Below are 69,304 nucleotides of genomic sequence, written 5' to 3'. Positions count from 1 at the left end.
TCTCTCCTTCTATAGCTCACTTTTTCTAGAACTTCCTGTAAATGGAAGCTTCCAGGACGCAGCCCTTGGAGTCTGGCCACGTTCAACCGGCATAGCGGTTTGGCCGGCCGGCCGGCCGTCACACCACTGCGTGTGCTAGTAGCTCACGCCTTTTCACTGCTGAGTAGTGTCCCACCGAACGGAGAGACCCCCGTGCATTCTCCCCTCCACCTGCCGATGGACAGCTGGGCTGGTTCCAGTTTTTGGCTCTTACGAATAAAGCTGCCATGCATGTTTGCCTATAGGTCTCTGTACGAACATATGTTTTCCTTTCTCTTGGGTAAATACCAAGGGATGAACCCGTCGGGTCACCCAGTAAGTGGGTATTAAACTTTGTATAAGAAACTACCAAACTGCGTTCCAAAGTGACGGGTCTCTGATGTTCCCCTCCCCCAGGATGGGAAGGTCTCATTTGCAAGCCAGAATGAGGGGTATCCAACACTTCTTTTTCTCCTTCCCTTAACAAAAATCATCATCCCGATGCACGGAAAGGAATCTGTGTCACACCCCATGTAGGTGGGAAACAGAATATGAGGGAAACTAAGGCCTCTGAAACTACGGGGTTATCACCAACACCACCATCATGCCCTGTGGCCTCCCCGGCACCAGCCCTGACTTCCCCCAGGGGCAGCACCCAGGGGCGGACCTGAATTCGGTGCTCACCATTCCTGGACTTTTCAAAGAATTTTCTTCCTAGAAATGCATTCATCAACACGGTGATACTTGGTTTTTTGTTTTTGTGGGGTTTTTTGTTTTTGTTTTTTAGTTTTCTTAAAAAAGACCAAACAATGCATACTTGGCTCAGAATCTTGGTTTTTGTTTCGGTTTGGTTAACCCGGAGTTCAGGACTCCCTTGCAAAGGAATCGCTCAAGTCACAGCGTGTAGCAGGAGTCCACCCGTTGTTTAAACAAGGTAATACCCCACCCGTGAACGCAGAGTGATTTATTTACCGGTCCTTCTACTGATGGACGCTTGGCCCCTCCTCCCAGTGTTTTGCTAGAAGTCGCTGTAACTATTCTTGTGTATGTCTCCGTATCCACATGTGCAAGGTGTCCCCTCCGTGGACATAGAGGCATGGGGCGGTGGGGTCGCAGGCAAGGAGAATATCCAGAATGAGTTCTCTTCCTCCTCCTTCGTAACCAGCATCTTTCCCATCCCCCGAGCCCGGCTGAACGTCGGCCTCGGCGGCGCTGGGCACTTCAACGGGGTCTCATTCAACTGTCAGAATCACATGGGGAAGAAGGCTGCCTTACTTATCCCCAGTTTACAGATCGGGTTTGTAGGGCTCAGAGAGGTTAAGTCACTTGCCCAAGGCCACACAGCGAGTACCTAGCAGGGCCCCGATCTGGGTCTGTCCAGATCCCTCAGCGTGGCTCAAAATCCTTGATCTCAAGGCCCCTCTGCCGCCTCAGACATGCAGAATTCTGGGCACGGCTCTGGGACCGCGGAGGCTGCCGACACGTAGGCCGGCTGACGCGCATCCAGGCCCTCCCAGGGATCGGGGCGAAGGTTCACGTGTGCACGGCTGTGACAGGCTCGTCCCCCGCTGCTCCCCGTGTGCCCGATGCCGGAAGCCCCCTGCGCAGGGGAAGGGCCTCAGCCCCTGCTCTGCTCACCTTCCCTTTTTCTTAAGTAGGTGCGAGAGATGCCATTTCCCGACACCGAATCAGGCTCCATCCGTCCGTCCCTGCAAAGAGCCGGCAGCTCAGTCCAGCTACAGAGGAGTCAGGGGAAGGGAGCGAGCAGGGAAGTTCTCGTGCTTCCTGGGGTTAAACATCCCACTTTGAGGTGAAGCAAATTCCTCGGTGGAGCCTATGGCCTCCAGCTGGGCCGTCTGAAGCACTGCCGAATCAGCTCCTTTAACACTGAATCATGTTAGCAAGACGGCGGCGGATGGGCTCATCCTACACTTGCTGAAGGCTGGTCCCTGGAGCTGAGCCGGACATGCCGGTGGCAGGTCTGGAGGCCGCGGGGGGTCGGGGATGGGCTGGTGGAGACCCTCTGTCCTTGGAGCATCTGAGGCAGGCATGTTGTCCTTGCCATCAAGGGTAAGAAGGAATTCTCCCTGGGCCTCTATTCGGGGCCCATGGTGTACAGAGAGGCAAGGGTCCAACCAGGAGAGGCCATCGAAGACCCGAGAATCCTCAGGACCACTGCCCCGCCTGCAGGTGGGAAGAGGAACCCCTCCCCCACAGCGAGCCGGGGCTCCACCATTCGTCTGTGTTCCTGACGATTCTGGCCAACCCAGCGCTGTCCCGCTGAAGGAGCCTGGGACTCACCCTCGCCCCTTGGCCTCTGACTCCAGCCCCTCTACCCATGCTGCCAACGCAGGGCGCGGCCATGGAGCTCCTTCCCTAGCGACTCTTCAGTCCCAGAAAGGGGAAGCAAGGAAGGGAAGGAGGAGCCCCAGCCTCCAATGGACAGCCTGACCCTGACATCGCCAGCTCCTCATTATTCTGGCAAGACCCTGAGAGACCCTGCTTAAAACATAAGCGTAATATCCGAGAAGGACAATACAGGACTTCACTGGCATCCCGTAACACTCTAGCAAGAGCAAACGAGTCCGGGGAGACCTGTCACTCAGCTGGAGAAGCTGTGCCAGGAGGCTGGTGGCGTTGCCAGGGGACCCTCTTTGGTGGACCCCTGTCAACCCACTAAAGACTGCCGTTTCCCTAGGTCCTCCGTCTTGGAAAGTCTGCTCCGGGGAGTGGTCAGGACTGGCCCGGAGTTGTGCCTTCAAGCCGTCCCTGTCCCCGTGCTCGCCGTGGAACACCTGTGCTCCTCTCCCCGCCCACGTTTCCCCTCTTCCATTCGGGTCTTCTAGATTTCCTCGTCCCTCGCTGTCCTCCGTGTGTGCCTATGAGTCTCAGATGTCCTGCCCGGCTCCCCTTATCGGTGTCCATAAAGGTCCTTGATTCCCTCCCAGGCCCCCCAAGCACTGAGTCGATGTCCATGACTTGAGATCTGTGTGCCCCTTGCCCTGGCCGAGTGCTGGGGTCACGCACAGACGTGTTGCATCCACCAGAGCCACGCCTTGCAGTTCCTCCGCCGCTGGCCCCTGCCGCACACAGCCCACACGTCCTGATGGTCGGGTGACAGCTGAGAGAACACATCCTGTGTGGGGGGCACCGTGCCAAGCCTTCAGCGCATCAGCTCGTGCAGTTCCCATGACAACCCTCTGCAGGGGGGCGTGATGATCACCCTGTTTTACAGACGAGGAACCTGAGTGGCCACCATCGCTCTGGCTTGGCGCCGGCGTCGGCTTCCTCCTTCAGGAATGGATCCCTTTGCCTTGGGCCCGCCCCCACCGGTGCCCCGGAGACCTGAGCAGCCTGATCTGAGCTCTACCAGGTCCCTCCAGCCTTGCTGCCTTGGGCTGGGACATCTGGGGGTTCCTGGATAGCTCTGTCTTTGCATTGGCCTCTGGGTGGTCCTCTTACCCTTCTACTATGGGGCGATGGTGTTGACTGTTGGTTTCTCTGGTTAAAGACCCTGCTTTTCCTTCCATGTGTTCTACGTCTGCTCAGCAGAAAAGAGGATGAAAGTCTGGGTAGCGCCCAAGCTGCCTGCTGCTGCTCCGGCCCTGTCTTTACGGGTCCGTGACTTCAGATAAGCTGCTTGCCCTTGACCAAGTGGGAGCATTTACACTAGGGGAATTGGCAAGTGCCATAGCTCAGAGATTTTCTTCTGCGGGAAAGGTGGGCCAACACTTAGCAGCACTCGCTGGAGAGGCCCCTGGAGATCCTTTCCAGGCTGCTGTAGGAGGGCCCGCCAGCTTGCTTCATCCTCTTGGCCCTTCTCCTCCAGGCTGCCGTCCCCTTGACGACGGGCTTGCCCTGTCCACACGGTCTGGTCTGCTTTCACTCGGCCTTGGGCCCTCAGTTCACAGCCAACACCAGAACTTACTTTAAAAAATAAATACTTGTAAACCGAACGAGACAAGGTCCCCACCCAGAGCCATAGACAAGCATGATTTCTTTCCCCCGTGAATGGGAGACAGAGCCTGGTCAGCATCACCCCTTACAAAATGTGGCCGTGGCCAGCTTTCATCTCTTTCTCTCCCTGAGCCAACCTTCCTGGAAACTGGAGGTTCCAGGGGTTCCTGGAAATGTGAGTCTGTGGGCTGGGGATCACAATACTCTCCCGTGTCCTTCAGAACCCCTGGAGTGTGTCAATTACTCTGCACGTCGGGCTCAGCTGTACGAGCGACGTGGCCAACTCCTCATTGACACAGTTGCATTAAAGATTCAGGATATAAATTTGAACAAGGATTAGCCACTCCCAGAACAAACAGCCCTCACCGGCACTCCTCCCAGCACAGAAACCCCACTGAGTTCTCCATGTGCAAACAACCATGCCAGTCTCTGTCTCTCCCTCTCTCCACTCCCTCTGCCTGGCAGCCCTCCTTCCACCAACAGAGTCCAGGGTTGGTGGCCGTTGGCCTGCGGGGAAGCCAGGCTGAGTGTTGGAGGAGCAACGGGGACCTCGGTCCACCTGCTGGAGTAGGTGGGGGCTAAGTGAGACCCGCGTCAGCTTCCCTTCTGCTCCTCAAAGTGGAGAGAGCCACACCTTGGCCCCCTGCGGCCCTTGCCTCAACGTCAGCAGAGATGGAAAGCTGAGAACAGGTCATGGATAAGCCTCAGTCTCCCCCTGGGGTTTCCCATTTTTAGACAGACAAATCGCAGAGATTGGGGAATTAGCATCCTGATCCTGGTCTGGGGTCTCCCGGAACACTGAGATGCACGAGAAAGACGGGAGGAAGAGCTGTCTTGGCGGCTGTGTCCTGTACGTGTCTATCAGAGTCCTCCCAAACCAGGACAGAACTGTGCTTCCTGGGGAAGCAGAGTCCTCTGTGAACAGAAATGCTGCGGGTCCACTCACCTTCGGGGGCCAGATGGGTACCAGGTGAGGGTCTGGGGTCACCTGGGGGCATCCGGTTTCTTTGGAGGAGCCAGACCCGCCAACTAGATTTTTTTGGTGGAAGCCTACGATTTTATTTTATTTTATTTTTTAAAGATTTTATTTATTTATTTGACAGATAGATCATAGGCAGGCAGAGAGATAGAGGGGGAAGCAGAGAGCCCGATGCGGGGCCCGATCCCAGGACCCTGGGATCATAACCTGAGCCGAAGGCAGAGGCTTTAACCCACTGAGCCACCCAGGCGCCCCTGGAAGCGTACGATTTTAGATGTTGGCACCCAGATTTTCTCATAAGAAAGCATGGTATGGACCAGACAAAGCCTTTTGTGGGCTGGCTTCTCCTTCCTCAGCTGAGCAGTTTGCAGTCCCTGCTCCGAACGTGCAGTGGCTGCGGGTGGGGTGGGGGGGTGCGGCTTTGGAGGGAGGCAGGCTCCAGTGTTTCTGCTTTCAATTTCACAAGCCGGGCTTCTTCCAGGGCTGCCGCCTTCCAGCGTAATTTGATTTTGCTTTTCTCTTGCTGCCTTTGATCCTCCGAGGTCGCCAGGCATAGCTACCATTTTATTTGCAGGCTCTGATGACAGGAGAAGATTTTGAAAGCTGTAGCCTGAAGAGGCGCGCTTCCTCTGGGCGGTTGTCAAGTCATTTTTCATGGTCTCCCGGGGAAGTGGAGGCCACTGCACAGGACAGAGAGGCTTGGAGGGAGAGGCCCTCAAACGTTCTCTGGGCCACCTTGGGTTGGGATGACCTACTCTGCTTTGCTGACACTGGGCTGCCAAAGCTAGGAACGAACTCTCTCTGCTGGGTGCTGTCCCCAGCTCCTCCATCCGCCCACCTGTCCACCATCACTCCATCCATCACTCCATCCGTCCGTCCATCCATCACTCCATCCGTCCATCCATCAACCATCCATCATTCCATCCATCCATTTATCACTCCATCTATCCATCCAGCCACCCATCCATCCCACAGTTCCTGGGCATTGGTCCTGTGTCAGGGCTGTGCTTGGTTATGGGGTGATAATGATGGCGGACAGTGGTCTCTGTCCCCCACAGAGACTGCATTCTTGCCCCCACAGTTGTGATGCAGCAGGAGCAAAGTCTTCTTTGCTGGATTTTGAGGTTTATACAGTTTGGGACCAGCCAGAAGGAGGCGAAGGTATTTCTGGAGGAGGGAATGGCACGAGAGAGAGGCAGCGGCCCCTCCCAAGCCCAGCGCCGACTCAGTGGAAAAGCAGACAGGCATCCTTCCCGTTTCTCTGGGCACAGCACTGAGAGGACCCGGTGTGTCTCCCCTTTGGTGCAGAATTTGTCCCTGCAGGTGGTGAGCTGACTTGGTATCGGAAGGGGGTAGATGTCAGCGATGGGTGGGCGTTGGGAGGATGAGCTCCCTCAGAGCAGGCTCGAAAAAAGCTTCACATCACAACTACTGCTGGTAGAAGGACCCCTTTGAACTTGAACCAAAGTTTTCCACTCCTTCCAGCCAAATGCCCAAGGCCATTACTCATGCTCACGACATTCTGGGTACATATACACTACAGATGAGCAAACTGACGCTGAGAAAGGTTTAACAACTCGTTAAAAGCCACCCAGGTCTCCGTCCACAGCTCTCTTCTGAAAGCAGTGACGTCTGCTTGCGCACCGGGACCGAAGCAGCGGCACGCCCCATCCCTTCTCATAGTCTGCCTAGACATCAGTGTACAAACCCCAGCGGAAACCCACAATCTTCCTCATAACCAGACACCACAGAGCTTTTATCTGTTTTCCATTTTTGCTGACGGAGACCCTTTGCACAGAATTGTTGTGCCAAGCTGGTGTTAATGATGTGTCTGTCCACTCCACTTACTCCGATCATCTGTATTGTTGGGCAAACGTGGTTTCCTTGTTGTTGCTGTTTAACTCCTCAAAAGGTCTCTCCATCATCAACAAATCCAAGCTCTGCTCATTATTTGCGCTGCCTGAGCCCCTGATCACCAGCGTTTCCTGAGCCCCCCACGCACCCGCCACCTACCCCCCACTGGCAGATCCAACGGCCAAGTCCGGGAGGCAGCGGCTGTTTCCATGTGAACTAGAGAGAGGATAGGGAGGGAACACAGGCTGATTGTTGACTGGTTGCCCAACCTTCTGTGCTCTCCTCAGACCCATGGAAGATGGTACCCTGTCTTACCTAGGCTCCCCAAGAGAGAAAACAATGAGCCAGAGTTGAAAACCTGTAGGCTTTTTGAAAAGGTAGAAAATAGATCTTTTGGTTGGCTGTTCCCTGGGTGTGAGCTGTGGGAATGTGGAGAAGGTGGCTTCTAGAGCTCTCTATGTGCGGGAATTCCCGGGGCCGCTATTTTAACCCCACATCTCCCATTATCTAAATTTGTTTTTGAATCCTTCTCTGCGGCTCCACTTGCTCCTCTGTATAATGGGAAGAACCGATTAGATCAGAGGTTGTACAAACGTTTTCTGTAAAGAGGCTGGTAATAAATATTTCCGGCTTTGGCAGCCAGAAAATCTCTGTGGCAAATTGTCTCCTCTGTTGTGGCGTCAGGAAAACAGCCATAGCCAATGTGAGTGTGAACAAGTGTGGTGTGTTCCAGTAAAACTTTAGTTACAAAAGCATATGGAGGGCAAGCCATCTGTGGCTGTTTACTTGAAGTCCAACCCTTTTATCAAATCAAATCTTGCTTGGAGGGGCACCTGGGGACCTCAGTTGTTAAGCACCCGCCCTTTGGCTCAGGTCATGATCCCAGATCCTGGGATCGAGCCCTGCATCGGGCTCCCTGCTTGGCGGAGAGCCTGCTTCTCCCTTTCCCACTCATCCTGCTTGTGTTTTCTCTCTCGTCTCTCTCTGTTAAATAAATAAATGACTCTTTTAGGAAAATCTCACTTGGAACTCTACTACATACAATAGATAGACTCCCAGCTTCTCTCTGATTGTGCTGGGGAGACTGCACCCTCCCTCCCCAGGACCCCTCCAGCACGCCCAGCTCTCACCCCATCTGACACCCACCCTAAGCTTCTGGAACACAATTTGAGAACCCAGGACCTTGAAGACCTCGTAAAACCCCCAACAGCGTATGATTCATTCATCCGTTTGTCCATCTGCCTGCATCCTGTCAGATACCCACGCGGTCCCGGGACAGCAGGTGCCAACAGGCTGGTGGGTTTTTGATACATTTTGATTTTCTTAAACCACATGTGCATTAGTCAACAAGTTCTGTTTTAAATAAGTGCATGGATGTCCTAGTCTGTTTGGGCTGGTGTAATGAGTTACCACAGGCAGGTGGCTATAAACTGTAGAGATTTATTTCTCACAATTCTAGAGGCTGGGAATCCAAGATTAAGGCGCTCTTGGGTCTAGTGTCTGGTGACGGCTCCCTTCCCGTTCACAGACAGCCATCTTCTGTCTTCTGGCTGTGTCTTCGCAGGGAGGAAGGCGCAAGGGAGCCCTTTGGGGTCTCATTTATCAGAGCACGAACCCCATTTATGAAGGCTCCACCCTCATGACCTCTCACCTCCCAAAGGTCCTGTCTCCTGACCCCGCCCACTGGGAGGCTTAGATTCCCACGTCCTCAATCAGGACGGGACAGTCAGCCCCCAGTGACCGATAACTCATTACAATGGCAGGAACAGCATAGGACCTCGAGTGTGCTGTCGGCAGCTTGTACCCGGGACTGGGTGCCTAACTTGCAGACCCAGCGCAAAGGCGTCTTGCTCCAAAATGGTGCGTATCTGTGCATAAAGATGACCCCCGGAGTGCTCGAGGGGGCGTTGGGAGGAGATCGCAACTTTCTTCTTCATGCTTTTCTGTGAGCGCAGAACTTTCTCTCACGGCGTGTGTCACCCTCATCGCAGCAGAAGGGGACAATGGGTGTTTTACATGGGACGGAGCCCTCAGTGGGACCCTCTGCAGCCGGGTAGGGGGGTGTTGCTGCAGGGGGGGCGGGCAGAGTGAAGGGCCACTTTACCTCCAGGTGTGTCCATGGAGACACGCCTCCAGTCCAGGTGGGTCCCCTGACCTCCCCGGGGGCGGGTGTCTCTGAGCCCCTTTCCTGGCTCTGGAAGCATGGACCCCTCGCCCACCCACCTGCTGCACAGTTTTAGAGGGAAACTGGAGCTTGATGAAGACCCATTGCTCTCATCCGAAGGTCTGCGTCCCCAGGAGAAATTTACCACGAACCCCCCAAGAAATGTCCCTGGACAGGTAACACTGTATAAACGTAGATCCAACATACACGAATGGGTCATTGAGGGGCATTAGGGAAGCCTCAGGTAGAGCCTTAACCTTTTAAGGAAAATGTCATGCTTTTCCACAGAGCCCCCCAGGGTGTGATAGGGAGAACCAGAATATTTGGGGTGATTTTCTGGCCTCCCTCCCCAGGCTCTGGTCAGTCTGAATATCTGCTGTAGCTTCTACCTTTGTCCCTGTCCCCTGCCTGTCCCTCGGGGCTGAAGGCTCCCCCACCCTGCTCGCCGGCTGCAGAGTGAGCACACCCCCGCCCATGCTGGCCGTGGCCCCCCTGCTCTCCTGGTGACCCACCTCTCCGCCGAGCCAGCAAGTCTCGGGCTGCTGTTCATAGGACGCTGTCCCTTCCCTGTCCACCGTCCTTGGACGTCCGGGAGCGTGTCTCTTCCTGTATCACCGTTTCCTTGAGTCATGAGGTTCCTGGCTTCATCGGTTGAGGCTCTCCACTACGGTTATGGCGTGTAGGGGGCTGGCGGAGGGAGGGGGCAGGGACGGGGCCACACAGAAAGACAGAACGTGATCGGTGAGGGGACAAGTGCCATCTCACCCAAATCCCCTCCTTGTTTCTTAGTGGAAATAAAATCCACGGAACACAGAGTGAACCACGTTCAAGTGCACCATTCAGCGGCATTCCGTGCATTCATGCCGTGGTATGACCCCAACCTTTACCTTGTTCCTGAATATTTCCATCACCCCAAAGGGAGACCCCATCCCCACAAGCGGTCACTCTCCACTCCCCCTCCCCCAGACCCTACAGTCACTCATCAGCTTTCTGTCCCTGCGGATTTGCCTGTTCTGGACGCTTCACATAAATGGGATCATACGGTATGTGGACTTTTGGGTCCGGCTTCTCTCGCTGACCACCGTACAACCCCTTTGTCTTACGAGGGAAAGGTTGTGACCCAGCAAGGTGAAGTGAGCTGCCTGAGCTCACACAGCTTCTTGTGCGGAAGGAACAGACTCTCCCACGAACAAGAGGAAACGGAGCCAGGACCACCCACCGCAAGGTGGAGTGAAGTCCAGGAGAAAATGCCTCGTCCAGAACGCGAAGGCAAGCTCCATCCTGACGAAGCATTTCTGGGGTGTCTGCTGAAGCCGCAGCGACCCCCCGCCTGGGGGAGAATTCCTCCTTTCTCCGTGTGAACCTCAGGCGAGACTCCGAGGCCCGTTTCCCGCATGTCAGCCGTGCGGTTCCAGGCCGGCCGTCGGTCTCCGCACACCTCACCTCCTCAGTGCTCGGGGGCTGCGCCCGCACAGCCTGCATCGGGGGCCATTGCAAGGGTTAAATGGGGCAGTGTCTGGCAAGCGTGTGACAATTGGACAAACGTCACCATTAGCATCACCTCCGTCCCACTGGGGCGTGCGGCCACGGCAGCAAAGCGGCGCACCTGCTCTGAGGTCGGTCGGCGAGGGTGAGGGGCTCTGGACGGAGCAGTCGAGGCGTCTTCCCGTGGGTGGGGTGGGGTGGGGGAAGATGGGTAACAGCGGCAACCTCCGGTGTTGGCCTTTGTCGCCATGTCTGAGAAGGGGCAGAGGAAGGCCACATTGGGCTCCTTTGTGCCCCTGTCCCCTCGTCTACCCTGTAAACCATTCCCACACGTCCTGTTTCCCACCACCCCTGCTCCTGACAAAAGAGACGGCGACACCCGCCTTCCTCTGGAGAGACAGGTCCCTGACACTCACGGAAGGCAGGCACGTGACGGTGACTGCTCAGAAACGTTCCAGGGGCTGGGCTGCTTCACCTCGGCTGGCCCAGAGAGAGGGGAGCCTCGCTGTTCATCTGGAGGCTCCGGAGCAGCCCGATAAGATTTATTTTCCATCACCCATCTCGAGCAAGCTCCTTCTAGTCGGAGGCAAAGCCGGAGTGTGCCGCAGGCATGTGACTGGTATTCCGCTTCTCTTTACCCTGGGAAGTCTGGGGAGCCTGCAGGAGCAGGTGCGCTGGGGAGGGTCGAGGCAGGAGAACTCGAATTTCCTCTGGTCATGTGGGAATGGAGGGAAAAGTAGCTCATCGGAGCCCAAACAAGGATAGACCCGTCCTCTCCATCCTCTGCTCCGTAAAGCAAGCCTCGATGCTCAGGACAAGGGGCAAGGCCCAGGATTCATTAGGGCCTCCTGAAAGCCACGGACTCATGGGGAGCTCCCTTCCCCTCCCCCTCCTTGGAGTTATTTACATAATAACCTGACCCGCAGGTTACCTCTCATTAACAAACACATGTGAAACACGGAAGCAGCTGGCGACATCTCATAAATACAGAATGTTAACCCCGGTGTAGACGGCGTCCTCTCCCGCACCCGAGAGAGAGCCCCCCCCCCGCTTAGCACAGCCATCAGAGCCATCAGGCGCTGGTGGGAAGGGCCCGGCAGAGGAGGGCGGCCGCTTCTAGACTGTGCGCTGACCCGAGAGATCGTGCCTCTTCTTCTGAGTGCTGAGTTCAACCTTCAATTAATTCGTTTTCCCCGGTTCTGGGCTTTCCCCTCCTCACTCCCTCTGGGCACCGGGAGGTCTGAGAGCCAGGGATGGGGCATCTCAGGCCCATCTGCTAAGAGCTCGCAGGCAGGATCACCCTCCGACCTCGGCCCGGGTGTCCGAGAGAGAACCAGGACTGTGCACACTCAGGTCTGGAACTCACACACTGCGGCTCTTCAAGGAACCCGTGGCAGAGAGCCACGCTGGCCCCACTCTGTCTTCTTACTTCTGGAGGTGCCCCTTTGTTCCCCCCGGGGTCCTCACGGAGCGGTGCAGGTGTTCTGGGACTTGGGCTGTTTCTGAGCCATCGAGGTCCCTGAGCCGTGTGGGGTGGGCACGAAGTCTCCCACTGCCCATCTGCCATTGAAGGGGGTGTCCCAGGAAGCAGGGAGGCCACCTCGGTGATGAGGCCTGGGGCGCAGCCTGGGACCGGGGAGATTTCGGAGGACAGAGCTAAGGAAGGGCTGGCACCAAAGAGGGGGAATCCTGGGCCTCCCTTTCCCGTTCCAACCTCGTAACTCCGCTCTTGCAAAGGGCAAATCCAGCCTCAGACCTCGGGACAGCCCGCCGTGCGTTCATACAAGGTGACACCGAGGTCCTGTTGGAAAGGCACTCGGGGGCTGGAAGGGGGCTCCAGGGTGGGCTGGACCCGAGGGCTGGTCCTGAGCCCTGGACACCCGGACCCCTGCTTGCCAGCCCCTGCTCACTTCCTGGCTGGTGTTTTGAGTCGGACGACCACACTGTGAGCGGCCACGCCGCCCGTGCTCCGGCTGCCATCAAGGCCAGGAGACCGATCGCCTCGTTTGCAGTAAAGAGGACGACCAGGCGGACAGCGCGGCTCCCGCGGCAAACCCGGCAGCTTTCCCCACGGGCCAGCTCTGCGGACGCTGGCCAGAAAGGCTAACAGGAACTAAGCCCTCCCATCAGCCACACGTATTTGAACCTACTGCGGGGTAACAAATGACCTCAAAACTTGGGCTTCAAATAACAAGCATGGGTGATCTCAGAGTTTCTGAAGGTCAGAAATCTGAAAGCTGGAGGCAGTTGTGGCCCCAGGCCTTTCCGGAGGTTGTGGTCAAGCTGTTTGCCAAAGATGCATAATCTCAAGATCTAACTGGGGCAGAAGAAGCTTCTGAAAGCTTCTAGAAGCTCACTCACACGTTTGCTGGTGGGAGGTCTCAGTTTCTCACCCTGTTGACTGCTCCATAAGGCCACTGGACGTCCTCGCCACATGGCAGCCAACTTCCTCCAGAGCGAGGGATCCAAGGAGGAAGCCCCGATGCCCTTTAGGACCTGGGTTTGCACGTGACACACCGTCCGCTCTGCCACATTCCAGCCGTTAGAACTGGGTCCCTAAGAGCAGGCACATGAAGAGGAGAGATGTTGCTCCTCTTTTTTTTTTTTTTTTTTAATTTTTTTAAAAGATTGATTTTAGAGAGTACGTGCGGGGTCAGGCAGAGGGGAGGCAGAGAGAATCTCAAGCAGACCCCGTGCTGCGTGCAGAGCCCAACTCAGGCTCCACTGTGAGATCCCCTGACTCATGGAATCACTCCCTGAGCTGAAACAGAGGAGACACTCAACCCACTGAACCACCAGGCACCCCGGGAAGCTGCTTCTCTTGAGGGGGAGGGTACCAGAGACTCCGTGGACGTATTTTTAACCACCACACCAGGCACAGTGTCGGGCGCTTAACGTGAGTTATCTCATTTAACCCCGCAACCCCGATTATCACTGCCATTCTGCAGACCAGGACATCGAAGCCAGAGGGGTCCCGAGATGCCCTCGTGTTCACACGACTGATGAGCTACACAGCCAGAATTTGGAGTCGGATGGTGTAGATCAGGGCTGCCCAACAGAACGTCCTACAATGATGGAATGATTCTATGTCTAGGCAACCCGTATGGTAGCCACTAGCCATGTGTGACTGCTGAATGCTTGGAATGTAGGTAGGACCAGCGCCTTCCAGCCAAGTCCAGCTGGAACGCACATGTAGTCGAGCAGACTGGGTTTATTCCTTGGTGCAGGGAAAGAGCACACACCCTAAGGGATCATAGGGTGTCTTGGCAGGCAGGAGGTAGGAAGAATCTAGGAGACCCTAGGTCTTTGGTTGGGTGACTGGGGGGAAGGTCCAAGGAATCATGTCATCCTCATAATGACTTGCCAAAATCATTCTTCCCATTTCACAGATGAGTACACTGAGGCTCAGGGTAGTTACATGATTTGTCTTGAGCCTCGTGGCTGCTGAGCTAGACACAGCCCTGCATCTGATCTGAAAACCTGTTCCTCCCCCGCACACCCAGATCCCGTTCAAGGCGGGAGAAGAGAAGAAAGTTGCCCTCGGATGGTGTAAGGCCACTCTGTTCGGGGAATCGCAGCCCAGCGCTGCTAGGAGGCCGGTGCAGGTGCGGCTGGCCCTGGCGCTGGGCCAGCCTGCCCGGAGGAAAGGGGGGATGGGGGTAGCAGGGAAAAGGTCTGCAGCATCCTTCCACTCTGCAGGCTGGTTTGGGGCTCTGGACACAGCAATCCCAAATCTGAATCCTAATGATGTTCCTGCACCGCAGGCTGAAATTAACAGCACCTGCCACCACCTATGCCCACACGACAGCTCTCCACGCCATCAAGGGGACGTGTTATTTGACATTAATCCCCTTGAAGCCTTTTTAGTTATTCACTTGGTATTTCCAAACCAATTACAGGCTCAGGGTTTGCAAAAAAGGGTTGACACTTTGGTTTTCCGGCGGGGACCCCGTCTGCACCAATCTGAGGACGTTGTAATTTAGCAAAGAGAGAAAGCAGATCATTCTTCAGCTCCGGGGAGGCTGGAGGCAATTGCAAATAACCCTTGAGCAGAGTCAGATTCTCTGGTTAAAAGAAGCGGCGTGTTCCCCGCCGTAATTAGACTTTAGAACCCCTTTAATTTGAAAGGGGGGGGGAACAGACAGAGGAGGTTAGAGACGTCATCACTTTGCTGGGCTGTGCCCGTGTAGGAGCAGGGCCAGAACCTCCATTTAATTGGAACGGACGGGGAAGGTCTCTGGTCGGAGCTGGCACCCAGCTGCCAGCCGTGTCCAGGAAGTGGTAGTGCTTCTGCTCGAGACAGTTCACTGGTCAGTGTGACCCGAGTGGGCCGAGAGCCAGCTGCCCTCTCCCTCTTGGGTCCTGCTTTCCCGGTCGGCTGATGGCCCGGTGCAGTCTCTGGGCATGTCCCGATCTCCTCTGCTGGGAACCCCCCAGGCTGTCCAGGGTGGAGAAGACCAAACTGGAGGTCAAGTCCCCGATCGTCTGCCAGGTCGCCAGGTAGGACCTCCAGCAGCTGTCAGAGGTACCCCGTCACACCCCCATACACTATCCCACACCCTAGGCTCAGATACCCCGTCTTCATGGGGCAGGGACAATGGACCAAAGCCTGCCATTGAGGGAAGAGACAGGTGTCTCTCTGCGGCCTCACCCCTCTCTAGCTCACCCCCCTGGGGGCCTCTGCAGATAGGGTCCCACAGTTTGAGTGAACAGAGAAGCCTGCTCCCGGGGCAGCAGTGTTTTGTTCTAGCCCTGTTACCTAGAAAAGCAGACGTACCCTCTGGCTCTTCCTGGTTCCAGCTCACCTCCCGCGTCTCTGCTTCTGTGTGGCACTGCCTGGCAGGGGGAGCTCGGTCCTGGGGAGGGGGAAGGTGGTGTGGATAAAACCCGGAACAGTCTGCTCTCCAGCAAAATAAAAGCCTGGAAGGGGGTGTTGGTTTCCCTGGTGGAAATGCTCCCACCACCACCATGTTCAAGCTGCCGATGTGATGTCACACAACAGGGACAGGGTACCGCCGTGTTGAGCAGGGGAAGCACAGCTCCAAGCCCTGCTCCAGAAGACCCCCACGCCTCTCTGGGCGCCCCCTGCCTCAGGCACACCCCGGTGCCTTGGCGGGGTGAAGAGGACTAAGGCAGGGGGCACTGGGGCGGGCAGGTGAGCCTGGACCGGGACCCCCCCACCTTGGACAAAGGAAGGGCGAGATTCCTAGAAGTGTCCCCAAAATGGATGGGGGGGGGGTGGGACCTGTCCTACCTGAGGATCAGCAGAGCCTAATAAGAAGGCAGATTTTAAAGCAGGAGAGGAATTGAAGCTAATCCTTACCCAGGCAATTAGCCAGAAAGCCACTCTTACGGGGGATCTGGTTTCTTTGCTTATTCCGGAATCCTCTGGCTTTAGGGAACCTCAACGCACAGGAGGCAAAGGAAAATGAAAATAAATCCTGTCTCTTTCAATAAAGCAGAGAGGCCTTGCCTCTTCCGGCAGGAGTGGCACTCTGCGGTTTCCCAGACGGCAGAGGCCCGATGGGGCCCGCGGAGGTGAGGGAGGTGGGGGGGCTCGGGGCGGGCAGGCGCCGAGAGGGAGGGGAGCCAGGCCGCGTTCCGCAGACATCCCAGCGGGAACAAGGACCCTTGATCAACACCCTTGCCGCGCGGAGTGATCCGACCTGGAAAATGCCATCATGTATTTTTAATCTGCCTTCCCCTCGCTGAATAATGAAAGGCGAAAATCACAAGGTTTGACTGGCATTGAGAAGGAGGCTCTGAAGGGGGCTCAACTGGGAGAAAATGAGCTCTGGGGCTCATCACAGTCCGACTCCCGCGCTGACTCTCCCTGACTTCCTGCAGAGGCTCTTTCTGCCTGCCCTTCCCAGCCTGGCCCCCAGAGTCCTGCGCTTCCCCTCAGAGAGGCCAGAGCTCCTGGCCCAGTGGTGGGGGGGGACTTGGGGGGGTGGAGGGAGCTGGACAGCCGTCTGGGGTTGGACCCCGGGCCTGGGCCAAGCTCTGTGCTGCAAAACTCCCACTAGGGTCCGACTCAAACGCTCACCAGGAAATGGCTGAACACGGGGTTGGGAGAAGATGGACAGAATCAGCTCTTGGAAGATCTATTCTTGGGGGGCGGGGGGCTGGCATGGGCAGCAGCTCCCCCGAGCCGGGATGTCAAGGGCAGAAGCAGGGGGTGAAGGGCCGGCGGGGAGCTGAGGACAAGGACCAGGTTTTTGGAGGGGCCGTGGGCTGTGTCCGACCAGGTTGCTCTGCGTGAGTCGTTTGACCTCTGGGAGCTGCCGGGGCCCCGTGTTGCTGCTGGAGGCGAGAGCTGTTACCCACACGTTTCACGGGGCCGTTGGGAGGTGAGCATGAGGTCACGTGTCTGCGGTGACTTCGCAAACTGCCTGCCACTCTCCACATGTGTTACTACAGTGACAGCGAAAAGGTGAGACTACGCGGCGTCCCCGGCCAGACAGGAGTGGAAGGGAACGATTTCTGTATGCCCTCGTGGTGACGAATAACCAGAGCGTCTGTGCGAAGCGTACAGGTGAGCCCCGACGGTGCCAGGCCCCCACGATTCCAAGTACGAACACTCCGGGCTCCGGGCCCGGGCGGGCAAAGAGCAGGCACCCGGGCTCTGAGTCTGGGCTGAGTGTACCGGCATCGATCTGCCTGGGAGACGCCGTGTGTTGGGGGAGGCAGTCCCGTCAGCGTGTACAGTGTGTCCCAGATGAAGGGCACCTCGAGCGAGCCCCCTGGGGAGGTCCCAGACTCCCTGAAGTCCCACACGAGAGGCTGTCGAGTGACCCTTTCCTGGTGAGTGGTGTCACCAGATTCTCCCGCTGGTCTGTGGTGCCCGCAGTGTTGGGACAGGACGGGACGGTGACAGGAATTTGCCGGAGGGGGTCTGCTTGGGTCACATGGGTGGGGACGGGCTCGGCCCTCGTGTCGGGGAGCAGTGTGGACAGAGCGGGGGGACAGGAGGCCAGGGCCGGCGCAGGAGCCCTTGGAGCCCGGCCTGGAGGGAGCGGGGCTGGAAGGGGGGACGCGGGGAGACGGTGGGGCTGGAGAGGGAGGTGAGATCAGGGATGAGACTCGGACGGGAACCGGCCTCACACTCCCAGGCCAAGGGAGGGGCCCGTCAGACTCGGTTTCTCCAACCAGTCCTTGTTCTGGGCTCAGGCCTGGTTCCTCCCCGAGAGCCTGGGACTGTTTCAGGGAATCAAAGCCCCAGAGCTGAGAACTTTCGGCTCGGCCCCCATGGGAGGCGAACTCAAGCGTCTACCGAGCGTCTACCGAGGCCGGTTAGCCTCTGCCCGCTCCGAGGCTGGGCCCCCAGAACGTCAGGGGCGTTTCCAGACCCCACGCATTTTGTGATTCTGGGAATCTGCTTTCTTCAAACCACCCCCCACCCCCACCCCCAGCTTCCCCGAGGTCTGAAGGTCATGGGTCGTTCAGAAAGGACCCTCACCGTTGCTGCCTGGGCTGGCCCAGTGCCCTTGCAGGCACCAGTGGACTCAGTGTTTGGGAGCCTAGCGTCGGTGGGCCTTGCGTCCAATCTGTGACGCGTGCAGGCGGGGGAGGGTAGAAACCTCTGAGCACGGATCACATTCTCGGACGCTCTTAACGGCACGGGTGGGGGACTGCAGGCCAGAGAACTTTCCCCCAACTACCGCCATCGCCCGAAAACGCATGGCCGGCTTTGGTGCCTTCTCCCGGGATACACCACACTGAGACCCCTTTCTTGTTTCGGGAACTCCCGCGGGCTCTGAACCACAGCCTTCGGGGACCTTTCGGTCACACCCATGGCGACTACAGTGTAAAGATCTGCTCCTAGCCCCTACGCGAACGGACCAATGACAACCAGGCACAGTTCCCAAGATCACCAAAAAAGGGGAAATTCCACCCACCCTGATAGTCCCTCACTCGGCCCTGAAACTGCAGCGCCCTCACCGCCACCGCCTGGCGGGGTCTCTCCGCTGCTGTCCCGCTCTGCACGCAGTGGTCTACCTCTTTTTGTTCTGCCTCCGGGGGGGAGCGCGCTGGCCCCACACCCATGGTCGGCACCACATTTTCCCTGATGGGAAGTAAAGGGGGTTTTCGGGAGATGCCCCAGATCCTCAGAGCACAAAGATGGCATCGTTCTGTCAGGATCTGCATCGTTTTGGGGGAAGCCAAGTCATGGCCGGCGGAAGCAGCCGCGGTCCCCCTCCGCTGCTCCATCGGGGATGAAGAAAGGCTCCGGAGTGAGCAGGGCCCCAGAGCCAGATCCTGGGCCCCCGTCTCCAGGCCGGGCTGGACCCTCTGTGCAGCATGAGCCAGAGGAGGGAGAGAAGGCGGTGGGATGTGGAGGTCGGCACAAAGAAGAGGGGACAGGGAAAGAGAGGGTGGGGAGCGGGAGCTTGGGCGCGTCTAGGGACGCCGCACCTCACAGGGGCACGCGGCTCTCCTGGTACCCGAGGACCACCAGGTCACGGACTTAAAAGGATCGGCGGGCGGCGAAATACCCCTGACACACTCGCAGAGCCCGCTCGGTCTAGGACGGTCTGCACGGCATTGGGAGATCAGGCTGGACGCGGAACGGGGCCCCCGAAGGTCCCCACTCACACCATGGCTGCTCGGGTCCAGGTATCTCCGGTCCGTGAGAACAGACGCTCTCCAGAAGGGAGTGAGCCGCGGAACATTGGATTTTCCAGGCCCTTTGGCGGCAGTCTGGGTGAGCTCTCGCTGGGAGCCCGGCCACGCCACGGTCTGAACCTCAGCTTGCGTCGAGGAGGCGCGCATGCTGCTAGTCCCTTTGGATTTTCCACGAAAACGAATCTTTTTGGCCGCAGAATTCTTCATTAAGCAGGAAACCCAGAGAACCGTAGACTATTTCATTTTGGAGATTTAAAGCACCCTTTTAAGTCCTATTTGGCACACCCCATCATAGAGTTTTAGAGCCGGAGCCCACCGTAGAAGGGACCTTGTCTGGTCTTCATGTCACAGACAGGGACACAGAGGACCAGGAGGTGGCTCGGCCTGCCCCAGACCGCATAGTCATTTGGAAGCCAGGACCTGTCCTTGTGTTCAGGCTTTGGCAGAAGCCAAAGAACATGTTCATGTTCCAACAGTCAGACATCAGAGCTATGATCTGCTGAGTTTTGGTGTTGGGCATGACACTCAGCTGACCTCTTACATTTAATAGTTCATTTAATCTTTTTTTTCTTAATTTATTTTTTAAGATTTTATTTATTTATTTGTCAGAGAGAGAGAAAGAGAGAGCACAAGCAGAGGGAGAACAAAGCAGGCGTCCCACTGAGCAGGGATCCCAGGACCCTGGGATCATGACCCGAGCTGAAGGCAGATGCTTAACCTACTGAGCCACCCAGTGCCCCTAGTTCATTTAATCTTTACAAAGACCTTAGACGGGTCTTCTGTCCCCACCCCAACGGTGCGAACTTCAGGTCACTGCTGACACCGGCCACCCTGAGTCAGCGTCAGACCCCCCAAATCAAGACTGAGTCCTTCACAAGACTGCCCCCCACATCAGACACCAGCCAGGGGTCCCCATGCCGCCCTCACTTCTGACCAGCTGGTCACAATCCCAGGGGTTCTTCTGACCTTCTAACGTTTGACAGTTTGAAATGACCCGTGGGATCAGGACGGTGCTATACTTTTGACTGTAGTTTTACTAGAAAGGGCAGACTCGTCTCTGTCCCTCCTGGGCCTCTGGCTGGCCCCGGAGTTCCAACCTTTAATCCTGTGGTTAGTCTTTGTTAGACAGCCCTCCGGAGGCCCCCAAGCACCTGCCCCGCATGACAGAGAGGATTTCCTATCACTCTCAAAATTCCAAATGCTTTTGAAGATCAGTCCCGGAACTGGGAGCTGAAGACAAACACGGGGAACCCTCTTTCTCATACCGCAGCGGGTTATCCGAGTCCTGTTCCCGAAGCTGGCGGAGGCCCGAGGGTGACCTGCTCCAAGCCCAGCCGCTGGTCAGTGGCTGTCTCAGAACCTGCGCTCAGACCGATCCAAACTAATCTCTCTGCGCTTCCCCATAACCGGGTCTGGGGCACCACGTGAAGGCCTCCCAGAAGGACGACACTGAGCCCACTGTCGCGGAGGGTCGGTGCACACCGAATGCCCAGAGGCAAATTACCTGCCGTCAGAGAGGAGGCGTGTGCTCAAGTCAGGAGAAGAGTGTCTGGCTCCAGGGGCATCAGGCCCAGGGCCCGGGCTCCAGAGCCAGGACACGGAGCCTCTCCCCCGAAGCCCTCACAGAGGTCCGCCAGTGGACCAGCCCTTCCCAGCCCCAGCCCGGTGCAGCCAGTCCACGCCAGCACCGGCTTGGGCAAGTTCAAAGGCCTAGGAGGCCTCGTATGAGCTAAAAGAGTGGATTCTCAGCCAAAGTAGAGAATGCCCGACTGCCCATGTCTCCATCAAATCAATTAATTGAGGCCAAAAGGGTTTTATTTCTATCCTTATTAGATACTGATTTTTTAAAGTAATCCTACCGCAAACACGGACTCGAACTCATGACTGAGATCACGAGTCGTGTGCTCCACTGACTGGGACAGCCGGGTGCCCCTGACCTTTTTTTTTGAAGCTTTATAGCAGGCGGGTCATGACGTGAAGCTTTGGAGAAGATCTGGATTTCGAGGCTACGGGTTCTCACCGGGCAGGTCTGTGTGTGCCTGGGCCGGGGGTCAGAGGGGTTGGTTCGGCCCCTTCTCCGGGGTCTGTTTAGCTCTGGAAAGAGAGAGAGAAGGAGCACAGCCTGGCGTGACAGAGTTGTGTGTGCCCGGGCCCGTTCTTTCGGGGAGGCTGAGAGCGGCACCGCCTGATAGAAACAGACTGGGAGCCACTGAGGTCATCTCCAGGTTTCTAGGAGACGCCCTTCAATACATAGTCAGTACCAAATTATTAACGAGGTGTTTTCAATCTTCGATTCGTACCAAGTCTGCTAAACTCAGCGCCTATTTTGTACAGAGAGAACATCTCCTTTCGGACTAGCTGGACGCCAAGTACTTGAGAGTCACATGCGGCCGGAGGCGGTCATAGTGGAGGGCTCAGGCCTACATCGTGCTCTCGAAAGGCACCTGCTCGGATCCCTAAAAAGCTGCAGTCACGGGGCGCCTGGGTGACTCAGTCGTCTGACTCTTGGCTTCAGCTCAGATCATGATCTCAGGGTCGTGGGGTCGAGCCTCGCGTCAGGCTCCACACTCAGCAGAGTCTACTTGAGGTTCTGCCTCTCCCTCTCCCTCCACCTTTCTCTGCCTCGAATAAATAAATAAATCTTTAAACAAAAACAGGTAGGATCGCTGCTCAGGTGTCCGCCATGTTGGACAGGTGCTGATTTGCGTGTGTAAATGAAGGCTATGCACTTCAGTCCCCTTTAAACACCCAGGTCTGTTACTGTCTGTATTCTGATGCTTTGACACCCAGAGCTCTGCTGACTCTGGAGAGTCCCCGCCACCAACCACGCTCCAGCCAGGGTGGGCCCAGCTTGTAAACAACTCACCTGAATGTGTTTTCCAAATACAAACCAACCAATCCTGAGCCTGCCCCCCGCCCTCTTGCTTGCTTCGAACTCCCAACCACCTTCCCGAGTCACCCCGGGACCTGGTAGGAGACAACTAGGAACAGCGTCTGTACCCCAGCGTCCCCCCAAAATGACTCACACTCGCCAATCCTGAATCTGCTTCCCCGGTCCTGCACACCAGGTCCTTGCCACGGAGACCACAGTAAAACCTCTTGCTCCCATGCTTCTCCTTTGCTGCCTCTGGTGCTTCCCCAGGTAGCCCCAAAAGGCATGGCGCACCCCCTCTTCTTGTGCCCTGTAAGTCACACACTGTGTTTTCAATGGCAATTTCCTCTAGATCTGATGGCCTCACTGTGCGACTTTGCCGTTAATATGCTGTATGATAGCGCGCTCTGGCTTGGGCTGTGTGGAAGGAGGTGGTGTCAGGGACCCCCGCAGGGACCCGCATCTCTGCGTGTGCCAGAAGCTGATATGTGTCCCTCATCAGCACAGCCTCTCCCGGGGCCACCTGTGCAGAGCTTCCTCAGGGCCAATTTGGGTAACGTTGGAGAGAAATTGTTCCCTGGGTCTGGGGCATCCCTGGCCCCCGGCATCTGGGAAGGCCCGACGACACTGCCGGCCTCCGGGAGGGACAGCCTGTGCTCGGGGCAGGTGCCCCCTTGGGTCAGAGGCCGCTGAAATCATCACAGGCGAAATGGATGCCCAGGGAGAGGCGCCATGACAGCTGAGTTCCAAGGGGTTTCCCAGAAGTTGTCTGACCTCGTGGAAAAATCAATGCACCTCTTGTTTTTGTCTCCTGAAATATTTCATCCGTGATGATTCTTCCCCAGGTGACAACATATTTTATGACAGAGCGCAGCAGGCTGCTGGGCCCCTGGTGGCTTCAGACGCAGCCTGACATCCTTTCTTGTCTTCACAGATGAGCCTCACCTGGGCTCCCTGCCGGGTTAGGGAGCCTGGAGGGAGCCCAGGTGCGGGCGGGCGGCACCATTTCCGGAGAAGAACCTTCCCGGCCACCCCCCGACCCTCCCCCACTCCAGCTGCAGCAAGGGGAGGGCCCGGAGCCTGGAATGTCACAGTCACCGTCTGGGCATCGGAGCCCATCATGCCTTACAGACCAGGAAAGGGGCCTGGACAGAGGAGGTCCCTGAAAGGGTGGGGAGGCCACGCTGCCAGGGAAGGAGGGGCAGGAGCCACACACGAGCCTGCTCCGTCCTGATTCACGGCACTATGTCTTCTGCTCCCCCACCAGCTTTTTAAAAAATTGGTCCTCCCTCCTCCTCCCCTCATCCCCCCTTCTCCCTCCCTTTCCACCAATACTGGAGAGACTTCCCCGGGCCAGGCGGGCCAGGCGGGCCAGGCGGGCCAGGCGCTTCCTGAGTGTTTATCCACTCAGTCTGTAGGCTGCCGCCGCCTCGGGGGGTCAGGTAAGGGGACAGCAGGGAAGCCGTTCAGGGAGGCTCACTCTCCCACAGTCCTGTGTCCACCCTGGCCCTGTCTCCCGGGTAGCACCTGCCTGTCAGAGCAGGGCCCCTGGGGCCCAGTCAGGGTCACTTGCGGGAATGGTCATCGGCAGGGTTGGGACAGGCTAAGGCCAGGTGGCTTGGCCACGTCACCCCTGGGAGAAAACAGGAACAGATGGTCTTAAAGACCTGCGGCTGGGGATGGGCGGAGGCCCTGGGCGGGCTCCTCACCTCCGGGACACCTTGGGTCCTCTGGAGGATCCCATGGCCCCTCCCGGGGTGCCTTCTGCCCCCGGACTGTGTCCCGGCTGTGGGGTGAGGAGCGAGTCTGGAGCCCGTTGCTCTACTTCCTTGCCTTCGCCGTGTGACCAGCGGCCGCGGTGGCCCCTCTTGGGGTCTGGGCTTCTGTCTACAAGTCTCCCACCGGACTTGGGCGAGCCGAGGCAGGATGCCTGCCGCCCAGCGGCTCCCTGGTTAGGAGGACTAGGGCGCTGTTCTCAGAACATGGCCCGTGGACACAAGCCTCAGGGTCACAACTTGGGGGGTGGTTGCACCTGCAGATTCCCCGGGCCCCCCCCCAGATCTCGGGGTGGGACTAGCTGGACTTGCGGCCCGGAAATCAGCTCATCCTCCTGCCCCCTCCGGTGAGCCCCACAGGTGCTATAGACCAGACGCCTTGCTGGCAGGCTTGGGACAGAGGGGCGGCAGGCGGGAGGCAGGAGGAGGCCTCCTAGGACCCTCTGGAGGCCCCTGTTAATTGGAGTGGAGCCTCCGCCCCTCCATCTCGCGCCCTGCCCTCCCCTCCCCCGGGCTGCAGGCCAGGCCTTCCTCTCCTGCCCAGTCTGCGCGACTCAACTCACCACGAAGCTAACGTGCAGATCCCGTAGCCCAGGGACTGTCACTGCGCCAGCCAGCAGCTCCCCAGGGCCCAGGTTCTGGGGTGGGTGCAGGGGGGCCGCTCCACTGAGGGGCGGGCCCGGGCTTCTGCTGCGTCTTCCCCTCCACTCCGCGGGGGCCTGGCGCGGGCGCATGTCGGGATGCCGGCTCCTGGTCTTGGCAAAGGGAAACAAAGTTGGTGCTGCTGAGTTAATTAAGGAGGGAGGGAGGCAGGTGAGTGGGGGCTGGCAAGCCGAGGGGTCTCGAAGGCCAAATGTCCCACGCCTTGCCTACGTGCCAGGTCCTGGGAAGGGGGTGGGAGACGGGGGGAAGGGTCGCCTCGTAGAGCAAAGGCAGCTGTGCTGTTTGACCGGCGACTCATGCCTCTCCCAGCCTGCACCCCCTCAGCTCAGCAGACGGGGACGTCTGTCCTCAACACAGCTTACCAGGCACTTGGGGGAGGAAGAGACCCAGACCCGACTGGCCAGAAGCCCAGGGAGCCTGGGAGCAGCCTCGGGTCCTGTCCTGTCCAGGATGGAAAGCTCTGGCCACATGCGGCTGTTTAAACTTAAATTAGTGGAAATGAGATAAAATGAGAAATTCTGTCCCTTGTCTGCTCTGGCCACATTCCAAGGGCTTTTGACCGAGGCAGGCTGGAGGCCGCCCTCCTAGGCAGACCAGATGGGACCTTTCCTCTCTCACAGAATGCGCTGATAGGAGGGCGCCTGGGGTGGCTCAGTGGATTGGGTCTCTGCCTTCGGCTCAGGTCATGATCCCAGGGTCCTGGGATCGAGCCCCGCATTGGGTTCTCTGCTCAGCGGGGAGCCTGCTTCCTCCTCTCTCTCTGCCTGTCTCTCTGCCTACTTGTGATCTCTGTCTATCAGATAAATAAATAAAATCTTAAAAAAATAAAAAAGAATGTGCTGGCGGGTCTTCAGCAGCAGGCCCAGCACTATCTACAGCACAGGACAGAACCCAACCGAAACCGCCGCGCGGCTGCGACCGTCCTGCCGACCGTCGTGTTGACGCAGTCATACACATATGTCATTCTCAGGGAGCCCCAGGACAAGAATTAAACACACAGCCCCCCATGCCACTCAACGGAGGCAGAGATACCAAGCCCTGCTCTGTCTCTACCCTGCTCTGTCCAGAGTCGCCGGGCCGCTGACGGGAGTCAGACACCCGCCTCTGCAAGGGGCCTGAACTGCAGATGTGCACGTGGGCAAAGTCACAATCGCTCCGTGGGGCAAACGCTGGGCTGTAGAGGCCCACAAGAAAGCGTGGAACCAAACTTGGGCTTCAGAGCCAGGCTTCTGGAAAGATCTGAACTCATCTACCTTTCCTTTGAACGGTGGGTTTCGATGATGTGTTTTCAGACTGCTCCGCTCAGTCGCCTTTCTGATACGGTTACTAAGAAGATCGTCTTGAACTCTGGGTTGGCCCGTGTTGGGGCCTCTGCTGCCCAAAGACCAGCTCTGACCTTCCCACTTGAAATGCCCCTGGCCCCACGGAGCCTCTGTAGCGCCTTGTCACGCGAGCCTGCAGACCTAGGGGCTGTCTTCCCATGGACCACAGTTCCCGGTGGGTCATTTGGGAACCCAGGGTCAAGTCTCTGTTCCCTGGCCCCCCAGGGATGGCGGTGGGAGGAGAGGCATTTACTGAGCCTGCAAAGCCTCTGAACATGGTCTCCTCAGGTCCGGGAGGCCCCCCTTCCTCTACTCTAGCCTGGAAACCCTCTCCAGGCTGTGCGTGGAGGCACCTGCTGGTCCCACGTCGTTTTCTTCTCTCCCTCTAAGATCCCTGTCCGAGGACTCCTGTTGTCTTGTGTTTGGAAATTGGTGTTTCCCACGTTTGATGTATGTTTAGTGGTGCAGGGCAGGAGAGTAAGGGGCTACAGTCTAGCGGACAGAGAGAGAGCAGGTACGTACATATTGAAATACGGAAAGCTTTCTTTGGAGCTTCAAAGGCAAATGCCTTGTCTGTTGGCTTCCACCTGGTGGTCTAAACTTTTATCCCTGAGAAGATAGCGTTCTCTACCAAACCCCCCAAACTACCCCTCCAGCCCAGACTCTCCCCCTCCCGGGCCCCTCCCCCTTGCGCACCCAGGGGTGTGGAGCCCCCCCTCCACTGGCTGCATCGCCGGCCCCTCAAACCCCACACGTGCCGGCCCGCAGGCACCTTCGTCTTCCCAAGCCCCGCGTCTTCAGACGGTGCGCCGCCGCTGGCGAGCGGTCTCGGGAGATTCGGCTCCTTGTCAGCCCCCCCAGGAAGCTTTCCTTGCCGTCTCCTAACCGTCCCCACCATTAGTGCCTCAGCCTCGGCCGTCCTGGATCCTCCAACTCCCTCCTCTGCCGCACCCGGCCGCGTGGTCCTGGGTCACGGTCCCTTGGGGTCCTACGAGCCCAGTGAGGGCAGGACAATGTGCGTCTTCGATGTATCGGTTATTCTAGCTCTCAGCTCCCCGCCGAGGTTCCGGAGATGTTCCGTGAGTCCGCGGTTCTCCCACAGTGATCACGGACAGACGGCGGGTGGGCAGCCGCTGAGCCGGCTGTCGGGGAATGAAGACGAAGCTGAGGACGTGCACGTGCGCCATCTTCTGAACCGGGGCCAGGGAGGCTTTTTCTTGAAGTGACAAAGAGTAAATGCTTCAGGCTCAGGGACAGGAGTGCAGAGACAGAGAGGAAAGGGAGCCAAGCGCCCCAGGAAAACCGGAGGAAGATTTTCATCCAGCGGGGCCTGTCCTTCTGTGACATCCGGTCCCGGCAGAAACACTCGCCGTGTGCGTGTGTATCTGTGTGTGTGCACGTGTGTGAGCATGTGTGTCTCTGTGTGAGCACATGTGCGTGCATCTCTCTGTATGCGCACACGTGAGTGAGCATATATGTCCGTGTGTGCGCCCACATGTGAGCATGCGCGCACATGCATGTGCACACACGTGTTTGTGTGCACACGTGCGTCAGCGTGTGTGCATGCGCGTGAGAGCATGTGTGTGTTTGTGTGTGTGCGCGTGTGAGCACATGTGAGAGCACACATGTGTGTTTGTGTATGCACGTGTGTGTGTGCGCGCGTGTATGCACACAGGCTCAAAAAATTTTCTTTACTCCCTGGGTCTCATCTGTGCACCTGCTAAGAGTTCATTCTTGCTCCCTAAGCAGTAGGTTTTCGTGTTGTGTTTCTTTTTTAATGGCACATTGTCCCCGACGCCACACTCTTACCACGCTCCTGGGTGCCAGGGGCAGAGAGAGTGGGGGGGGGGTGGCAACCCCCTCGACGCGCAGCACCGCGGGGATAGGAAGTGAGATGTTATCTGGGAATATGGTCTGACATAAATACGATCGGGAGAGCCTGGTCCAAATCGGAAATGGGGCTTTCTTGCCTCTGACTGTGGGCCACATGGGCTGGGGGCCGCCAGGTCCCGCCTCCTCGGCCCGCTGCCCCAGCGTGCACTCCCTCATTTTGAAAGGAGGACGACGCCCCCCTCCCGGCCCTTCAGCCTCTCCAGGGCTCGAGGTCTGCGGCTCTGGATGCGTTTTGTGACCCACTCAGGGCTGGACACACGTGAGGAATTAGAGAATTCTCTCTCCAGACTCTTGGCCCAGAAGCTCGGCTGGGACATGAAGTTGTGCTTTGTGTCTCGTGCAGACGAGGCCGGGAGGGCTGGGAGAAGGCGGCGAGGCTGAGGCCGAGGTGGACAATGGAGAAAAGACAAGACTTGGGCCGAGAGCTTCGTCATAGGATGGAGACACTTCCAGGGAATTGTGGTCGCCCTTGGTGGGTGGGTGGGTGGGTGGGGGCTCTCCTCTCCCTGGTCTCCTTGGCTTCCCTCTGCTCTCGCCAGTGCTGTGGACACACATGCACACACACACACACACACACACACAGCTTCTTTTGGGATGCTGCCCCCCACCCCCTTGGAAGGAAGGGACCAGGCACCTCCGTGAGGGGCACCAGGGACTTGAGGAATGCAGAGGCCAGGAGGGGCTTCCACCGTGCCAAGTATGCGGAGGAATTGAGTTCATTTTTAAAGTCTAAACCCCCGCTTGGGGCCCCCTCACCCGCACCCCAGCCCCTCTCTTATCCGTAGGCCATTTGGTAGCTGTTGCTATGGAGACCACAAGCAAAATGGCATGCAAATCAACACAAGCAATCACAACTGGCAAGGGCAGGGGGAAGCGGGGAGAAGGGGGGTGGGGAGGGTGGGGAGGGTGCGAGGGTGGGGGAGGGCACAGAGAGGCTTCCACCAGCCCGTGCTCATGAGAGCCCCAAGAGCAGAAAAGGCTGGGCGATCCGGGCGGGGGTCAAGGAGGTTCAGTCCGAACTCTAGCAAGAGGAGGGGGACCTTGAAGCCCCCTCCACGGGCGGCAGCTCAGCCCAGGAAACGGCAAACAGGGACAGGTTACCCCCACCCAGCACTGCTGAGGGCTGAGAGGGGCGCAGGCCCCCCACCAGGCGAAGGCTTGGCTGGACTCGCTTGCCAGCACTTTGGGATGAGCCGTGAAGATCGGCCCTCCCGACCCAGGTCCCAGGGGCTCAGCCAGGCCCCTCCACTGCATCCCCCCGGAAACCATCGGCCTCTTCTTCGTGTATCTGGATTTGCGAAGAGGCAACCAAAAAGCTTAAATTTGAAGAGAAAACCCACAGCCCCCAAGAACAGAAATCCATGAAACTGCGGCTTCTTGCCGGACGTAAGGACTGACTCCCTGGAACGGAGAATTGGGGGGTTTTCCCTCTTTATTCCTAGACGTTTCCCGTCAAGGCTGATCAAAGCCACAACCAACGGGCTCCCGGGGCTGGGTGAGAGCGAGCTCCAGGGTGGGCTGCTCAGAGGCGGAGGAAAGAAGAAGGAACCCCCCGACTCTCCTCCGCATTCCTGGTGGGGAACGGCCCCCGTGTTCTTGGAGGCCGTGAGTGATGCGGAGATGAGCACTGAGTCTGGGGGCTGCTCTCTGAACTTGAACCTGAGTCGCCAAGTTTTCTAAATAGAACAGGAGGTCTGCGGGAGTTGCCAGGAACCCGCGGCCGGAAAGGGCCGGTCCATCCGCCTCCGCCTGACGGGGCCTTCCCCACCAGCACCCCCTCCACACCCCCTCCACACCCAGGAGCCTGCGTCTCACCAGATTCTGTGTTCAGAAGCCTCTTGGCTTGCTCAAGCCTTTTATCTGAGCTTGCTAGAAGGACATGGGGCCTTCCTGGTGCCGGCCTCCAAGGTCACACTGCCCGGGGGCCCCGCTTTCCTCTGGGGCCTTATCTCCCCTCCAAGTAAGTGGGGTACTCAGGGCAGGTTGAGGTCAGGTGCCCACCTCCCTCCATGGAGGACAAGGGACCTGCTCTCCCTCACTGCCCGGGACAGCCAGGGGTGGGTGTGTCCTTGCTCAGCCAATCAGACAATCTCTTGGGACTGTGGCCCCTGAGCCTGGGGACTCCAGGTGCACAGGAACTGGGGGGGCCTGCCCCGTGTAGGCCCTGCTGCCCACACCCCCAACTGAGCTCCCCCACCACAGCCTCCCTCTAAATCTCTTCTGCCTCCAGTGACCAGTAACCGGTGGGATCTGCTCCCAGATCCTCGAGGGCACCATAGTCTCCCGCCTGCCTCCCGGAGTGTCTTGGGACAGGAGGCCCCCAGTGAGACCAGCGGGGTCCCCCAGTGGCCCTGGGTACCTGGATCGCTTTCCCTTTGGAGGTGCAGAGAGAGCGCCAGAAGGACAGGGGCGGGTGGGGGGGAGTGAGGAGAAACCTGGCTTCTCAAGGGGTCTGGGGCCACCCAGGAGCTGCCTCACTCAGCTTAGGGCAGGCAGGTCCCACCTACACACTCACCTGCAAGCGTCTGGGGAGGGTGGGCTCACGTCCTATATGTTCCCCCCTCCCTGCCCGCCATGTCCCGCTGATCTTGGAAACGCTCCTTCCTGCTTCTCTTTCCAGCATCTTTTCCCTACAAACACACACACGACCGCATCCTGTCCTGAAGAAACCCTTGTACCTGGCCCATGACCCCTTCTCTCTTTTCTTTCCTTGGCTCATGAAATAGAGCCACTAATTGCATCGAGCCCCCTGGACCGCAACCGTCAGCTAAACGAAGATCGATCACAGACTCTGGAGCCGGGGGCCTTGACCGTCCCGGCTTGGGGAGGCAAATACACAGGACAGGTCGGGTCAGGAGTGGGCAAGGCAGCTCCTGCCAGGCGAGAGGTGAAGGTGACCTTGCCCCAGCCGTGGGAACCCTGGCTGCTCAGCCAGGCCCAAATGGGGGAGGCCTGTAACTGGGCAGACAGGGAGCCCAGTGGACGGGTAGGACTGTCCCTTCAGCGTCGTAAGTGACCTGCCACCCCGTGCTCCCGACGGGGTGTGTGCGAGCCTGCAGCGGTCAGGGCTGCTTCAACCAGGCCCAGAGCTCGATGGGTCCCTTTCCTCGGGACCTCAGGCACGGTGTCCCTCCTGGCTAAGCTGGCTCCAGTGATGGCCATTAAAGGAGGCAGTGGGGGGAGGCGGGGGAAGGGCCACAAGACATCTGGCTCATCTGGAGGGGAATTCTCGCTGGGGCATGGCGGGGGTGGGTGGGGGGTGGGAATGCTTTGTGGTGCAGTGGTTCGAGCTTGCCCTGGGACCCAAACCACTCCCAGAATCCCAAACGCACCGTCCTGATCGTTCTGATCGTGCGACTGGGGACAAGCCATTCAAACCGCCCCTCCCCCCAACTCAAATTCGCCAGCCTGACTGTTCCCAAGAAGGGGCTGGGATTCACTCTACTGCCAGCTTCTTGGGGGTCTCGGTACCCCCTCCAGGTGGGGCCGGGACTTCCCAACACTAAAGGCCATTCAGCTGCCCCGGGGGCTCACGGACTCATGGATGCCAGTAGGGTCCCTGAGACCAATCGCTCCAGGGCGGACATTAGAGCCGGAGAGCCGAGCCAGCGTGCCAGCAGCTGTAGAAGGCTCCTCATGGATAAAGACGGGGCACGGGTCCTCGCGGGGCGTGCTGTGTACTTTCCCAAAGGAGGAGGCTCACCTTGCTCGCCGCCGTAGTTCCCAGGGGACAGGAGCACAAAGAGGACTTATGCCCACAGCATTGCTTACTTGGCAGGGGACCCGCAGTCTGGATCCGTCGTGCCAAAAGCAGCAAAGGGAGTGGCGTTCGACACGTCGGAACGGTGCTGTTTCCAAATTAAGTCCCCCGGGCGTGCCGCCGACGTGCCCTTGTGGGGAGACGGAGGGTGGCCAGCTCTGACACTTGCAACATTTGAACAGCACGCCCCGGGGACATGCGGCCAGACGGCAATGGTGGGACCCCAGGCGACCAGCCACTCCTCCGAGGACCCGCGGCACTTGCCGTCTTCTGTCTCTCAGAAGGAGAGGCTGGGATTCCGGAAGACCCACCACGAGCCTGGTCCTCAAAACGGCCCCTGGTAGGCATCACGATCTTGCCTGCCAGGGAAGGAAGCAGACCCGCAGCGGTCATTGGCCGGAAGGCGCAGGGCTAGTAAGTGGGGGACAGCATTCGAACTCAGATCTGGTTACGCCAAAGTTCCCGCGTCTCTCTCTCGCCTCCTTGTTTGCAGTCGTCCTTCGATGCTGCGATCTAGGCGAACAGGGACCCCCACGCGTGTGCGACAGGCGTGAGTGTTGTTTTGTGTAACCGAGGACGCCGAGGGCTTGGGGCCTGCGCTGAACCCAGCACACACTTACCGAGCGCAAACTTTGGAGGACCCCGTGTGCTGTTGTGAACGCCGGCTGTGTTTTCCCCTCGGGCCTGCACCAGTGCCTGCGTGGACACGTGCCCCGGGCTGCAGGATCATTAAGGGAGGGTTTGTCTTCAAAACCACCATGATCCAGAGTCTCTCCGGACCGGTGACTCACACGTACTGAATTTCCAGGTGATGGAAACGTTACCTCTTCGCATGGATTAGCTCCTTGGACCCTTACACCGACTCCAGTGAGGAAGGGAGGGGGGAACAGCATGGGAGGGGGGCCCCACGGTTCGTGAATGGGTCTGCAGGATGCGTCTCACCCCTGAGGCTGGCCCTTCTCCCGCTCCTGGGCCGGCGTTCCCCATCACTCTTGTCCTTAACTCCCTCTGCCTCCCCTGCGAGGACTCCATGTTTGGAAATACGTTGCCAACAAAACCGAATGCATTAAATAAGTGTGAACGTGTTTGCCCGTTTTTATTAATCAAAGACATATGCACCTGCCAATCACAGCTCCTGCTGGGCGCGCGGCCCCCGGGGAAGAGGCTCGAGGACTTTGACCGAGTGGGAGGACTTTTCCTGGATTTACTCACCCCCTAGGATTCTGTGTACCTACTAAGTGCACCGTTCAAGGTGTTTGAGATATGTTGGTGAACAAAACAGATTTCCAGAGTGTTAGGTTCCAGCAGTGGGGAGACAGAATGAACAAATACACAACAAACACACACCTTATGGGTGGTGTGTGGGAAACCTCAGTGCCACGGAGACAATATCACCCAAGGTAAGGGGTGTTAGAAGAGGGAGGGGACAAGTTCTAGTATAAAATAGGGATTTAGGACAGATCCGCAAAGACTATGATTTCCAGTGGGCACTTTCTAATCCCGGAAATAATTTGGACTTCTATGTTTCAGGGAACCCGCTTTGGTAACCCCTAGACTAGACCACCTTCTCAGCCTACAAGCGGACGTGACATCAAGGGAGGCCTGTCTTTGAAAGCAGCCGGTGAGCCCTGCCTGCAGCAGGTGCTGGGGTGGGATGGGTGCCCACTTCACTCAGGACTCTCTTGGGTGGGGAGATACCCCAGTCCCTGCGCACCCCAAACTATAGGCTGAGCCATGCCGAGCACTCCCCCAGGATGGCCCAGAGCAGGGAAGCTACACAGGAAGGCTAAAAGCAGGATAGACATAGATTTCACTCCTCGTGAAATCCTGAACCATTGCCAGAGGCTTCCCGGGTCCCTTACTGAGAAAGACTGGGAGGCTCGGCCAGCCAGAGTGCGGTGATTGATTGGTGATGTCTGCCACGGTCGCTGGAGGGAGCCTGGTCTAAGTTCTTGTCTGGGAGGGGTGGGGAAGGTCTGAGCCAGAGCCTGATGCAGGGCTCGATCCCAGGACCCTGAGATCATGACCTGAGCCGAAGGCAGACCCTTCTCCGACGGAGCCGCCGGGTACCCTCACTCCTGTGAGTTTCAATTCCCGTATCCACAAAGTGCAGACTCTAATGGTCCCCGCTCCAGAGAGTCTCGAGGAAGAGAAGGGAACATGTGTGTGAGGCTCCATACCTCCCGGCACGAGAGAGCCCATCCAATAAACTGTCTGTGATAATCATTCTGATGCCGTCGATAGCAATGACAATAAATGACCACAGCCCTCGAGAGGGACAGTGTGGGGGTCATTCATCAGGGGCATCCTGGCCAGGTCCACGTAAGTGAGGTCCCCGAGGTCCGCGGGCCCCGTTAGAGATCGAGTCTGTAGTCCCAGGATGGACACCAGAATGGACACAGTTGGTGGTTGGCGAGCGTGTTGCTTCTGGACCTGCGGGAAGGGTGCCATGGAAGAGCCCACCCGGTAGAGGCCCCTCCCCGTCCGGCCCCGGACAGCAGGGGCAAGCCAGCCCCTCCTCCCACGAAGGGTTAACTGCTAGGAGCAAGTGAGTTTCCCAAACACTTTGCTGCTAATTAGAAATTAGTCCCGGATCCTTCTGGAATTCTCTCTTCCATTTTTCAATACCAGGACAACGTTTTTTTCCCCAGAAATACACGTATCTGCTTTGAACAGCGGGTGGCTCTCCAGCCCGGGTGGGAGCTCATTTTGCTTTAGTTCTTCCCGGAAGCCGCTCACCAGAGAGGCAAACCCTTCTTGGCCTGTCATTCAAGCGCATTCTCGAGGGAAGGGGTCTAGGGACCCGAAACAGGGTGGTTTTCCGTCTGTTGCCGCTGGAGCTGTGTGGTTTCCGGGGGTGTTAACCGCTGCTCCGAGGAGCGACCGTAGCCTCCCAGACGTCACTGCTCTCCAAGCGGGCAGCCACTCTGGGACTCAGTGTCCGAGTGACGCCGGGACCCAGAGATGGGGGAGAGCTCGCGCCGGCCAGCAAGTAGCCGGAGACGGGGCTTGTTAACGCAGTGTCGGCAGAGCGTGGGTTAGTAGGCACCAAGCTCTGTGTTCGAATCCCAGCCCGGGCTCTTGCTGGCCTTACTGCTTGGGAAGGTCCCCACCTGACGCTCCGTGGTCCCATCGGTGAGGTGGGGCGGTAATCGCGTCCGGCTCAGGACCACGGTGAGGGGCAGCAGGGGGAGGTGGAAAGGCAGAGAGAGCCCGGCAGCGCCGCCCCCACCCCCCCGCTCTGTTCCCAACCTGCCCCCTCCGTCCCTTGCCTCGATGCCCTCCCCAGACTCTCCGTCCCAGAGCTGGAATGGGTGGTCTGGGCCCAGGCCCACTCACCGCTTGGGGAGGGAGAAGGGGAGAGACTCCTTCAGAGCACACAGTGATGCGGCCGCACCGTCCACGGGGGACCCCAGCCTGGGCTGCGTCTCCGTGCTGCCTCCGTAAAGGACCCTGCTGGGTGGACGGTCCCTTTCGCTCAGACTCCGTGCTTAGGAAAACGGCAAATTGGGTCAACTATTTGTTGGTTGAGCAAGTTTATATCAGGCCCTGGGGTGACCGTGTCACTGTGCCTGACATCCTTCCCCAGCTCCTCCGCTGTCCTTCCTCACTTTATGGGAAGTGCCCCGGGCCCCACTGTTGTTAGTCGGGGATGCACCTGAATCCCTCGCTCTCTTTGAGGTCCTGGGGGTTCGGGACCATGGCTGGGACGCAGCCACATGTCCTCGACTCAGCCACGTGTCCTCCTTCCCAGGACAGGACCTGGAACCCAGCAGGGGCCCCAGAAAGCGCGGACGGCCATCAGAACGCGAGTCAGAAGATGGTGATGGTGTCCGCAGCGCCGAAACTGACAGTTCATTTAACTCGGGGAGACTGATCGGAGGTAATTTCCGGTTTCGGACACACGTTGTTGTTACATACGTTCTGTTATGGGCTAAATCGTGTGCCACCCAGATCCGTATGTTGAAGCCCTAACCCCCAGCGCCTCAGGGTGTGACTGTTTGGAGAGGAGCCTCTGACAAGGTGACAGGGTTGCACTGAGGTCATCAGGGTGGGCCCTGCCCCAATCCGGCGGGTGTCCTCGTTAGAAGAGATTAGGACGCAGAACAACGACCCCGTGAGGACCTGAGGAGAGGGTGCCAGCCTCTCTGGTCTCTGGTCTCTCAGGGACCCGCAGTCCCTGCGGACTCTGGGGTTGTGGCTTCCAGGACGGAGGCAGCCGAGGTCTGTGTGGGAGCTACTGGGTGTGCGGCACTTTGCTCAGGCTTCCATGGGGTCTGCTCTGTACGCCCCCCGCGAGGCTTCACCCACATCCTTGGCACCTCACCCGCCGGACCCAGCTCCCCAGCAAGTACAGATGTAAACTAATGGCATTTATTTAGGGACCCTGGAAAAGATGGGGAGGCGGCATCTGGGGGAAGGTTGCATTAACAAGGCAGAGGCAGGAGTAGCCCGTGGGTTCATTAGAGGCGCAGATTGTCAGCTCCATCCTGAGAGTCAGAGGGACTGGGGACCGAGGAGGCGGGAGATGGAGACCCAGGCCCAGAGAGGACAGGGAAGGAAGGAGAGAGGGGAATGTCGCGCTCCAGAGAGGGACCTGCGGGTCCTTTTGGGGGTGAGAGGTAAGAGGCTAGGAGAAGCTTGCCGGCCCCTTTCAGGAGCTGATGGAAAATTGTGGAGGCAAAGTCACTGCTCTGGCTCTGGAGACTTCCATCCCAGGTGGGTTTCTGCCTGAAGGCTGGCCGAATGGCTGGGGACACAGCTGAGGCCTCCCCCTCCCATCCCCGCCCTGCAACGTGGGGGGAGAGCCCCCGAGCCCTGGCCTGGGGAAGCCCCAGGGAGGTCAGGACTCTCGCCAGCCTGGGCCTTCAAGGCTCCCCTCAGACCCAGCTTTGTTCCTCCCTCTGCAGCCAGAGATCGGCCAGGGGTGGGGTGGAGGAAGTGGGAAGCTCTTTTCTCTCTGCCAAGCGCTCATTTTTGCTCTCAGACTTCTCTGCTACCCTGTTCCACCAGGGCAGCTACGGCAGGGAAGTTAGGGAGAAGCTCCTCTGCCTTCTTTGGACAAAATCTCCCCATCAACCTCAGCCGGCCCCGCCTCGAGGAACCCCCACCCTAGGGGACTTGGGGGGACGCTGACATGGCTCCGTGGGGACAATGGTAATTCCTGCTCCATTCTTCCGCCTGCCCACCCCGCCCCCGCCCTGGGCAGTGTCCCTTGATCCCCCGCTGTGCCCTGCCCCTCTGCACCCCCCCCCCCCCCGCTCTGGGGACCAGTAACCTGAATCCAGGTTGGGTCACGGGACTGATCCATCTCAGAGGGCAGGAACAAGGGCGTCGTCCAACACCGGGGACAAGGAGCCCGTGCACCCCCATCCCGCCGACCCGCTGGCCCCTGGCGTCTCGCCACACACATGTGCACACGCAAACACACATGCACGTATCCACACACATGCAGGTGCACACGCACAACCACACACACACACACACATGCACGTGCGTGTACACACACGCCCCATAAAAATAAGAAAGCAAAAAGCCAGTCAACCCTTTGTGATTCTGCCACACGGTGTTGCCAGCAGAGGTACCCGTGGTTTGGACAACACGCAGGCCCTGGGCGCAGAATCCTTCCCTCCGCCGCTCCGCAGCAGAGCATCTGTTTGTTTGTTTTTTCATTCAACAAACACAGGCCGCGAGCCATTGCATGCCTGCTCCTGGACCGGCCCAGGGGACACAGGAGACAGCCCCAGGCCTTGGGCTCAGGACATCCGAGCACACAGGCCTTGACATGACCCCTGCCTGGGGAAGGCCACACACTAAGCTGGCCCTTGGTAACTCGGGGCTAAGGTCGTTTTCCCAAACTTGCTCACCATTGGAACCCCCGGGGGCTCTCACCCACACGTCAGACTCCCAGGCCCCGGCTCTGGGGTGGCTCAGCAGGGAGGGGTGCTGCTGGGGAGACCGGAGTCCTGGAAGGCAGCGGCCTACCCGCTGGGATGAGGAATGAGGTCTGGGGGCTTCCCTGCTCGGCTGCAGAGGTCCCAAGGGTGAAGGGGCCGAGAGCTGTCCTGGTCCCCCCACCCCCGGCTGGACCAAGGGGCCTCCAGGAGACACAGCCCCCCTCTGTGCCTGCGACCTGCAGGGAGGGTCAATTCACAAGTCCCCAGACTGCCCCCTGCAGCCCTCAGGAAAGTCCATGGTGCCCCACCCCCCACCGGGTCCAGGCCCTGCGTCACCCAGGTCCTCTGTCCCCAGCTGATCTGTGGAAAGGCAGCTTTGATTCTGACAAAGCAAAAGCAAACAACAAACACCCGCCCCCAGCCCCGCTCCGACAGACGGACGTGCCTCTCACAGATGGACCAATCGCTGTCTGCGGCCCCAGCACCTCCTGGACGGCAGGCGGACTGTCCCCGTCCACCCCTCGCCCTTGGGCTGGAGGACACTGCTCAAGGGTGGCACTCCCTGTCACCCACAGATCCCCAGGGACCCCATTCTGAGGCAGCAGAAGTCACAGGGACATCCTAGGTCTCTCGTGGGCCTTGTGTCAGCGGCCGTGTGTGAAGTCCACAAAAGGTGGGCATCGTAGTGCTGGGCAGACGGGGGGGCCTTCTCCCCGCGCGCCGGCCCCTCACACAGATACAGCTCCCTTTCTTTAGGGGGCAGTCAGGACGCGCTCCCCGTCGTCCCGAGGCTTCACGGAGACCTCCTCGCTGAAGCATCCGTGCATGAGCAACTCTGGTTTTACTCCACTTACCGGTGAGGCCGCAAGGCTCAGAGCAGTTAAGTGACTGGCCCAGAGTCACACAGCTTGTCGACAGTGGGACGGGGGCTCTAATCAGGTGCTCGCAGACTCTGTGGCCTTCACCACGCGTCCTATTTCTGTCTAGCGTCTGCCCCACAACTTCCACAACGGCCTGTGGAGACTTTTACTTTGAATTTGGGTTTCCCAGGGCCGTGAAGCCATTCCTGGGAGAGTGCATTAGCCTGGATCCCCACGGACAAGCGGCGTTTAGGAACCAGGAGCTCAGGTCCAAAAAGGACCTTGCAACCAAGGACAGAGCGCGTGTGGCTTGGACAGGTGTGTGGGGGATGGGGGGTGGGAAGATTGGACGCTTTCTCCCCCCAAAACTTACCAATTCATGGTTTTGCCTGCTGCCAGGGTATCTTATTTTGCCTTTAAATTTACTTCTATTGCCTTTGGCTATAGGGAAATCAACTCTCAAGAAAGTTGCCAGGCGCCCAGGGAGCTCACCTGGTTAAGGGTCTGCCTTCGGCTCAGGTCATGATCTCAGGGTCCTGGGATCGAGCCCCGCATCGGGCTCTCTGCTCAGCAGGGAGCCTGCTTCCCCCTCTCTCTCTGCCTGCCTCTCTGCCTACTTGTGATCTCTCTCTCTCTCTGTCAAATAAATAAATAAAATCTTTTAAAAAATAAATAAATAAATAAAACCGATTTTATCTTTGCTTCTGTGCAGGGTAGCCACTGAGAGCGGCAAAGAAGATGCCCGAACAGGGGAGGCTGGGAGTCAGCTGTTCGTCTGTCCATCTCAAGCAGCTGGGGTCAGGACAGGTGGGGAAAGGCTGGTAGGACAGACAGGAAGGAGAAGGCCCATCCTTCCCTGCAGCTGCCCGAGCCGCCTGCCCAGGGTCGTGGGCCCCAGGGCTGGGCTGCAGAGCTTGGCTCCTGGACCCGAAGTCAGAGAGCAGCGCCCCACACCGTGGGTCTCCACAGGGCCGTCTGGCTTGCAGGGCAAGCTGGAGGGAACATCTGGCGATCGCTGGAGCCCACAGATGTGAGCAGGAGATCGCAAGCAGCTGCCTCCGCACTCAGGCCCGGCACCCTCTTCCTGGAGGAGGGCTTTCAAGGTGGTGCAGACTGGCTGGGCCTCAGCTTCCTCATCCAGGAGATGGGACAGCAGCACTTCCCTCCTTGTTGAGTTCAAGTACATTCATCTCAGCAAATGGTGGCAAATATTACAATCATCACGCCATTCCCCGGGTCCTAAGCTGATCGCATCCGGTGCCTCGTGCTGCCATACGCGTTACCACAACCTGGGGAGCTTAAAGCTACAGCAGTTTATTCCTGCACAGTTCTGGAGGCCAGAGTCTGCACTCGGGGTGTCAGCAAAGCCGTGCTCCCTCTGAAGGCTCGAGGGGAGGGTCTTTCTTGCCTCGTCCAGCTCCTGCTGCCTCGGGATGTTACTGCCTCAGGGCTGCCTCCGGACGTGGCCTCTGTGGTCCCGCAGTGTCCTTACCTGTGTCTCCGAGACTCTATCCCCCTCTGCCTTTCCCCGGTCGGAACAAGCAGCGCTGGATTAAGGATGCATCAGGAAGTGGGGGTGAGGATGACTCTGAGCCTCCGGTCTGGGCATGGAAGGACAGAGGAAGACGCAGGTTAAAATAGGAAGAGGCTAAGTTTGCCTTGACTTTGAGGCCCCATCCGTGTGGACACGTTGAATGCGCACGTGGATATGAGTCTAGAATTTGGGGGAGAAATAAAAATCTCACTAAGAAGAAGCATCTCGTATGTAACCTTGGAGAAAACGGTTTGGGTGAAAACGTGACCCTGTCCCAGACCTGCAGGGAAAAACAGGCAGACTGCCAGTTAGCCAGACAGCCGTGCCCCGAACCTTCTAAAGGCCAATCCCAAAGGCCTGTGGCCAAGGGCCCCCCTCAGAGAAGGACGTGGCCACCTGAGGCAGGGGACACGTGGGGTGACCTGCAGATCTCCCATGGCACACCCGCCAGTTGGCCCGCTGTGCACACCCTCCTGGAGCTCCGTCCCTTCCCCTGACCTTCCCGGTACTTCTCCCAACGTCTCCCGCTCACCCTGCCTGTCCTCCTGCTTCTTTGCTCCCAGGCTTGTTTCCAGGGCTGCTCCCAGCTTGTCCCATGCAGCAGACCCTTCTGTCCCACCTCCGGCCTGAGACTATCCCAGTGCCTGCACACATGCAGTCCGTGTGGACACAAGCACGCATGCACACGTTTCTGGAGACCACTTACCAGAAGTGAGCAGAGACAGGGACATTCTCAGGGACCCCAAGGGCCCCGGCTGACAGTGGAAGGGCTGACAGTCACCAGGAATGTGACAGCTGCGTGGGCTGAACCGGGAGCTGTCGGTCCTCTTGGCCATGGTCAGGGGCAGCTCCACTCCCGCAGAGGGGCCGCTAAGCACCTTCCCATCTTCTCGCCTTCTAGGGGTGCCCGTCCACCGCCCTCACCTTTACCAGCAGCCTGGGGCCCCGGGACTGCAGAAGGAATGATAACCCTTGGAACAGGGTTGTTAGTTTATGTCATGGACCACTGATTGTTGCCACTTCCCCACTGCAGGGGAGAAGGCCTCCCAGGTATCCGGAAGGCTCCTGAGCCAGGGGGCAGGAAGGGCGAGAGGGGCAGTTTCGTGGGGCGGGAGTGGGGATGCTACACCGTCATGCTGTGCCAGTGTGACTTGCTTTTCACCAGGTGGCGGGAGCAGCCTCTGAGCTCTGCAAGTTTCCCTGGGGAACCAAATCTGTAAGGTTGGGCATGGCTACCCTGGAGAGGCCATTCTGGGGTTCCTTCCCAAACACAGACATGGACACACACGCACACACATGCACACGCACACCGGGGAGGGTGCAGACCAGGGGGGACTGTGGCAGCCAACACCTCCCCTTGGTGACAGCATGCCGCACTCCATTTGCAGCAGATATGGCCAGTCCAATTACCTGGTGGGCGGGCTGCCTGGGTGCTCTAGCTGGTCAGTCCCGGGGGAGCCGGGGCCCCATGGTCTGCAGCGAGCTGTGGAGAATGGAGAGGAGGAGGCTGTGTTCATGACAGCAGCCCACACTCCCCGAGCAGCACCAGCCGACTCGATCGCTCTTTAATTATCTGGAATTAGAGGGCCATCCTCGCCCGCTTTATGTTCTGGTGGAGGAAATCGGGGCATCCGTTAATTACCTGATCCACATGTAAAGTGTCACACATAATTTTTCCAGAGCCAAAGGGCTCCTGCTTCCAGATCTGCATCATCTCTTGGTAATGACGTGAAGTGAGGGGGAAGAGGACGCCGCGCCCGGGTCCGGCCGGCAGCAGCTGCGTGGCGGCCGAGCGAGGGCTTCACCCAGGATCCCCAAGCACCAGACCCCGTGGCTCCTCCGCGGCAGAGAAGGACCGAGGGGTCCAGACGCAGAACTGAGTGTTCGCTAAGGGACCACTTTCCATCGATCAGAGTCTTAAGTAGAGAAGTGACTGAAAATGGAAAGCAGACCATGGAATACGTTGAAGCTACAGGACAAGGCATGTAGGTTGGGTAAGAAGAAGGATTTCCCAACGGGAGGGAGAATTCGGACGCGCGTACTCTGCCCGGTGGGTGTTTTGTGACCGGACTGCGGAGAGGTTCCCTGTTGGGAGTCACAGCCATGCAGCGAGAGGACCCGATAATACGAGGTCACGGCCTCAGCCCTAGCTTTTGGCGCATGTTCTGGGGGCACTAGGGGTGGGGGAGGAGAGGAGGGGAAAGACCGAGGAAGTCGGAGAGACAGAGACAGAGAGACAGAGAACGGGACAGAGAGAGGGAGACGCAGGGGTCTATCTGAGGTCACACCTTCCGTTTTGTCAACTAGAAACATCTTAGCCTTTGACCAGGTCCCCAGGGGCCCAGCCATATTCCCTGGCAGCCTCCCGGACTACCGAGGGCTTCCCACCTGCAGGAAAAAGCACCGGTGCGTCTTTCCTCTGGTGAGGGCCCCTGCCCCAACCGCAGGCAGGGGTTTTCCTTCTGGGCAGACAGAGGGAGCCAAGGAGGAGGGTGATGAGGCAGTGACGGTAGTGGGTGCCAAGTCCCTGTAGCTTCCAGAGCTCCCCCACATCATCCTACTCCTGACAGTTACCCTGTGGACATGGCTTATCCTCAAGCCCCATTTTACAGAAGAGAAGGCTGAGGCCCAGGGCCACACCTTGAGTAGGTGGCCAAGCTGGCCCAGGTGCCCTGACTGCAGCCTGGGCTGGCCCACAAGGCCACGCGGCCACCCACCAGAAAGCACTGGGCGTCCCTAGTGCTCATGGTGGGGGGGTGTGGAGAGAGAAGGGGAGGGGAGGGTTGCTGTGTCCTGGTGTCTGGAGCTGCGCCCCCACGTGGACACTTGCCTCCAATGCCCCCCACTCCAGCTGCAGTCTTAGCCCACTTACGGACCGACTTCCTGGGCGGGGCACGTCTACAGTTGAGGGAGGTCAAGTGGAAACTGTTGTCCCTTCCCATCCAAGGCTTCCCAGCCTCTCCTGCCGCCCAGAGATGAGCCAGACGGCAAGGGCAGCGGCCCGCGGGGTTGTCCCGGGTCCGGACACCGTCTGGTGGAGCCGAGTACCCTGCCTCCTCCAGGATCGACCCTTAGCCCAGCCCTGTGCGGGGAGCATGAGTTTCCTGAGCAGCTGCTAAGACACGGACGCACGGCCCCCATTCCAGGGTTTTCGGTAGGTTCGGGGTGGGGCCCTGAGCCGCCCGGGTGTGCAGCCAGGCTTGGGAATCCCTGCCTCCGAGTTCCTGGACAAGGACGGTCCCTCTTCTGTGCGGTGCCTCCCCAGAAGGCCCCCTGGCCCCCACCACTGGGATGTGCCCTCGACACACCGGAAGCCTCTTTCCTGCCTCGTTCCCCTCCAGCCTGACTCAGAAACTTGTCTTCTCTCTGCTTCCCTGGTCTCGGGGGTCTGAGTTGGCCTGTGGCCCGAGCAGCTAGTGTGAAATGAGGAAAATCTTTCCAGTGGAAACGTGCTGTGGCCGGCCGGCCCGGGGCAGGCGACGGGGGTCCCTTGTGGCTCCAGGACGGAGCTGCTCCTGCTCTGCTCCCCCAACCCTGGCTCTAAAGCTTTACAGAGTCCCCAGACAGCTGGCACAGGCTTCTGGCACATTCGGGGGGAAGCGCAGTCCTTCTGCCTTGGGTGTGTTGTGAGGACACCTGGTTGAGCCCATCCCTCGCATTAGTTGGAACTTACGCAACCCAGGAGAGAGGGCATTGTTCGAAGAGGCAGCCCGAAGGACCAGAAGCCGATGTGCCCAGAGAGAAGGCAGGTGTCCTGCTTGGACCCTGGGAAGCCAGACAGCTGGCACGGGTCTGGCCCAACCTGGTGCCCATCGCGGGCTCACATGGCTCTCGGCTCCGGTCTTGGCAGCCAGGCAGCCCAGCCAGCCACCTCCTCCTGCGCCCGCAGTCACCCCCGTGTGCCACCGCCCAGAAGAGCACACTTCCCGGGATCCGACGCCTGTGTGAGGGGCACCGCCCTCTTCTTGGGGGGCCTGATGAGAGGACCCCGCAGCTCTCTGCTCCCTTCCACACCCTGGTCCTCGGAGCCCCCCAGGCCACTGACGCACCCCTCCTGCGGGCCATGCTTCCTTGAGGGCGTGTGTCCAGGTTTCCTGGCAGCCCTGGACACCCGGTCTGGGGTTTGCTGGCAGCGCCCCCCACCCCGGGATTCCCACTGCATCCAGGACAGGCCACCTTCTGCCAGCCCCTTGCCCGGAGGGCCCCGCCTTCCCTGATACACCTGCTGGGGCTGAGGCCCGACCTGCCTCCGAGGGAGGGGGCGGCTCCGGGCAATCCGCGCCCCTCCCGGGTGCGCTCTCCCTCCCCCCGCCCCCCCAGATCTCCCGCCTCTCCCTCCCGCCCCAGCGTTTCCCCCTGCACTACATCTGCCTTACATCTCCTGGAATAAAACAATTCTCTTGTGCCACCTAATTCCCCCTCCCGACAGTTTCAGGCCATGATATTAAATAACGATAATCACAAGCCGCTCTTTGTTCCGTCTTCAACCACCGCCTGTTCAAGGTCACAGGCCCCTCCGCTCGGCTTAGATAAATCTTCCCCATCGCTGCATTCTGACAAACCCCGCGGCCGCTGGCCCTTTGTTGTAAATTCTTTGTTTGAAACACGCGAGCCGCGCGCGGCGCCTCGTGCCCGCCTCTCCACCTTTGCATATGAAATCCCGGCGCTCCCGGGAAGGGAAGGGCAGGGGAGGGAGGGCTGGGCCTCGGCCCGCCCCAGCCCTCCCCTCCCTCGCCCCTCCCCACCCCTGCTCAGCCAACCCTGGAGGGTCCGCGGTGGGTGGCGGCACCTCCTCCTTTGTTCTCCGCTGCCTGCTGGTCCCCATCCCCTTCCCGGAGAGCCCGTCTCTGCTCCTGAATCATTTCTTCTTTCATTTCTTCTTCGTAACCTGATTAAAGCAGAAGGTGTCTTCACAGCCTCCCCCCACCCCCACCCGAAGCAGAGCCGAGAGGGCAGATGGGGATGGTGGAAAGCTCCAGAAGGGAAGCCCGAGGGGAGTGTGGGGGCTGGGAGGGTGGGGGGGTCTTCTCCCCTCCACCCCTGGGCCCAGCTGGGCCCATGCTTGCTCAGGACACACTCCGTGCCCCCATTACCCTTGGGGACAGTTTTCATCCCCCTCTCCTGCGGTGGTGGGTTGGATAGTGTCCCCCCAAAATTCACGTCCACCCCGAACCCGAGGAGTGTGACCTTCTGTAGAAGGGTCTTTGCAGGTGGGATGAAGGTGAAGAGGTCCTAAATCCCGTGAGAATGCCTTATAGAAGACAGAAGGTGGGGGCAGAGGCCAGAGGATGGTGCCTCTAGCCACAGAGCACCGGGGACTGCGGGGGACAATGACCCTCAGGGCCTCCAGAGGGAACGCCCCATCTTCTGCCCTCCCAAAAGAACACATTTATGTTGTTTCACACGTCCCATTGGTGGCACTCTGCTTTGGTGGCCCCAGGACACTAACTTAACCTCTTTCCTTCCCTTCAGGGAAGGGACCCTTCTGCAGACAAGGCCAGGAGGGGCACCGACCCGGGTGTGAGTGCTGGGACTTTGGGCATGAACAGCTCAGGTCCAGGAATGGGGGGCCTCCGCCGCCCCCGCCCCCAGATTCCCGGGCAGAGACAGGACGGAAGCTTGCCAAGAACTTCAGACCCCTCTCCCCGTCACAGGAGAGTGGCCAGGGAGGCTGAGGGCCCGGTAAGGACAAGCATTTTACTGAGGGGTGGAAGGGAGAGTGTGGGGGGATGGACGAGCGGTAGAGGTGGGGTAGAGCTGTCGCTTTGAGCCCCCGGGGACCGCGTCACTTTAAATCCCCTGGGAGGCGGATGCCAGGATGGAACTTGATGGGCCCCAGTCGGGCTGGGAGAACTGCCTGCCGAGGGGAAACAGAAGGGCCAGGAGGAGACCCCGGGAAGGGGGAGGCAGAAGGAAGGCGGGCTGCGGGGAGAGAGCCCCCGATTACCGTGCAGCTAGAGGGGCCTGGCTGGCCGCGGGGGGCCCAGAGCAGGGACTGGTCTTAGGAGGGCGGGCTGGGGTGCCCCCGCCTGCTCCGTGCCCAGACATCTGGGAGCCACTGGGGCAGCGTGGCCTCATGAGTGGGTGGGAGCCAGGGAGGGAGGGGAGGCTGTGGGGTCTCCTTGCGGGGGGCGGCCGGGGACTGGCACCAGCATCCGCCCACCGCCCAGGCCCGTGGCTCCAGGTTCCCGCGTTGCCGCTGTTGTTTCTAGGCCCTTCCTCCTCTGGCCTCCCTCAGCGTTTCAAGGTCTCCCCTCGCTCCCCACCATCTCCCGTGTCTGCAGAGGGAGGCCAGCAAACGGGCAGCGCTGTCGCCCAGGAAGGGGGTCCTGTGTCTGCAGAGGGAGGCCAGCAAACGGGCAGTGCTGTCGCTCAGGAAGGGGGCAGCTCCATCTTTCTGCTCCCCCCACCCCAGGCGAAATCAGTGGGGAGGCTTCCTCCAGCTCATTGTCCCTCCAGCCCTTCATTCACAGCAGGTGTCCTGGCTCCCGCCCGCCCGCGGAGCCCCTGCACCCCCTTTCCTTCCTGCGCCCTCCACGTCTTCCCAAGTCTCTTTCCCAAACCCGTATCCTGGGCCTTGTCCCTCTTGCTCCCCGTCTTCCGCAGAGAGCTGTGCACTCGGGTCCCCCCCCCCACCCCGCCACCCCGCCATCTCTTGTCCTAAGCAAGTCCGCTTCCGGCCTTGCTCACCCTAAATGCACGTAGGTCCCAGTGCACCCACAGCACTCCGCACCCCAAATCCAGGGGCTTCCCTGACCTCCATCCCTGGGGCATTGCTGGCCTTCCCTCTCCTCCACTCTGACTTCCCTCCGAGGGCCCCTCTCCTGCTTCCCGGCCACCTTGCCTCGCAGCACTGAGCCCACTCCCACGGTTCTCATGGTGGACCGGGCGGTTCCAGAACGACCCACGCACACGGTCGGCCCCCTGCAGCCCCAGTCCCCTTTCTCAGCTCCCGCTGGACCCTCCCACCTGGATCGTTCAACCAACACCCGCCAAGGGCCGGACCCATGCTGGCTGCTGTGACAGGGGCTAGGACACCTAGCTGGAAATGGGCTGTGGGGCTCCTGCGTTTCAAGAACCTAGGAGCCCGGCAGAGATGTCTGTACACGGCCTTCGCCTGCAGCCCAGCAGACTTCACCTTGCCCTCCCCAGCAAACCAACGACCCCCACCCCTGGCTCCCTGGCAGCCACTGGTACCCCCGACTCAAACCAGAAAGGCACCATTGATTCATCCCTCAGCCTCACCATGGCCGTGCACGGCCGCCCACCAGGCCCCACACGCAACTGCTGGGTCACCCGCCCAGCCGGCACAGGCTTCTCGCACGATCTCTGTTGTCACCCTGGTCAAGCGCCTTCTTCCCTGAGACGGAGACCTCCACCCGCCCCAGCCACGCGTCTGCTTTCCCCAGCCCACGCTGCACACCTGGTGGACGTGGTGGGGGACAAGCAAGAGGCCTCCACCGAGGTGCAGGTGCGCATATGAAACACGCAGCATCAGTGACACGTACGTGTGACGGCTGCTGGTGCAGTGAGTGGCAAACACAGAGCAGGAGCCCAGACGCAGGGATTCAGCCCTGAGCCGCCCAGCTGTGTCCCCTGGACAGGCCATGGCCCTCTGGGTCTCTGTTTCCTCCAAGACAATGAAGGGAGCATTCGGGGGCTTTGGTGGCCCCTCCCTGTCTGAATTCTTTTCTTCTGTGCCTGACTCATCTGCACGTTCCTGTGTCCCTCTGGGGCGTCTTCTGCCTGCTCAGGCTGCGAATTCAGGAACAGGAAGAAAGAAGAGCAAAAGGGGTCAGAGGCCAGCCGCCCCCTCCTCACCCCTAGAAAGCTGCTGTGGGTCCCAGGAAGGCCGCGTGAACCAGTGCACTCTTGGGGTCTCTGCCTCCCTCGCAGCGAGGGGAAGCCCCTCGCCCACCCCGTCCCTCCCACGGCTGCCCTTCAGTCCTGGGCTCGGGAGCTTCCTCGTGCCCGCCGCCCCTCCTGCTCTCCCACATTTGAGGATGACTTCTGTGCCGCCTCCGAGCGCTGCGACGAGAGACGCTTTGCCCTGTTTTCAGGGAAACTCCCCCACAGCAGCCACGGGTTCCAGCACTTGGTCCTGCTTCTGAGATTCGTGTACAGTGGGGGGGGGGGTACAGCAGCGAGCAGAGAAGCAGCTGCAGACCCCCTCCACTTGGCCCACGCCTAGTAGTGCCCTGAGTCAAGAGGCCCGGAAATGGGCTAAACCCGTGAACTCCGTTCTCTCCCGCGGCGGGTGGGAGAATGGATTTCTTAGACATGGAAATTGAAAATTCAGCTTTAAACCTGCGCCGAGCAAGGTTTAACACTGACGATTAACCCCGGGCAAACAGCTCATCGCGCCACTGGGGTGATTTTCACACGGTCCGGCAACCAGGAGGCGGCCGGCATGTTGCCCTGCATGTTAGTGCAAAGGAAGGGGCCCCCGCCTGGGGAGGGGGCGGCAGTCACGTCAGGCTTTCCATCCTGGTGCCCCGACACAGCGGGAGCAGGCGTGAGACTGTCCCGTGCCTTGGGGTCTTCCTGGCCGTCAGACGCCCCCTTCCACCCCGCCAGCCCCGGGCTGTGGCTGAAGGAGCTCAGGTGACAGGTGCAGCCGTCTTGGGTCCTGGAAGCAAAGCACAGGTGGTAAATACAGCCGCTCGCGTCTGCGGTGTTTCGAGGCTGCTCTGCCCCAAGGGAGCTGTGAGGGCTTGGACCTGCACCCCCTGCCCGTTTCCTTGTCTGTGGGCAGGGAGGCGCTGGCCCAGGAGGGCCCTGGCGGGGGGGGGTGTCTCTCTTGGTTCCCGGCTCAAGGTATACCCACGACGCCTCACAGTGTCCCTACTGCATGGACAGCACCCCCAGTGCCTGACCCGCCAGTGGTGCCCACAGACGGGCATGTATAACCCCCCACACTTCTCTCAGAATAGATCTGTTCACCCACAGCAGTGGGGCCCTGGTTCTTTAAAATACCACATCAGCGGGCGCCTGGATGGCACGGTCGCTTTTGGCTCACATCCTGATCTCGGGGTCCTGATCCAGCTCAGCGGGGAGTCTGCTGGAGATCCGCTCTCTCCCTCTCCCCCTGCCCCTCCCCCACCCCGTTCTCTCTCTCTAAAATAAACACACAAATCTTTAAAAAAAAAACAACACATCAGCAAGACTTTTCAAGAAAAGCCCTCTGGCTTCCTCCCATGGGCCAGGCAGGGTCTGAGCCACAGTCATTCTGGACTCACACCTGTCCAGACGGCAAACCCCGAGGACCACAGCGACGACCCTCCCTCCTGAGAACTCCAGGTGCGTTTGTGTCCATTTCACGCAGTTTCGGGGAGCCGCTCTCTGCCCCTGCACGTGGCCACTGTCCTCCAAGTCCAGCGCAGTGATTTCTGTGTGGGTGGAATGGCGGGTGACGAGGGCAAGCGGGCGGGCAGCTGCCCTTTCCTGTCTCCGTTTGCAGGGCGCCGGGGGCCCCGGGAGGGAGCAGAGGGAAGGCGGGAGGACCGCTCTGTCCTGGGCTGGGAGCCTCGGGAGGCAGGAGCCGCGGGAGGCAGGAGGAGCCCACCAGCAGGGTGGGTGCGGGCAGGGCTGCATGGCCTCTGCAGGCAGCTGGGAACCCCTCCCCTCCCCCCTCCACCATCCCCCGTCCTTCCCCCTCCCCCCTGCTCACATGCGCTCTCCCGTACAACCTGTGAGCTGGAGGGAGGCAACAGCCCTAACACCGAACCCTTGGCTGCCCTTGAGAAGCTGCCCGTCCAGCAGAGACATCAGACAAGAAAACAGTCTGTCCCATTTCCAAACCGATGACCGCTACTCACAGCGGCGGGAGGGTAGGAAGGGGGCGAGGGTGACGGGAGGGGCCGGGTGTGGTGCGTCCATGCCATGGAATGTCCCTCAGCCAAACACTGACCCCTGCTACGATGCGGATGGACCCCGAGGACCTGATGCTCCGTGAGAGAAGCCAGCTGCGAAAAGACAAATATTACACGATTCTTTCTTTCTTTCTTTTTTAAGATTTTATCTATATTTTTGATCGAGAGAGACACAGCGAGAGAGCGACACAAGCAGAGGGACTGGGAGAGGGAGAAGCAGGCTTCCCGCTGAGCGGGGAGCCCGATGCGGGGCTCCGCGCCAGGATAAGACACCGACCCGAGCCATGGGCAGATGTTTAGCCACCTGAGCCCCAGTTACATTTTAGTTGAAAGGAGTGAGTCCAGATTGTCAGAGGTCCGTGAGGGACCAGGGAGGAGACGTCTCACCCACCGCAGGGCGTCTGAGCCACCAGATTTGGGGGCTGTGGGTAGAGGATCCCCCTCCTGCCTTGAAACTGAGAGCAGGGGCAGGAACCCGCAGGCGGGGCTGACTCACTGACCACGGGGACAGACACCCCCCGCCCCCGGCTCTGCTGGGCTGGCCCTGCAGGAGTTCGAGAAGCCTCCTGTCAGGTGGCCGCTCCCCCAATGACCAGCTCTGCCCCGCCTGGGTTCGGTCCCCGTGACTGCTTCCCAGGTTCCCCCCAGAACCACGGCTGGACGGGGGCAGCCCCCGAGTGGCCCTGCAGGCAGAGCTCTCAAACAGGAATAGAAAACCTGTATCTCCCACACGGAAGGGTCAGGCTGCATGAAACGACCCTTTCGGGCCCACAGACATTTTCATGGACCTGGATGGCTTTGCAACATCTGCTTCTTGCTCTCAGTCACAGCGGAAGAAGCGTGAGCAACCACGTTTTCAGTTGACCCTTCGCCCTTGCAGTCTCCTTCCTACCCTTGTCCCCTTCCCCACGTCTTCCTTCTACGTCCCAAAGGCCGGGACAGCAGAGGGGGTGCCGTAAAAGGGTAATTTGGGTGAGCTAGTTTCCTTCTGGCCTATGATGCACTGAACGGTGCTTGGATCGGGTTGTGGGGGCGTGAGGAGGACCCGGAGTGAAGTCGGGCTGGGACAGGCTCCCGGGGATGGGAGAGGGCCACACGTTCTGTCCAGGACGCCTTCCCAGTTGCCCCGCGGGGAACGCCCCCCTCATGCTGCACGGCCCTGAGAGGCCGTGGTCGCCTGGGCACCTCTCCCATTTTGGAAGGGGCTGGTCTCGCCGGTGCCATCCCCTGTGCCCCTAACAGTGATCAAGAAATGCCTCCAGGTGGGCTGCCAGGTGCCAGGAGGCCAGCCCTCTGGGTCCCGGGACCACGGGGAGTGGAGACCGGAGAGCCGAGGGGCCATCGCAGGCATGTGCAGGGCTGATGGGAGACGGGCTGTGGGTTGTTGTCCTTCAGCTCCAGAAAAGACCCATAGATCTCCGAGGAAAGGAGGGTGTGGGGGAGGGGCCGTTCTGGGGGAAGTTCTTGGGAGGCTCTTTGTAGACGATGTACAGAGAGACGCCCAGACGTGCCAACAGTGACAGACACAGCCCTACGGCCAGCAGAGCCTCTCCCAGACCCCCAACACAAATGCACACGAGGGCGTGCGTGCGCGCGCACACACACACACACACACACATTCAGCTGGTTCTCCCACCTGAGCTCCCTGAGGGCGCGGCCTCTAACAGCTTTGTTACAAACGGACTGATGCTGTAATGGTCAATTTACTGACCATGTGCGCTCTGTGCATGCCACGGGGCTGAGCATTTTGCGCGCAGTGTCCTGCTCAATCCCCTCCAACCCACGGTCATCTCTATTTCGCTGATGATGGAAACGCAGCTGAGAGAGGTCAGGACACCTGCCCGAGGCCATCCGGCTAGTGCTCGGCAGAGCAAAGACTCCGTCTCAGTTGCTGCAGCCCCAGAGCCTTAGTCCAGAGCCCGCCGTTGTTTTCGTGACATGACCTTGACTCCCAGGTCCAGGAGGACGGCTGGACACAGGCATGCATGGCGAGAGGGTGAGCCTTCATCTCCTTCCCCGCCATGCTCACCTGGTCTCACCTGGTCACCTGGGCTCACCTCTCCCCGCACCCCACGAATCTGTGCTGGCAGACGGGCTCTGACTTCAAGCAGAGACAAAACTCCACAAAAGGCAGCTTGTTGGTCCAAAATAATTGGCTCCTCTCGTGAGGTGTTAAAACCGAGGAGTAACCAGAGCTCTGGTTTCCTTAAGATGTCTGGTACGTGGCACGCTACTCTTCCCACCACCACACATTTGCATAAAATGCTTATGTTACTGAAAGGCCTGGACAAACCTCACCCCACCTGAAACTTGTTTACGCCCGAAAGTGCTATCAACCAGCTACTTCTGCTTCTGTAAAAGTGCTTGCTCAACGCGCGGGCTAACTAGCTACTTCCGCTTCTGTTCCAATGCTTGCTTAATGCACGCGCGGGCTCCCAACACCAATCAACCAACACCAGGTATGATTTTTAAAATATTAACCAATCAGCATAACTTGTTTGTACCCCACCCCAAAACTTGTTTGTACCTGCTTATAAAAACCCTGCCCTGACTCTGCTCAGGACCTCTTTGCGTCACCGGGAACGAGTGAGCGGAGGTCTGGGTTTGAACTCCTAATAAACGACCCTTGCCGCTTGGCTTTGACTCACGTCTCTGGTGGTCTTTTGAGGTGGGCGTATAACGCATCGGTATTTTATTACCGCAGCTTCGTCGGACCCGAAAATGCAGTATGACTCCAGTCACATTTCTCTGGGGTTGACAACGGGCTGAAACAGAATCCCCGTGTGTTGCTGCCACTCTGTGTCTTTATTAACAAACATGCCAGGACGCTTTGTTGGACCCGCACAGTTGAAATGGCACGAAACAGCCCCCCGTCGCACAAGGTGGCTCCTGGCTTCCCCCGGTCCATTTTACGACCTCCTGAGTGTCCAAGCGTTGCTTTGTGCGTGCACCGAAGCCCCTGGCTCACACGTGAGGACGCCTGCAAATCCACCTCTTGGCCCCATTTGGCATCGCTTCGCATTTCTAGCGAAGATGCTGTGGTCAGAGATGGTAGGTTCTCCTGATTGGAAATCTTTGCTTTTTGCCCCCAAAAGACAGCTCAGGCTTGGAAGGTGCTCTTGTGGGGGCTGTGGGTCCTAGCTGACTGGTGCTGCAGGCTGGTGGCCGGGGACGGTCCGTGGGGTCGCCTGGGTCCCTTCTCACCCACGAGGGGAAGGCAGAACCGGAGGCGGGGGACTCAAGGGGGAATGACGCGGCTCTCCGGTGATGAGACCACGCCCATCGCCCTGTGCGTGTCCCCTTAGCACCTGGTGGCATGAGAATCAAGGCCTGACGTGTGGGAGGAAGCACCGGTTCATTTATAATTAAAAAATACACAACGAAACTGTAAAATAAGGCTTTCCACCCATCCAAACAGCAGAGCAGCTGACGCTTTCTTAACACCCAGCCTCGGCAAAAATGTGGGGAGTGAGGCTTGTCGTCAGCCCTAGTTGGTGCTGTGGGGGTGGGGACGAAGCTTTCAGATCCTCGTGACTCCGAGTGGGGTTCAAAGGCTGGCAGCAGCAGCAGCAGCAGCCCCAGAGCTCATCAAAATGCAGGTTCCCAGGTCTGCTGCTGGGAAGCTGGGAGCGGGGCCCACAGCCTGTGGTTCGGGCCCCCGGTGATGCTGGCGGAACCCGCAGTGGGACAGGCGTTGGTCTAGAGGGTGCTCTGGCCCCCACGTTCCACTCTTTTCTTTTTCTTTTTCTTTTTTTTTTTTTTTAGTATGACATTTTTTAATTGGCTGCTGCTGGGCCTGCGAAGACAACTGCTTTTTTATGCTGGGAATCCGCCTGGTCGCGCTGCCGAATCGTCCGCTGGTTCTCGTCATGTCGGCTGATTCCTCTGGGTTGTGTAGGGAGAGGATTCTACCGACGACAGATTAGGACCGATCTGTCTTGTCCTTCCTGATCCGTGTGCCTTGTTATTTCCGTTCTTCTTCTCTGTTCTATCTGCTGGGACCTTCCGAGCGGGAACGAATTCCGCTCTGCTCTCCGGACGGGCGTCTTCGGACGTGCACGTGAAGACGGTGGCACAGGACGGTTGTCCGCGGCGGCGGCAGCAAGAACAAGATGCTGGAGAAGCCGGACCGACGGTGCGGGGCCGGTTCACACGCCGGGCTCAGCCGAGGCCCGGAGCGCTACGCAGCCGTGAGAAGCTTGGGGTCGCTCCGAACGAGCGGGCTTAGGAGACGGCGGCAGACATGCAGCATTTGGAAAGGAAGGACGCGGCTTGGCCGGCGCAGCGCGGTCCAGAGATACACAGACACGGGTGATTCCGGGCACACACGAGGTTTGGAAGGAAAGGCAGGCCACCCTTCTCCGTATCTGAGGAGGAGGCCTGGGGGCCTGGGGTGGGAGGGACAGGGACTCAGGCCCACACTTTTTTCACTATTTTTTTTTTTAAAGATTTTATTTATTTATTTGTCAGAGAGAGAGTGAATGAGAGCGAGCACAGGCAGACAGAGTGGAAGGAAGAGTCAGAGGGAGAAGCAGGCTCCCTGCGGAGCAAGGAGCCCGATGTGGGACTCGATCCCAGGATGCTGGGATCATGACCCGAGCCGAAGGCAGCCGCTTAACCAACTGAGCCACCCAGGCGTCCCTTTTTTCACTATTTTAATTTTTATATTCTGAAAGTGTTACTTCTTCAGTAAAAAAGTTAGTGCGCATTTCTGAAGGAGTTTTTAACAAATAGATACACACAGGCTGGTCAGAAACGGATGCCTCTCCGGTCCAGGTCAGGACTTCTCAGCCAAGGCTGCGCGCTAGAACCTCGTGGACCTCCTGTTCGGGGGGCAGAGCCCGGAGCATCACTCTGGCTGACGTCTCGTCGGCACCGAATCCCGTTTCCAGGGGCCGATGTCCACTCCGTGAGAGCGCAACGTTGGGGTTCGCTCAAATTCACCCTCACAATTGAACTTGAGCAGTTTTACCGAAAACGGAACTGCTGTTGCCCAGGACAGCCCGGGCACCTTCCCCTCCACCCTTGGAGATGTCGGGGGAGTTTGTCTCTGGTCACCGGCCATTAAGGTGTGGCCTTGGATGCTGCGGATCCAGGTGCGAATCCCCCCACCGCTCTGGAGCCATGGGACTCGGCGAGGTTTCCTGACCTCTCTGGGCAGAGCCGTGCCAACTTTGGGGGATGTGAAGGGGATGGACAGAGAAAAGGTGACGTGAAAAGTCCACAGACTCGTACTTGCAGGACCGTCAGGCTAACCTGTCCCCAGGTTCAGGGGTCTTCACGGTCCACCTGTTCAGGCAGGCATCCTTCCTCCCCGGGTCTTTCGTGGCCACCCTCTGCTCTCTGGTGTTTATTCCAGGCTTAACATCCAGGAAGGGCTTTGGACTTCCTTTTGTAAGAGTCAGAGGTTACACGACTCAGCAAAGTCAACAGCAGAGCACAAGGGTCGGCATGCTACTTCCTGTCCCCTGAATCCCACCGCCTCCTCCTGGGTTTCAGACACTATCCGGACGAGACCAGATACAACCCGAAACAACCCAGGCACATCCCACTTTAAGGAAGGAAAAAATAGGAAGGCTATGGACCAACGTGTTGAACCTTCAGATTATAAATTCTTTTTCTTTTCTTCCTTACCTTGATTGCCTGGAATCTGCACAATCCTATCTGCTTCCTTTGCAAAGGTGAAAACACCGCATATGTATTTGTGGTACCAATTTTTTAAAAAAATATATTCTATATTGACACACAGGAACGGGAAAAACAAACACAGCCGTAAAATGACAAGTGTCCCCTCAAATTTTAAAAGCACATGACAGATCTGTCCATTCAAACCTGAAGATGAAAGCCAAGGTGCTGGGGAGGCGCGATTTCTGAGCGATGGTTATGGAGCAAAGGGACCTTCTTCTGTTCTCTCTGAAATGCTAACAAAGATCTACACTACTTTTAAAATGATCCGCCATCACCTTGTCCCGGAGGGGTTTTCTGGATACTGTCTGGGAAACGTGCTCTTACCTCCTCTTCACTGCTTTTACTCACCGCCTTCCCGGTCACCTGGGTTATGCGACAGAAGCAGGTTTTTGTCTCTCCGGACGTGGGGTGTCGGCTCCCCAGGTCCGGGACCTTCACCCAGAAGCGTGTCAGCACGCGGTGGGTGTGGACCCTGCTGGGGGAGCGAGTAGAGGGACGGGAGGCGGGTGAACGGAGGCGGAGGGAGAGCTCACGTGGCGGGAAGCTGCCGCACACGTCAGAGATGGGAGCGCACCATCCTGCCGTGGATGGAGTCCCTCCTGCGCGCGGGGGCTCCGCTGGGCGCTGGATCCGGAAGACGCGCTCCCTGTCCATGAGGAGCGTGACTCCTGCGGAATCCGGCCAGGGGTGGGGGGCAGGCGAGGAAGGAAGGGGACAAGCATTTATCAAGAGACGTATTTTATGTCAAGCTTTACGTACGTTGTCTCATGTGATCTCCTCAGCGACGCTCCAAGACTGGGAGTCGAAGACCGTCTCTCCCGCGGCAGGTGCGCATTTAGAGGCTGGAGACGTCTGGAGGGCTTCCGGTGTTCTCCGCACTTGGCAGGGGCTGTTTAATGGCGGCTGCAACCTCCGTGTGGTGGGCACGGTGGCCTCAGAGCCTGGGACAAAGCTGAGGCCGGGGGGTGGGGAGGTTGGGGCTTGGGTCATTTGGTCGCAGCCCCCGTCTTGTGAGGATGGAGTGGGGTCCCGTGGCCGCTGGTGTCCGTAACGTTCCGTGTGTCTCATAGGGTCGTGATGGGGAGCAGACAGGAAGAGGGTCCGAAATCCATGGCACACAGTAGGTTCTCCATAAAAATGGGCTGAGAGGATTTGTGGCTCATGGAGGGGGAAACTGAGGCTCGGGGATATTAGGAGACGTCCCTGAGGCCCAGGAACATAAGCAAGGCCGTTGAGGATTTGAACCCAGGGCTCTCTGGCCCGGAGCCCCTGTGTTGCTACATCGTCAGAGCCTATAAACAGAAGATGAAAATGCGGCAGGTCCAGGAGGAGAGGCAGCCAGGGTCTGCCATGCTGACCTTCGGGACCAAGTAGGACAGGGAACCCCACGGGACCGACGAGGTCTCACCGAGGAGATGCAGGACGGCTGCAGGGCTGGAGAAAATGCCCAGAAGGGAAACCGAGGCTCTTTCCTGCAGAGGGATTACAAGGGCGAGGCACAGAGGTGCTGACAGAGCTGTGGTTGGACGTGATTCAAGTGCAGGGCAGGAGGGCTCAGACCCTGGGCAGATAGACCCGGGCCGGGTCAGACGAGCACCCAGTGACCTTGAGCGTCACCCTGGAGATCCTGCTTCTCAAGCCCGGCTGCACGTTACACACCTGGGGAACTTGGTCATACGGCAGAGTCTGGAGCCCCCCAGGCCGGTGCAGAGCGGACGGCCAGCCGGCTGGAGCAGAGAGAGGGAGAACCCGGAGCCAGAACGGGGGCCTGGTCGTTGATGACCCTGGAGGGCCATCAGGAGGCCTCTGGCTTCTCCTCTAAGATTTTAAGCCGAGTCTGTCTGGTCCCCACATCTGTGTCCTTGGACGGCGGAGGGAGAGGCTTGGCGAGAGCAGAGCCAGGCTGGAAGGGAGACGCCGCACCAGGCGGCTGAGATGGTCCTGGTGAAAAGTCCGGCCCCGCCCAGACTCTGCACCACGGGAATCAAGAGGAAACCAGACTCCAGGGATGCCTGAGGGACAGAAGGACAGGTCCTGCTTGGACTCCCAAGGCAGAGGACAGCGCTCCTCAGCCCGGTTGCTGTGTATGCCTCGCCTGCGGCCGTGCTGCGCCTGGAAGCAGCCCCATCCCGGACCTAGCACAGGCCCCTCAAAGCATCCAGATGTCTTGGTTCGCTCCCAGCAGGACTCGGTGTCTGAGCCATCACGGTGGGGAGGGGGACAGTCAAGGGAGGAGAGGCAGAATCAAGGGCTGTAGTTAGGGGTACGAGGTGCAAAAAAGACCCCCCAGGGGAATGGGGGGCCACCAGCCCAATAGGGAGCCGCCCGAGATGCAGGCCAGGCCTCGGCAGAGGGTGTGGGGGGCGTCTGAACCCTTTCAGCCGCTGTGGAGGTCATCATACAATGTGGCTCCAGTCCTGTCTCTCCAGAAAACAGGCCTTGACGCTGAGAGCCACCGCCCCCCCGGCGTCGGGGCCACTCCCCCCGGGGGACGTGGATGCTGGGCACAAGCAAGGGAACAAGGCAGCCGCAGGGAGACGAAGGCAGACCCAGCCCGTCCCCACCGGCTCGATTTGAGCTGCTGGAAGTTCTCATTTTCCATTTCTATCTCATATTCCAGTTAAAGAATAATGACATAGGGTTACAGAGCAGCCTCCCCCTCCTCAGTAATTACCAAATTAACACAATCTAACAGGCCAGCCCCCGGCAGCGCGCGGAGATTAATGCCGAGAGCGATTAGCCGCAGAGCCTTCCCGGCTGCACTGACCTCCTTAAACAGCCTGATCCGGTGCGCGGGGTCTCTGGGGCGAGTCCCTGCCGTGCACACTCCCTCCGCCTCAGTTTAATGGGATCTGGGGCCAGGCTTAATGGGCCAGGCGACCCCACGGGTCAGGGAAGCAGCTCCCCCACTCAGGCAGGAAGCTGGAAAATGAGCCCCAAATTAATTTATTCAGCCAATTTATCAGGCAGGTGGGGAATGAGTGTGCAGACTTGCCTGGCAAGTCCGCAAGATAAAGGCAGGAAGAGGATACTGCCTTCTGGAAGGCTGCCGTCCAGGGAGCGGTCGGGAAAACGAGGCAGTGGCCAGCCTGGTGCTGACCCCAAGCTCTGGACCGATGCTGGGATGACGACCGGGCGCGGACAGTGGCTGTGGGACGGTGGGGACAGGGGGCACGTTCCCTGAAGCCAGATCCGTGGACCCGCAGCAGGAAAGGAGCTGAGAGCCAAACGGTGGCCCAGCTCCGGAGCGGGGCAGCCGATGTTCACGAGGAAACCATGGGAAGGAGCAGGAGTCCAGCTGGGTGTGGCACGGTCCCGGTGAGTGATGCCCGGCTCTGGCCGGAAGCACAGTGATGACGGGGATGGGGAGAAAGAGGCATGGTGGGTGGGGGTCGGCCAAGTGAGGGGCACCCCTGGGCTGCTGATCGCAGGGCAGGTTAGAGACCAGGGAGGAAGCTGGTGCTGGGTCTGGGCAGAAGAGTGCCACTTTGGTCTCAGGGCCATGGGGAAGGAAGCAGGAATCCCGAGGAAAGCCTCACACTGAGTGAGACCTGCAGCCCAGGGGAAAGGCAGGTGATGGCGTCTGGGGCCACTCTCCACGAAGGGGGAGAGTTCGGGGGCAGGAAGCTGTTGGCTGGGGAGGGGTGCGGCGGGAGCCCGGCAGGGGTCTGGGGGCTCTGCAGGGAGGACAGGGTGGGCAGCCTGCGCTGGACACGGAGGTGCAGGAGGGGCACGTGTGGGCCCCAGGGAGGGTCTGCAGACTCAGGATTCACACAACCCAGGCCTCGAAATCTTAGGAGGAACCTCCACTCTCTGGACCCCTTCAATGCACATCCTGGGGGAGGAGGAGGAGCCCAGATTCCGGACACCGGGACGTTCTTTTTCCTCATCAGCCGAGCTCTGACCGCAGACCTGCTCCAGCACAGGCTCGAACACAGCAACGTTCAGAAACCGCTGCTTGGCCTCCGACTGCCTTTGGCTGCGGCACCCCGAACCCCGATCGGAGGGAGGACGATCACCGGGCGGCTGGTGGTGCCGGGCGGCGCTGGGGCCCCCGCACGGTACTTCTGATTTCCGAGGAAATGCCACACGGCCTCCCACAGCCCCTGCAGCATTTGGCGAGAGGGCTCTGGTTTCTCCACATCGCTGCCAACACCTGTTATCTTTTTTGTTTGGTTTTGGTTTTGTCTTTTAAAGATTTTGACTTACTTATTTGAGAGAGGGTCAGGGAGAGAGAGCATGAGGGGGGGAGGTCAGAGGGAGAAGCCGACTCCCCGTGGAGCTGGGAGCCCGATGCCGGGACTCAATCCCAGAACCCCGGGATCGCAACCCGAGCCGAAGGCAGTCATCCAACCAACTGAGCCCCCAGGTGTCCTGGCTTTTGTTTTTTTGAGACTAACCGTCCTAACGAGTGTGGGTGGTGTCTCACTGCGGCTTTGACTGGCATTTCCCTGATGACCAGCGATGGGGAGCATCTTTTCCTACGTACGTCTGTTGGCTGTTTGCGTGTTTCCTCTGAGGAATGGATAGGTGAACACACAAAGGAAATGCGTCATGTGCCGGGTGCTTGGGTGGCTCAGTCGATTAAGCCCTTCAGCTCAGATCATGATCCCAAGGTCCTGGGATCGAGTCCCTCATCGGGCTCTCTGCTCGGCGGGGAGCCTGCTTCTCCCTCTGCCTCTGCCTGCCTCTCTTTCTCTCATGAATAAATACATAAAATCTTTAAAAGAAAATGTGTCCTGTGCCCACGATGGAGTATTAGTTAGCCTTATAAAGAGGAACTCCTGCCTAGTTGACCAAATGCATGAATCTGGAGGTCCTGATGTTCAGGGAAGTAAGCCAGGGATGGACGGCGTAGCAGCGCATGACTCCGGGCATACGAGGCAACTCAAGCAGCCACCCTGGGAGAAGCAGAGAGGAGGAAGGTGATGTCGGAGGCTGGGGGCAGGGAGAAGTTCAGCAGAAGTTCATGCAGGGTAAAAAGTCCCACGGATCTGCTGTGCAGCGTTGTGTCTCTTATAACAATACCCTATTGTTCACTCAAACATTTGTTAAGAGGACAGATCTCATGTTAAACGTTCTTGCCCTAATAAGATCAGCTAATAAAATTTAATTTAAAAGGTGCTTCTGATGGCACCTGGCTGCTGAGAGCTGAGCGGCCAAGCCAAAGGCAATTTATCGGAGAGCGCCCAAACCTCAGATCTGTTTGAAGGGGATTAAGATTTGCAATGCCACCCCAAAACTGTCCCCTTGTGGGCCTGTGGTTTTGGGGGCTTTCTTTCTTTCTTCTTTTTCTTTTAGCACCTTCGGAACACTGGCTTGGGTAACATTCAAAGGGGTAAGATAAAAGCTAGCAAGGTGTCTCTCCCCATCTTTGTCTCCAGGACATGAGGAGGAGAGCTCACGCACTCTGCGTCAGTCCCGGACCCCGGTTTGGGCGGGAGGAAGCTAGCAGAGCGCCGTCTGTCCCACAGCTCATCTCTATGACCCCATTTCATCCTCACGACAGACAGCGCCGTAGGAACCCTCAGCCCCGTTTTGTGGACAAGAAAACCAAAGGTTAGAGAGGGAACCCGCCCAGGGGTGCCTGCAGGGGTGGTGTCCTTGGGCGGGGGGGGAGTGCTGTTCGTGAGGCAGAGGCCGGGGAGGGGGGGCGGCTCCCCTGCGGGGGCAGCAGTGTAGGGTCTGAGGCTCCCACGGGAGAGAGGTCCAGCTTGGCGTAGGACAGCCCCGAGCGCCGTGTGTCTGATGGGACATGTGACGTGATGGGACAGGGGTGTGACCTGTCCGCCCTCTGGTAAAATGAGGCTAATGATTGCACCGTCCCTAAAGCTTCGCTGGAGAATCTATCGAGACCCTTTGTGGTACCTGCTAGGCCGTCTTCGTCCTCACCACCTCCGCCGCTGTCCTCCAGGCCGGGGAGAGCGCAGGCGGCCGCGGCCCGCGCCCTGCATCTTTTCATCCTGAGGTGCGAGAGTCACGTCTTCTTAAGTCGGTTGTTTCTTTTGAAGACATCTTAACCAAAGCCTCCTGCCTCCAGAGTCCTTTACCATGACGAATGTCAGTAACCGTGATGGCTCCCTGAGGCTGAATTTTAAAAGAGCATTAAAGATTAAAGGACACACAGGTCAATTACCGGTACAAGTAAATGACTTGAGGAGTAATTACATATAATTTCGTCTTGTTTATTTGGCATTAGTTGTAAGTGTCCGTAATCCGGGGTCCCGGGGGTCCTTCACTTCGGGTTTGCATGTGGCAGATGACGGGACTCCGCTCCGAAGGCAGAGGCTGGGGTGTGGGGGAGGGGCACTGGGGCTCGGGGACGCTTGGCCTCTCCAGACTCCACCTGGTTGACCGGCTTCAGTCCAGACCCACAGACGGAGTCATTCCTCCATCCTCCTTCCCCGAAGCAGCCCCCAGGGGCACCATCCATCAGGCACCACGCACGGTGGGAGGCACCAGGCTGCCCTCCAGCCTCTCCTCCCTGGAGGCTGCTGCTGGCACCGGGCCGATGTCCTTTAGGGTGCGTAGGAAGCACAAGAGGAGGTCACCGGTCAGGGAGAGGGTGTGGAATCCCACACCCGAAGGAGACGGAACTTCCAAACGCGTGTGAAGGAGAAACGGGTAGGCTATGGCGAAGACCATTCCCGTGTTCAAGGGGCAGAAGCCCACTCGAACCAGCTTAAGAAAACGACCTCTTATTGGACTATCTGTTCGGTACAAGCTGGGTGGCTTCGAAGAGCAGAAATGTCATCTCACAGTGCTGGAGGCTAAAAGTCTGAGATCAAGATGTGGGCAGGGTCGGCTCCTTCCGAGGGCTCCAGGGGAGAATCCGTTCCTTCCAGTGGCTGCCGGCATCCTCGGCTTAGAGAGGTGCCCCTCCAACCTCCGCCTGTCTCACCCGCCCCCTTTCTGGGTTTCACGTGACCTTCCTCCTGAGCCTCCCTTGTCTTCTAAGGACCAGTCACTGGGTTAGGACCACCCTACTCCAGCATAACTCATCTTAACCCAATCACCTCTGTAAACACCCTTTCTCCAAATAAGATCCCATCTGTCGATTCTGGGAGGGGGAAGGACACCATTCCACCCAGTACAGAAGGTGACAACAAAGATACAGACCCTAAGGGACAAACTTCCGAGCAGAGCCAACTTCCCAGGGACTCGTACAGGGGACAGGGAACTGGGGGGGGGGGCACAGGGCAGCACTGCCAGGCTGACAGAACCTGGTTCTGGGCAGTTAGGGGCGCATGTGGGCTTAGGGAGGCAGGACCACCCCAGGCCCCTCGAGGGAGCCCCGTTTCATCAAGGTAGTCAAGGTGATCTGACTCCTTTTATCAGTGACTACTTACCCTGTCCCATTAGAAGCAAAGAGAAATTTCTGCTGAATTACAGCACGGGGAGCCCAAACAGAGAGCTCTGGTTTTAGTGGGTGGAAAACAGCAGAGACCAGAGCTCAACATTGCTGAGGAATCTGCAGTTTGCAGGCAGGACACCAGAGCGAGGGGAGCTAGGCAGAGAAGTTGGTCCCCAAGTCGGCATGGAGCTCAGTTGAGTCTGGGGCCAAAGGCCCATCAGGTCACGCACAGGGCAAGCCTCCAGGAGACCCGACACAGAACAGCTGTTGGAAATCTGTGAGCTAAGTGGGGATCCCAGACCTGGTGCCGGGCCAGGGGACGCTGACGTTCTGACCATCCCAAGGGCAGACATGGGGCTAGTGGTCAAGAATGCAGTTGAGGCTCTGGAAGACTATGCCCTAGGAACGGGGTTGCTCTCACCGTTATAGTAAGAGCTCCTTTGGATCCCCCCCCGAACAGATAACCAGCCAGGGCACGGTGGAGCTGTGGTCCACGAGCACATTAACCAGCTGTCAGAACCAAAGCTAATGCTGTTTGATTAAAGACAAAATAGTTCAGACGATCGATCATGGAGTGTCACTAATATTCGGGAGTCGGTCAAAAACCACCAGCTGCATGAAGCAGAGAACTGTGGCTAAACAGCCAGGAGAAAACCTCGGTTGTTAGAAAGACCCAGAGATCACGAAGCTACTCAAGTCAGCAAACAAGATTTTACATACAGTTCTTATAAACGTGTTCGCAAACTTTTTCATGAAGGATATCTATCTCTATTCATCTCTCTCGATCTCTACAGAGAGATGCACACACACAAAGATGGGGAATTTCAGCAGAGAGATGGAAACTATACAGTCTTAAAATCTAACGAAGCTTCTAGGACTTAGAAGTTAAAAAATCATGGACTTAAGGGCAGAAGAGACATTGCAAAAGGAAAGCTCTGTGGGATGCCTGGGTGGCTCAGTTGTGAAGTGTCTGCCTTCGGCTCAGGTCATGATCCCGGGGTCCTGGGATCGAGCCCCGCATCGGGCTCCCTGCTCAGCGGGAAGCAGGCTTCCCCCTCTCCCCTCTCATGCTTTCTCTATTTCTGTCTGTTTCTCTCTTAAACAAGTAAACAAAATCTTAAAAAAAAAAAAATCACTAAACTTGAAGGTAGGTCAATAGAAAGTCTCTAATCTGAACTGAAGATGGAAAGAAGTGGATAAAATTAATGGAAAAATATTTGAAGGAATAGTTACGGTAAATTTCAAGTTTGATGAAAAAAAATATCAGAGCCGACATCCAAGAATTCCAACGAACCACAAGTAGCATAAACGCAAAGAAAACCTTCCTTAAAAAATATCACAGTTGAATTGCTGGGAAAACTGAAGATAAAGATAAAACCCTAAAAGCAGTCAGGAGGAAAAAAGAAGAGCTAGAGAAATGTGCTGCATGTAGGGAAAGAAATAGGAACTACTATCACCGATTTATTAAAAATACTTGACGCCAGCAGACAAAAGAATACAATCTTTAAAGTGCTATAAGAATTAAATGAGAATTCTATACCCAACAAAAATGCCCTTCAAATATAAAGTAAAAGAATAAAACAAATAATAAGATACATAATAAAAAATAAGATGCAGTCATTTCCGATGAATCTACCTTTCAGCCGTGCCTTCAGGTAATCTGGGACCAATTAAGCCCCAGAATAACTGTGGTTCTGGATCTACCCTAAAAAAATATTTTCAAAAAAATAAAATTGGGGCCCAGTCGGTTAATCATCTGACTCCCGATTTTGGCTCAGGTCACGATCTCAGGGTCGTGAGTTCAAGCGCCGCATGGGGACCCCCACTCAGGGTGGGAGAGGGGGGTCTGCTTGAGATTCTCTCTCTCCCTCTCCTTCTGCCCCTCCCCCCACTCGCCTTCTCTAAATCAATCAATCAATTAATTAAATCTGTAAAATGCAAAATAAAATTGATCCTAAGGGGCTCACCTGTGTTTCGCAACACGGTGCGATAGTATTTAAATGAATATTTCAGCCTAGCACCAAGGAGTGTAAAATGAAAACAGTGTCTGATGACGAGGCAGGCAAAAAAACCAGGGAGGATCCGTCCCCAGGTCAGGAGGGGAAAAAAAAAAGTCAATCAATGGAAAAAGACGGAAGAGGGTGTTCAAACAGCCACAAAGCAAAGCATAAACGTAATGAGGGGAAGAACGGAAGTTACTCAGGAGACCCAAACCAAACTTTGGAGAAGAAAAGCACCGTATCTGAAATTTAAAAGGCTACTAGACAAAAAATATTCAGCAAATGTATGGAGTTCGGAAAGTATTATCTGGTGTTATTACGAAGTTCAGTATCTGTTGATCATCCATCTCTATTGAGTCCAGCACTTCCAAAGATTTTTTTTTTTTTCTAAAATTTATTTATTTATCTGAGAGCGAGAAGGCAGAGGCTGGAGGCAGAGAGCGCCTTAAGCAGACTCCATTCTGAGCATAGAGCCCGGCGCAGGGCTCGACCTCACAACCTCGGGGTCACAACCCAAGTCGAAACCAAGAGTCGGGCATTTCACCGACTGTGCCACTCAGATGCCCGCTTCCGGAGTTTTATGGTGTTTTTCTATCAGAATGAAATTGCCGAGCGCCACCCATGAGACAGGTATGAGGGTCAGACGTCATGCCGGTGTGAACTCCTTTCGTAGGAACCTAGGAGGCAGGCAGCAACCTTACGCTTTTCAGATGTGAACATGAAGGGACAGATTTGGAGGAGCAGGCTGGGCCAGGGTCTCAGGGTCGGCACTGCTGACGTTCGGGCTGGGTCCAGCTCTGTTCTGGGGTCGTCCTGCGTGGTGGCCTGTTTCGCAGCCTCCTTGGCCTCCACCTGCTAGGACCCGGGAGCAACCCCCTCTCCCACTCCGATGGTGAGCCCCGAAAATGTCTCCAGACACTGCCCAGTATCTCTTGGGAGCAAAAGCATCCCTAGTTGAGAGCCGTTGGACTAGCGCCACCGGCAGAACACACACTTTACAAAATATATATGCAAAAATGAAACATTTCCAAGCACGCCACTGAAAAATAAATGTAACTAGAATCTCCAACATTCTCTTCCCGCACCCAGCTGGACGCCTTGTGTCCAGGCCTCCGGTATGTGTGCACTGTCTGTAAGATGGTCCTGGGGATGAGGACAGGTAACCCTCTGTCCCCCAACAGCTTAACACCCAGGGCGACAAGTCTCATCCAAGGGCAAGATTTTCCACGGAAGACCACGGATGTGCAAAACACAGCTGCCAGTGGACTGATGGCACCGGCTCTTGTTCCCAAACAGCGACAAGCAGCCTTCCTGCCGGCCGGGCCATCTAGGATTTCAGGACAAGGGTGTGTCCCCCAGGCCCTGGACACAAAGGACCAGAGGGACAGACGAGACCCTAGAATGGTTTCGTGAGTGTCTCCGCTCTTCCTCCGTCTGCGTCTCCCGTCGCTGGAGTTTCTTCATTTATTTACTCATTCGGTAGGTGTTGATGGCGACCTACTCTACGCTGCGTGTGCTTCCCGGAGCGGGGACACCAGCGAGGAAAGGCACTGCTGCCTTTGGGGACCCCCGTTCCAGCACCCTTTGGGGTTCATCCCCTCCTGCCCACGCTCTCTGTCTCCACGCCGGACGGCTGAGACCCCCATCCTGCCCCTGGCACCTCATCATCCTTCTTTCTAAGTTGGAATCCAAGACTAAGACAGGACTGCCAGGGCCGCTTGGACGGGGTTTTTGTTCCTCGGGCCAGGAGACTGGCCAGCAGGCAGCCGCCCCCTCGCGCCCCCTTCCCCGAGGGGCGCCAAGCAGAGCCCGGGGAAATCCCACTCGGGTTCCCTTTTGCACTGTGTTGCTGGCGTCGGGAGCCACGCGGGGTCAGGACACAGCCAGTCCTTCCCTCGAATATTGTTTTACGGTGCTCCTCTGACACTGCAACGGAAATAAGTGTTCTAAGGGCGCCTTAGAACAGAACTGGCCAGAACTCTGGGCGGGCAGCGAGCCGCCGTCCAGCCCTGGCGCTAATGCACAGGCTATGGTCTTCCCTTCCCGGGGCCAGCGAGCTTCCCTGGACCTCGCCTCCTTCAGCGCGAGCCTGACTCTTTCACGTGATTTTGAGAAATGGGTCGATGCATTTTCCCGTGTCTCTCGAATGCGTGCGTTTGTATCAGCCCGTCTGCCCACAGCCACGGGCTTCTATCTAATAAAGACCTACAATGTACTCATGGTGCTCACTTTCCTGGGCAATTCACTGCTTTGTAGAATTTAATCTGCCGCTGCGATTCCCTGCATTATTAATGGAAGCCAGTGCATAGTGTCTCGATAATTAAACCATTCACTCAACCAACACTCCCGTGTAAACAGGCATGGATCCTCTCCACCGGGTCCGCGGCTGGACATGCTCAGCCCATGCCCCCGGTCCCCACTTGTGCTCCTGACCTGATGTCCTCAGGGGTCTCTCATCCCCTTTAAATGAAACCCAAACTCCTCGCCAGGTCTGGGGGGCCCTCCCGGGTGGGGGCTGCCTCCCATCTCGCAGACCCCACCCTCTGAGGTCGGATCCACCCTGCCCGCCCGTCTCCGGATCCCCCTGCCCTCCGTTGTTGGATCCAGTTTTATTTTCCTTGTGCTATTTAAAATTGTCTTATTTATCCGTCTCTTGTCTGCCTTTTTCTTGCTGGAATTCCAACAAACGGAGCAGGGTCCCGACTGTCCTGCTCCTCCGCAGTCTCCGGGCTCAGAGCAACAATCAGAGTGTGTGGTCTTGGCTCAGGAAACGGGTCTTGAATCAATGAATCCGTGAATGAATGAATGACCTTCTACTGGGAAGCACTCGGGTCCGGGGAGGCACCCAGAACTTGACTTGCTTCTGAATCATCAGAGCACGTCTCTGCTCTCCACAGACTGGGGTTCGAGGTTGTGAGGGACAAGGACATCCACTTGGTTTCCCCAGAGCAGAGTGTGGCATCTGAAACCTTCTCTTGAAGATGCCTGGGTGGCTCAGCCCGTTAAGTGTCTGCCTTAAGCTCAGGTCATGATTGCAGGGTCCTGGGATCGAGCCCCGCATCGGGCTCCTTGCTCAATGAGCCTGCTTCTCCATCTGCCCCTCCTCCCACTGGGGTGCTCCCTCGGTCTCATTCTCTCTCCGGTAAATAAATAAAATCTTTAAAATATACAAACAGGGGTGCCTGGGTGGCTCAGTGGGTTAAGCCGCTGCCTTCGGCTCAGGTCATGATCTCAGGGTCCTGGGATCAAGTCCTGCGTCGGGCTCTCTGCTCCGCGGGGAGCCTGCTTCCTCCTCTCTCTCTCTCTGCCTGCCTCTCTGCCTGCTTGCGATCTCTGTCAGTCAAATAAATAAATAAAAGCTTAAAAAAAAACCCCACAAACAAAATGTTTTTTTTTTTTTAATAAATAAATAAATAAATAAATAAAATCCTCAGAAAATAAAATAAAACCCTCTCCCCATGCTGGTGAAATGTTACCCATGCTGGGGCCGCACCTGAGCTCACAGCATGCGGCAGAAGGAGCCCTGATGTTCCAGCCACCGGACAAACCCAGGTGGTGCCTCTCCCAGGCAGGGAACAGCAAAGACAGCCTGCGAGGCCCGGCAGCCCGGAGCAGAGGCTCCCAAGGAACCCACCCTGCTGACACCTTGGTCTTGGACTCTAGTCCCTGAGATCGGCGAGACGGTCCATTTCTCTGGTGAAAGCCCCTGAGTCCGTGGGACGTTATCGTGACGGCCCTGGGACGGTGAGAGTCTCCCGTGGGCGGATGCCCAGGGTCAGGTGCCTGATACAGATGGCAGTGAGCCGGTGACATCCCAGAGCCGGTTTGTCCAAGAGGAGTCATGAGCTGTGGCGTCCGGCCCGCGGGGGGCAGGTTCTGCCTCTGCGCTCGCTCTCGCCCGAGTCATTTCCATGACAGGTTCGACGCGCCTGAGGCTCCAGCACCGTATCACTGTCTTACCTCTTTGCTGGACTGTCCTGTCCACATCTCAGGCAGTACTCGTTTTCACTCTATATTTTATTGATCTTCCCGAACGAACTTCCTTGGCTCCTTCAAAGAACAGCGTTTCATTTGGGGAGCTAAGAGCTGGGTGTGCGGAGAACGCTAGGAGTGTCCCTGAGAGCAGTGCTTGGGCGCTGGAATCACGAAGACGGTCTCCCACACTCTCCGCACCTGCAGCCCACCCCACGGTGCCCCGTCTGTTCACGCAGACCCAGCACGCGGCTGCAGAAGGGACGCTGGAGGTGGGGCGCAGGTCTCCCGTCCCAGCCCCCAGAGCCCCGCCCCCGCCACTTTGAGCCACGCCACGCCACGCCACACCACGCCACGCCACACCACGCCATGAATCTGGTCTTGACCTCCCTTCCAGCACATCGCAGAGCTGCGGGCTCACAGAGGCACTCGGGACGTGTTCATGCAAGGAAGGATGTGTCCTGGAGCTTCTGTAACAAATGACCACGAACAGCAGAAAATGATTCTCGCCCACCTCTCGATGCTAGAAGCCCACCATCAGGGCATCCACTGGGTTGGTTCCTTCTGGAGCCTCCCCGCCCCAGGGAGAAGCCATCCCGCACCCCTCTCCCGGTGACTCCGGGCATCCCTGGTGCTCCATGGCTGGTGACGCATCCCCTAGTCTCTGCCCGGCTGTCACACGGCTTCCCCGCATCTCTCCTCTGTCCCTACATCTCATACCTTCCTCTCCTTTCTCAAAAGACACCCGTCATTGGATTCC

At 58.1% G+C, this 69,304-nt stretch overlaps 4 long non-coding RNA genes across 11 annotated transcripts; 2 read left to right on the top strand and 2 right to left on the bottom strand.

The window, feature by feature from the left end:
- Window positions 1-40,375: 40,375 nt before the first annotated feature.
- Window positions 40,376-44,522, bottom strand: LOC309851854. 4 transcript variants are annotated; one of them, XR_014304965.1, is made up of 6 exons: window positions 43,332-44,522; window positions 42,531-42,740; window positions 41,947-42,046; window positions 41,301-41,591; window positions 41,069-41,141; window positions 40,376-40,609 (listed from the first exon to the last, which is right to left on the bottom strand). It is a non-coding gene; the product is annotated as an uncharacterized lncRNA (long non-coding RNA). The 4 variants fall into 4 exon arrangements; XR_014304962.1 differs by having other exon boundaries at window positions 40,376-40,629; window positions 42,531-44,522; XR_014304963.1 differs by having other exon boundaries at window positions 42,531-44,522.
- On the top strand, window positions 42,724-53,932 carry LOC309851856. Its single transcript, XR_014304967.1, has 4 exons — window positions 42,724-42,812; window positions 45,131-47,129; window positions 49,673-52,581; window positions 53,296-53,932. It is a non-coding gene; the product is annotated as an uncharacterized lncRNA (long non-coding RNA).
- On the bottom strand, window positions 44,529-51,304 carry LOC309851855. Its single transcript, XR_014304966.1, has 4 exons — window positions 51,167-51,304; window positions 48,900-49,623; window positions 47,167-48,287; window positions 44,529-44,546 (listed from the first exon to the last, which is right to left on the bottom strand). It is a non-coding gene; the product is annotated as an uncharacterized lncRNA (long non-coding RNA).
- A 61-nt stretch (window positions 53,933-53,993) lies between the features above and the next one.
- On the top strand, window positions 53,994-61,389 carry LOC309851853. 5 transcript variants are annotated; one of them, XR_014304957.1, is made up of 4 exons: window positions 53,994-58,536; window positions 59,167-59,279; window positions 60,603-60,777; window positions 61,051-61,389. It is a non-coding gene; the product is annotated as an uncharacterized lncRNA (long non-coding RNA). The 5 variants fall into 5 exon arrangements; XR_014304958.1 differs by having other exon boundaries at window positions 59,140-59,279; XR_014304959.1 differs by having other exon boundaries at window positions 59,112-59,279.
- Window positions 61,390-69,304: the final 7,915 nt, after the last annotated feature.

The sequence above is a fragment of the Mustela nivalis genome (genome assembly GCF_964662115.1).
Source record: "Mustela nivalis genome assembly, chromosome: 17".
NCBI classification, from domain to species: domain Eukaryota; kingdom Metazoa; phylum Chordata; class Mammalia; order Carnivora; family Mustelidae; genus Mustela; species Mustela nivalis.
The sequence above is the reverse complement of the archived record's forward strand: the minus strand, read 5'-3'. Positions and strand labels throughout refer to the sequence as shown.